Source organism: Heteronotia binoei, chromosome 6, assembly GCF_032191835.1.
Source record: "Heteronotia binoei isolate CCM8104 ecotype False Entrance Well chromosome 6, APGP_CSIRO_Hbin_v1, whole genome shotgun sequence".
Lineage (NCBI taxonomy): Eukaryota > Metazoa > Chordata > Lepidosauria > Squamata > Gekkonidae > Heteronotia > Heteronotia binoei.
In genome coordinates this window covers 60,594,634-60,666,722 of record NC_083228.1, presented here as the reverse complement: position 1 = coordinate 60,666,722, position 72,089 = coordinate 60,594,634, and the positions used below count along the sequence as shown (strand labels likewise).

The window sequence follows — 72,089 nt, the reverse complement described above, 5'->3', positions numbered from 1 at the left end:
CATGATAGACGTTTACAAGCTAATGCATGGGATGGAGAAAGAAGAGAAAGAAGTACTTTTCTCCCTTTCTCACAATACAAGAACTTGTGGGCATTTGATGAAATTGCTGAGCAGACAGGTTAAAACCGATAAAAGAAAGTACTTCTTCACCCAAAGGGTGATTAACATGTGGAATTCACTGCCACAGGAGGTGGTGGCGGCCACAAGCATAGCCACCTTCAAGAGGGGTTTAGATAAAAATATGGAGCAGAGGTCCATCAGTGGCTATTAGCCACAGTGTGTGTGTGTGTGTGTGTATATATAAATAAAAAAATTTGCCACTGTGTGACACAGAGTGTTGGACTGGATGGGCCATTGGCCTGATCTAACATGGCTTCTCTTAAGTTCTTAAGAGTAATCCTAAATACAGCAGGAGAAATGTGCATGCCGCTGACCAATATCTCCTCTTTATTTCAGCCACTGGGTTATCTGAACTATGTGGCAATATTGATTTTCAGCCAAATGGGGAGAAGAGAATGTCAAGCTGTGAACAAACACAGAGAAAATCTCAGTCATGGAGTGTAAATCAAATTATGGCAGGTAAATACAATGTGTACATTCGGTTTCTATGGTTATGGGAACTGTATTAAAATATGCCTTCTACATTTTGACTTGAAATATTACTTTTCTGAAATTAAAAAAGAGATCAATACATACAGGAAATTAAGTGCAAAGCATAAAATATTTTTTTGCTTGAGTTTAGGAAAAACATTAATCTTAAGTTTTCGTTATAACAGCAATGAGAAATTGTTTATTAACCAATGACACAGAAAATAAATGTGGTCTTTGCTAATAACTATTTGGTATTCCTCCCACAGGATAAATTATTCCCTTCCTTCAATATCCAAAGAAAGGCACTTGTATTGACAGTTTGGTAAAACGATTTTTTTTTTTACATTTAAGTCATTACTTGATGAATTAACTAAAACTATTTAATTGACACACAGTAAAATTACTCTTGGGCATTTTTTCAGGTGTTGTTTACTGGATTCTCACATAGCAAAGCATACAGAATTATTCGGTCAACATTTTTATTCCTGATGGATTTCTTGAATATTCCTTTTAATTCATATGCTTCATTTATATCAGTAAGTGCCAAACCCAAACCATGTTTATATACAGAATGCTTAAGTAAGTGAAATTTCTCATTAAAAGGTTATATATTTAAATCTTAGCTTTGTTGGGAATTAAATAAACTTGAGGGCTTCAGCTCCTGGGGTGGCAGAACTAAAGCTGGAAAAGAATGACAAATAACAGATATTTCTTCTATTCAGAGGAACTGTTTTCCATGTCCTTAGGTGCGGTTTGTCTAGTGTTGGATCACCAGGGCTTTTTTTTTTTTTTAGCAGGAACGCAGTTCCGGCTAGCTTGGTGACAGGTGTGGTCTAATATCCAAATGAGTTTCTTTGTAGAAAAAGCCCTGTGTGAAGCAATGGTGACATCAGGGGGAGTAACCTAATATGCAAACGAGTTCCTGCTGGGCTATTTCTACCAAAAAAAGCCCTGTGGAGCACCATGCAGATAGATTTCCACACAGAACTAATGAGATGCAATATATACGGTATATATATAAGCTTCCCCTCTACTTTCTAGTAAGAGATAAATAATTTCAATTTTATTACTTCACTGTTTCTAAATTGTGTTCCTACAAAGATTTCTGTATAAAAAGCATATTTAGATAGCCAAAGACCAAATTGAGCTAGTATCCCAAGGACAGTGAACATAAAATGGCCACCAAAGTCACTTTGGAGTTTTCCCACACAAGGGTTTCTGATCTCTGGAGAGGGTAAAATCAAAATTCCTGAGAGCAACTCTTCAACTATCCCACGGTGTTTCACATACAAATTTGCATTTGGTAACAGGTATGGTAAAAGTTGTGGTTAAGGTGTGCCTTGCCTTTGGCTAAAGTCCTTCAGTCCTCAAGGCTTAGCTCCCTTGATTCTTCAGGACAGTCACCAATCAGGTTAAAGGCAGTTAGGATCAAGCTGGTGAGTTCAGGCTTTTCTCACTCCATCTTGTAAATGGGGTACAAGCAGGTGAAGCAAGTTTTAAAGCAAAGGGTGATGGATACTGAATGGCAGGCAGATTTAGAGAGGTCACTGACTTTCCTGTCTTTGGAAAACCCTTACCTAGCTGCTTATCTCTCCCAATTGGAGATTTTCTGCCCCAGGAAAGCATTTTCCTTCTGTGGTTCTGTATGGGCAACACAAAAAGGTTCCAATGGCAAACAGACTATGTCCCTGTGGCTCAGGTGAGATTGAAACTATGAACATATTCACATTGTTGCCCCTTATATCAAGTCAAGGGTGGCCAAACTATGGCTAGGGAAATGTTTGTTGGCCAGCTTGGAGAAGGCATTTGTCTCTTTAAATCACTTTGCCAAGCCAGCCAATGGCTTGGAGAATGCATTTAAAATTGCTTTCTTTCCACCTCCACCTCCCCCACTATTTTCCTTCCTTCCTTCCTGTTCCTGCCCTGCAGCTCTCAAACATCTGATGTTTATTCTATGTGGCTCTTATATTAAGCAAGTTTGGCCACCTTTGATCAAGAGGTTTGCTCTAAGATTATCCTTCCCTTGCTTAGTAGGTATCCTGGTCAATCAAATTTGATGTATACCCAAATGTTACTCACAGATTAAAAACCACTGGTTTCAGCATATACTACAAAATTTTGTGCAGTAGCTTGTAAAATTCACCAGCTACTCATAGCCTAAGTTTTTACATATATATATTACAGAATTTTAATAATTGTATCTATCATTTTATCTAACTGTACTTCCCTTTGAATTATAAACTAATCAATGTGTGGGATTTAATTTTATTTTTTCCCTTATCACTGTGGTGATCAGGAATTGTGCTGAGACTTGTGCAGGTCTATGACTATATTATAAAGACTTTGACTACCCAGCTGCCAAATTACCTCCCTTAAATTCCAGTCATGGAACTTTAGGGAGGGGCCATGGCTCAGTGGTAGAGCATCTGCTAAGCATGCAGAAGATCCCAGGTTCAATCCGTGGCAACTCCCGTTAAAAGGACCAGGCAGTAGGTGCTGTGAAACACCTCTGCCTGAGACTCTGGAGAGCTGCTGCTAGTCTGAATAGACAATACTAACCTCAATGGACCAAGGGTCTGATTCAATATAAAGCAGCTTCATATCAGGTGTAGTCCAATTCTGAACTTTATTTTATATGATGTTGGTGTCCAGCTCTTTGTCATAACTTTGGCTGTGGATTAATAGTTAATCAGTAATAAGGCACTGTTGATTTCAGAGAATTTTTATATCCAGGCACTGTGGATGAGCATCAAAAAGAGGGCATTTTAACACTTTCAGATTTTTTTCTCCAGTTTTCTATCCAGTTTCTAATTAAGGTTGGAGGGAACAGATATCTGTAAAATTGCTTTGCTTGGAAGTAATGAGCTGAAAAGGCAGTACCCAAAATTTAAAAAAATGGAGGAGGAAGAAGAAAAGGAAGAGAAAGAAGAAGAAGAAGATGATATTGGATTTATATCCAACCCTATACTCTGAATCTCAGAGTGGTCACAATCTCCTTTACCTCCCCCCCCCCACCACAACAGTCACCTTGTGAGATAGGTGGAGCTGAGAGAGCTCTTACAGCAGCTGCCCTTTTGAGGACAACTCCTACGAGAGTTATGGCTGACCCAAGGCCATTCCAGCAGCTGTGAGTGGAAGAGTGGGGAATCAAACCCGGTTCTCCCAGATAAGAGTCTGCACACTTAACCACTACACCAAACTGGCTCTCAAGTATGGAATATTGGAGCTCAAATCTAGTGCTTGAATTACAGAGGGTAATGGGTCATGGTACATAAGATTAGGCCAGTAGTCCATCTAATCCAGCGTGTTGTTTCACACAGTGGCAAACCAGTTACTCTGAAGGCCTAGCAAACAGTACACAGAGTCTAAGGTTGTTCTCTAATGGTGCCTCTTAAATTGATATTCAGAGGGTTATGAGGAATGTGGAGGTTCCTTTTAGTCAGTACAGCTACTAGTCATGAATGGACCTATCCTCATTAGTCTAGTGAGGACAAGACATGGGTCAGCTTGTTTCCTTCCTCTCTTGAATTAGAGCAACATCAGTTTAAATAGCTCTCCACAGTCTAGGGTTGCCAAGTCCAACCCCAGAAATATCTGGGGACTTTGGGGGTGGAGCCAGGAGAATTTGGGGGTGGAGCCAGAAGACACTGGGGTGGAGCTAGGGGGGGGGGGAAACGGCGCCGGGGAGTGTGGCGAGCCGCCCTGCAGCTGCCGCCTCTTCTCTGCTCACCGTGGCTGCTCCTCCTAGATGGGCTCAGCCTGAACCCATCTCGGAGGAGCAACCACGGCGAGCGGAGAAGAGGCGGCAGCGGCACGGCGGCCTCACCCGCTCCGCCTCTGAGGTAGAAGCGGAGGGGGGGTGGAGGCGGGCCGGGGGTGTGGCGAGCCACAAGTCCAGGTCCTAGAAGGGCCCGAATTCGCAGCTCGCCATGCTCCTGGCCTGCCTCGCCCTCCCCTGCGCTGCTGCCGCCTCTTGGCTGCTCCTCCGAGATGGGCTCAGCCTGGGCCCATCTCGGAGGAGCAGCTGCGGTGGGCGGGGAGGGGGCGGCAGCGGCAGCCTCGCCCGCTCCAGGATCAGGCGGCTCCCCGGCGCCGTTTCCCCCTCCCCCGCTTTTGTTTTTTTGGGGAGCGGGGGAAAAGGGTGGAAATCCTGGGGTCCCCCACCAGGGCAGGAGGGTTGGGAAGCCTACCACAGTCCCTGAAGTCCTTCCCCCTTCCTCTGACTTGTGTGGAACCAGCCAATCCTCAGCGTTGCCTCTCATTCCTGGAAATGACTTGGGAATAGTTTGAGCCCCCTTGTGGCCAACTGTGCTCTGGCCTTCTTTCTGGCTTGACCCCCTCAGGTTGCCATTGGGCCATGGAGACATGGCTTCAGTTTCTAGTCTGCCAGAGCTTGCAACCACCTGCTCACCACCCATTTCTGCTGGACCCTGCACCTGCACTGACCACTGATCTTACTTCTGGAGCCAAAGACTGGAGCCAAGGCCAACTTCTTCTGGGCACAAGTGGCTCACCCTCCTGCCCAGACTTTGCAGTGGTCATGGGACTGGTGTCACAGTCCCCATATGATTCTGGTTCTGGACACTATGACACACAAAAATGAGTTTTAGATTCCAAGGAATAGGGTTCCTTGGAATGAGTGGAGAGTCCAAGATGAAGGTATGTCCCAAATGGAGCCTTAACCAGAAACTCAGTATCTCTCTAAGCCCCTCTTAGAAATTCAGTATCTTTCATTTCAGAAAGTAAGCATTTAGCCAACATAGTTGACAGTAGTTAATGGCCATATCCCTTGCTGTCTTAATACAGCAATGTTATCATATACAATGCTCATACATGCTTTCCCCCAAAAAGCTTGCCTCATGCAATTCCAATACCACTTCGTTCAAATGTCACAGAAAAAAAGTATCCTAAAAATAGTGTGAGGGAAAGGGCAGACAGGAAGTGTTGAGGGGAAGGAAACAAATGGAACTATTTGGTGGTGACTGAGGAAGGTTTGGAAAATTCTTTCAATAGTTTTGATTTAGGTGGTAAGTACTAAACATAAGAAGAATCCTGCTGCATCAGCCCAGTGGTCCATCTGGTCCAGTATCATGTCTCACACAGTGCTCAAGCTAGTAATAGAGCAAAGAGGCTGTAGCCTTCTTCTGGTAATGTGTTTAAAATTGAACATCCCTAATGGAATGTGTCTCCAGCCTTAATTGAAATGTGTACCTCCAGAACAACCTGTTTTAATAACCAGCTGTAAAAATTATGCCTTGGATTTCCTGCAGGCTGCCTTTTTCTTCAGTCTTCAGAAGCTCCCATTAGCATTTCCATGTATAAGGGGGAACATATATGAAGCTGCCTTATACTGAATCAGACCCTTGGTCCATCAAAGTCAGTATTGTCTAATCAGACTGGCAGCAGCTCTCCAGGGTCTCAAGCTGAGGTTTTTCACACCTATTTGCCTGGACCCTTTTTTGGAGATGCCGGGGATTGAACCTGGGATCTTCTGCTTACCAAGCAGATGCTCTACCACTGAGCCACCGTCCCTCCCCAAAAGAATCCAGGTCTATCAAAGCTTATCACTACTAATTTCTATATTTTTAAAAATCAGCTAGCAAGGCCCATCAATGAAATATATATGCCAATTTCAGCAGTTTCACTAAAATTATATTTAACTGCTTTTTAAGGAAAATTATATTTAAATCCATTAACGATTATTTAAATTCATTTTATATCGGTTTAATCATCATTATAGATTGCATTTTGTTTTGGATGACACTATTCAGACACTATTCCCTTTTCAGTGGAATTTTTTTTTTTACCCACAGAATCTTTATACAAGTTGTCTTCTTGTAAATATTTATTGAATGTCACAGTGGGAGAAAGTTCCAGCCTGGATAAGTAGCAGCTGCAAAGAAGCACAAGAAGTCACCATAGTTCATGGAGGAAATGGCCATACATAAATGTGTAACTTTACCTTCTGTAATTGCAAAACACTGAACCGACTTTACATTGCAGAGAAGAAAGAATTGTAAGATTAGAATGGGAGTCATATAAAGCAGCACACTACATTCATTTTTAAAGCCATTTGGTGTAGTGCAGACTCTTATCTGGGAGAACCAGGTTTGATTCCCCACATGCAACTGCTGGAGTGACCTTGGGTCAGTCATAAAGCTGTCAGAGGCTGTTCTGGAATGAGCAGTTTCTGTTGGAGCTCTCAGGCCCACCTACCTCACAGGGTGCCTGTTGTGAGGAAGGGAAGAGAAAGGAGATTGTAAACTGCTCTGAGATTCCTTCGGGTAGTGAAGGGTGGGATATAAATCCAATCTCTTCTTCTTCTTGATCACTATTTCCCCACATATGGTTTTACACTCAGGCCGTGAATATGGCACGTGAAAAAGCTTCTACAGGGCGTCTCCTGCATTCCACTGTATGGTCACACCTGCTTATAATAAAATCAGCATTTATACAGGAACTCCAGTTGGCAAAGTACTCCAGCACACTGTCTTGTATTCTTTTCCTTCCAACAGTCTGTACAGTAGTTCAGTACTACCCTGATTTTGCAAAAAAAAAAAAAAGGAATGGGACTGCAAGAAAGCGTTGTCTAAGGCCATCAAGTGAATTTGCTGCTGAAGTAAGTGTTGAATGGGAACCTCCTAGATCACACCGCTCAAGACCCTCCATTCCCTTAAAATCCATTGATCAGAATTGGACAAATCTACATCTTTTGCTATTAATTTTGAATAATTTTGCTATTCTTCAAAATTGGTTCAAACCATACCACTGCTGTCAATGCATTTATATAAAGATTTTTTTTTCAAGTACCCCATTATCATGTGGCTGAAGACATAGTCATAGCATGGTCATCAGTGGTACTTCAGGTGAGTAGCCTAGTTTGTCTGAAGCGACAGAACAACGTTTGAGCCCGCTAGCACCTTTAAGATCAACAAAGTTTTATTCTGGGTATAAGCTTTTGTGTGCATGCACACTTTCTCAGATACACTTTTCCAATGGTAGCTTCAGTTCTTCTACCAGTAGCTGATTCCTGTTCATGGATGCAGACCAACTAATCTGATTTGTTTGCTAGAAGCAGAATATATAATTTTGCATACTTTCTCACAATACACATTTAAAGAGTTTTCAGCTATCATGAGGAGTTAAACCATGTGCACAAACCCCCAAACTGTATATGAGTTTGGGTTTGGATTCTTGGGAATTTGCTGTCTCAGCAATAATACAATGATCTTGGCTTGATCCTAAATCATCTTAAGTGAGGCATAGTATTTTGACACTGCAGATAAATTTAGTCCTCACCCAATACTACTGCAATGCAGGAGGAAAGCTGAAACAAAAATTTTGGGGGAAACAGACAAGTTTTTAAGCAGTGTGAAAAGGACACATGCTTAAGTTGGGAGGGGGGTTTACACAAATTTTCAGTTTAAATACAATATACTCTGTAGTATCTTTTTCTCTTTTGTTCCAGATCTGTATTTTGTGGCACTACATTTGGCCAGTCTAAAGCCTGGCAAAAACTTACACCTTATTTAATCATCTTTTCAGTATTAGCATTTGTGCCAACTCTGAGAATAAAGAATAAATGTAATTTGAGATTTAAAATAATTTTCCTTTGTTGATATCAGTATAAGTGTACACTACCAATTTAATAAATTGGTTTCTTAAAACCATTGCTTCTGAAGCTATCTCACTGGGATCAGAAGGTTAAGGAGAAAAGGCCTTTCATCTGACCATGCTACAGTAAACTGGTTCAGCCTTAAAAATCCCTGTACCCATTCAGTGGTAAAATGGGTGCCTTTTCTTTTAGACCCAGATGCATTACTGCAAAAGTCCCTTGCACAAAACTACCAAAGATGAGCCAGGGCTGTCAAAAGTCCCTGATACATTTGATCATAGATTTTCTGTCTAAGGAAGGATGATACAATGCTTCACAAGATAACTTGGAGATGAGGATTGTGCTTGTAGGATCAGAATTGTCAAGCCCTGCTCCACTTGCCAATTACTAGATGTTGCTTTTGGCTGAAGAAGTACAAGCCACTCCTTGGTTGCATCCAGATGACAACATTTATTTATTTAGATGCTTTGGTCTACTCAAGGCAGAGTCAAACAGTGTCTTACATTGTAAAAACGCATACAGGTGCACACAGAGAGACACACACAACAACAACAGAAAACCATGAAATTCTATAAATACATAAGCAAAAGTTACCCAACAAGTCTACCCACCGACTACAGACTGAAGGCAGCACAGCAAAGATTACCTTTGGTATCAACAGTCTCTCCCTAGGCACTTCCTGCTTTATAGGAGGCAGCTTCCTTTTATGCTTCCAGGGCTTGGAGGGGAGGAACACAGTAGGCAGTACTAGCTCTGGACTTGACAACAACCATCTCTCCCTGGACAGGAGTCATGTCATGACTCATGACAAACTACAACAAAGTCCCAGCAGGCACAAACATATTTTGGTGCTAGAACAAAGTTTGAGTCCAACCAAGGGTTTATTCAAGGTAATGAGCTTCCATGTGCAGGCACACTTCCTTGCATACACTGAAATGCAAGTTAACAATTCATATATATAGGCAGATGCCTCTACATAGGTGAACAGCAGATTAGCACACAACGTAAAGAAGGTATTTTAACATACTAGATAACAATAACAAGCTAACTTTCTAGGTCACAATATGTTTTATGTTTGGGGGAAAACAGTGGAGCAATAAATATGTCAAAGTAGGAAACTAAGGTGTAAAAGTATTTTTCTTGATTGTTAAGAGTGACTCTGCAGGTATGCTCCATTCGCCTCCTCTCAAGCATGGAGTTAGCTGATGGCATCATTTCCTTTGAGATGGGATGCTGTGTCATGTCAGAGGAAGAACACACTCTGAAGTCTGCAGGCACATTGCTGAATTGGAGCTTGTTTATTCTGTGTGGAATGACCACCGACAATTTGCTGAGATACTTGTAGTCAATGCCCCAGTGAGTTGAATCTTCTTCAAGTCAGGAAGTGTTCAGAATGATTATAGAGGGAGCAGGAGGAGCCAGGGGCAGGCAACTGCTCAACAACAAACTGTATCCATTCCTGACTGGGATTTTAAGTACAGTTTATTACAAAGTCTGCATGTGCCCTTTGCATAATTGCAGTAAAAATGAGTGTTTAGGAGGAGGAAATAAATATGATGTATTATGTCCCTCTAAGTGCTTCATACACAAACACTACTTTCTTTAATTTCCAAGCAGGCAGCAAAAAAACTAGGCTGAAGATCCTAGTGGACTGTCTGGTTTAGTGGGTCACAAATCTCGCTCGCTTGGCTTTACTTCGCGAACGAAGATTTAAGAAGGGTGCAGTAGTCCACGTCTGCTGCAGGCTCGCTGGTGGCTGACAAGACTAATGCGGGACAGGCAGATCCGGCCACAGTGGCTGCAGGGAAAAGTCTGATTTGGGGTTGATGCTGTAGCAGTGCGATTCTTCCTCAATCTCACTGCAAGTCATTTCACTCAGGCCCCCAGCCAGGCCCAGTAGGGGCATAAACCCTGAATCCAGGATGGAGACCTCCCCTCCTACAAATTATGTCTTTAAATCATTATTTTTCTCTCTCTCCTTAAATAGCTTACTTGTCTTTGACAAAGTCCTGCTGATAGAAATGTATACCACATTAAATTTGAAAGCTTTGTAAAAAGGGAGGGGGTTGTCATCTTTTATGAACGATAGATTTTACCACAAACGGGCTCCTACACCAAATCTTTAGTATGTGGAATGGATGAAAAAGGCAGACTTGGAATTCTCAATGTAACATGTATCGGGAGATGCCCCCTCATCATGGGTATCATATGTGGCCTTGTTCCTGTGCCTGATGATCCACCAAGTGTCATTATTCTCACAAAACCTGAGCTGCCAAAAACAACTGAGAGAGATTCCAAGTTTCCAGCTGCCACATCAGTTATACTTAAGGGCTGATCCAGACTTTTCACACTAGGTTTCCAGTTTATCCCATCTGCCCTCTGTAACTCTAGATGGAGTGTAATGAGCAAAACAAAAACAAAAAAATCTGACTGAGTTTTTAGGTCTTTTTACAAAGTTCTTTGATAAAGCTATTCATATTACAAAATCAATCTAACTGTGATTTTCATGGGTTTCAGTGAGAAACATTTACAGGTCAAACTTCTACTCATCAACAGCAATTTCTTCTAACCCTGAGCAATTCATTGACAATTTTCCCTAGAATGGGGACACTTTCTCCCATTTGCCTTAAATTCAAGAATGAGGATCTCTTAGATAAATAGGAGGGGTGTGGCCTATTGATCTAAGGGATCCTCGCACAAAAATTTAATACAAATGGGAGAAAGTGTCCTCACTCCAGGGAAATTATTTTTTTTATGTATTATGTCCCTCTAAGTGCTTCATACACAAACACTACTTTCTTTAATTTCCAAGCAGGCAGCAAAAAAAACTAGGCTGAAGAAGGCAAGGGGTAGTATGAACCAGTACATGAATAAGCTTTTTTTGGTTGGTTGGGTTTTTTTTTTTTTTTTTACAAAAATGGGGTGTGCAAGGATAAGAACATGAAAGAAGACATGTTGGATCAGGCCAATGGCCCATCCAGTTCAGCACTCTGTCACACAGTGGCCAAAAAACCCAAGGTGTCATCAGGAGGTGAGAGCCCCTTCCTGTGACCTTACTATACTAAATTCCTCTCTCCTCCTGAAATCTGTCCAGAAGAAAATACACTTCAATAACAAAGCAGAAAGCAGGTGAAGTAAGGCTTATTGTGAATTAAAGCTCAAGGATTAATTTTATGATTTATTGTAAATTAATTATAATGAACTAGGATAAGTTTGATAACCCTAAGTTTATGAAGATACTTTTGAGAGAAGAAAGAAGATGAGGAAGAGATGAAGATAAACCTTTTAGTCAAAATATGCTTATTATAAAAAAATAGATTGTTTGTATTGTTACATTATAAAATTCTTTCTTCAATAAAAGATGCTTGGTGGGAGTAAGGCTTATTCCCCTCATTCATCTACTGCAGTTTTGTTTGAAAATAAACTCCATTATTTTACATTTCCCTGTATTGGATGCTAAGGTTGTCTATCTCCAGTTGAGGGCAGGGGATCCCCTGGTTTGGAAGCCATCCCCCCACTTCAGGGTCATCAGAAAGTGGAGGTGAGAAGAGAAATGTCTGCTGGGCACTCAATTATACCCTATGGAGAACTGACCCATTAGTATCTGGGGCTCTGTGGGGGTTGTTTTTTTGAGGTAGAGACACCAAATTTGCAGCATAGCATCTGGTGCCTCTCCTCAACACAACCAACAACTCACAAGTTTCAAAAAGATTGGACCAGGGGATCCGGTTCTATGAGCCCCAAAAGAAGATGCCCCTATCCTTCATTATTTCCAAATGGAGCAAAGGCAGTTAAAAGGCATGTGGTCCCTTTAAATGTGATTGCCAGAATTCCCTTCAGAGTTCAATCATGCTTGTCACACCCTTGCTTCTGGCTCCACCCCCAAGGTCCCCAGATATTTCTTGAGTTTACCTGGCAGCCCTATTGGGTGCCTCCACAGCTACAATAGTTTAAATAAAACAAAGACATCTGAGTGATTGTATATCCTAAACCAGCAGATTTCTCTTTCCTGGAAAGGTGATCTGATGCTTCTTCATTACTGATCTTTCTGAAATCACCTAAGAACAAGAGTGTGTACTTGCTCTTCACTATGGCGGAGAAGATAATTAAGGCTCTAGATCAGGCATGCTCAGAAAAAAAAGTTGGCGCCTCTGTCTCTATCCCGCTTACCCCTCCCTACTATCTAGAACCCTATCTACTTGCCAGCATGTGCATGCACAACCTCTGCCTCTTTTCCAGGTAGGGAACTCAGGACAGCTGTCTACTACAGGAGTAGGGCCATATGCCCTTCTATACACAACTCTGAAATATGCACTGCTAAAAGTACAAAGATTTGTCCCTGCTTACCAGGCACAACATCAGATAAAGAAAGAGCTGACCTAAGCTTATATGAAATCAGAAAACCCTCTGAAGTCAGCATGATGTTCAATGACCAACAGAAGGAAGGGAAGAGCCAGAGCTTCCTTTGCCCAGTTCCCTGGATTCCATGGGAGAAATACAAAGAAAGCGCCTTTAAGACCAATGAGTGCTAACATTTTAAGGTTTTTATATATATATATATATATATTTTTATATTTGCGTTTGTCTGTGTTCTTTACAAAATTTATCTCTCTGCTACCTAATCTTAAATAGATACACATATGGCCCAGCTCAACATGTCTCGGTCCAACCCAACATGGCCCAGCCCAACAAGGTCTCATTAATGTCACATCCAGCCCTCATAATAAATGAGTTCAACACCCCTGATATAAACTTTATATAGGACACAGACAAACACAATTAAAGATATTATTTTTAAACTTAAAATACAAACATGCTTAAAATTCTTGCAATATTTTGTTTAAAATGTGGGGGAACAGTGGGATTTGGCAATGCAATTTTAAAAATAAAACATCAAGAAAAAGCACAAGGATCACAGCAGAAACTAAAAATATAAAATGCTCTGAGTCTAGAAAAACATTAAACGGCTGGGCATTGCAAGCTTCCCCCCCCCCACAGATGTACTCAGATTAGCAATAGATCTCCAGTGTAATACCCCCTTTTGGCTGTAGGTTCCCAGGTTAGAATACTCAGTAGGTCAGGTCCATCAAGCAGAAACAAGCTGGCTTAAAGCATCAGTCCTTTATTGGCAAGGACACAACTCCAGGAAGCCTGAGCTTCAGTTGTCTATATAGGAACTTGAAACACATTGCAGCACAAACAAAGCTGCAAGAAAAATGTGGAATGGATCTTCTATCAAGGTCCCTGGGCCCTATCTACCTGGGCACAGAGGCCTTAATGTAAAATCCACTCCACATTCTCTCTGCAGCCTGATGGAGAGTCCATTCCATGTTTTCCTTGCAGGTTTGTCTGTGCTGCAGCCTGCAAAGACAAGGCAGGGAACCGAAAGAGCAGGGAACTTTGTCAGCCTGGAAGCTTCAAACAGTGAGTACAGGAGGAAGGAGGGGGAAAAAGAGCCCTGGGGCCTGATTAAAGCCCTAGGTGGGCTGGTTCTGGCCCATGGGCCAGACATTTGACACTCCTGGATTACATTATCAGAAACATATCTAGTGTTACTGTTTCTCCTTGCCCCTATCTCCTGCTGTCCAGAAAACAGAAAGCAATTAGCAAGACACCAGAATAACTCTCCTACTGTAAAATTTCCAGTGACTCTTAAATGTCAAAAACAGTTCAGTGCATTTATGATATTTGTGAAATAAGTGGATTGGGTCATAAGATCTTGATCTCTGATTCTGACTACACATTTGAAATCTGCAGGAAAAAGCTATTATGTTTGAAAAAGAAAAGACATATCTGTAAACTTAATGGGAGGTCTACATGTGACTGAGTCAGGATTTCCCACAATGTGGGTATCATTCATTTACCACTATGGTCAACAATTTTTAAACATCATGGAAGAGGCGATGAACAAACACCTGATATATAAACTTATATCAGTCCTCCTAACTGATAATGGTAGAAATTGACAGCTCTTCAAGCAGACCCTAAGGGTAGGTCTCTCAATGGTTGCTTTCATTCATCATCAGCTGCCAAAGAAACAACTCACTTTCAAGTCTCAGCCTTTATCTTCTTTTATTGAGGCTATCACCATCAACTCATCAGCCTTACTGTTACACGTTGCTCAGAATCATTAATCATAAATAAATGAAGCACATTCATGCTTACTCATAAAACAGAAACAAAAGAAAAGAAGGGTAATCCCTTCACCAGCAAAAACTAAACCAAACAAAAAAAAAAGCAACTGAAGAACAAGGTCACAGGCAGTCAGAAAAATGATTATTCAAGCAATAACACATTACAAGCCCACTGGAGACAAAATCAGTAGAAGCATGTAATACACTGAAAAAAATGCTAACATTAGGTGCTACTGCCTAGAATGACCACTAAATGAAAAAGTAACTGAAAAGGCTCCAAAAGAGTTAGGAAATAATTCTGCCTTGATTTGATACCCAAAGCATTAGAATTGTATGGTGTATATTCAACATGTGGACTAAAACGTAAAGCAGGCTTAATAATTATTTACATGCCCTGTGATCTATCACTGTTTTTTATGAGGGCTGACTGTGCAATCATGTCAGAGTAGCTACCAGAGTACTCGTTCATGATTACAAGTTATAATTTATTCTACAGTTCATTTGAGGTATCAGTCTGGATTTCTATTTGTACTGATGATGAACTGGTCACTTGTGCTCTTCAATCTCATACTAGTAAAAGAGAAAATGAAAGCAGCAACCCACACTTTTAAGAACATATGATACTGTTTTTCCATCTATGGCCCTTTCAGAGATTATTAGTAGCAAAAGGCTGTTCTTAAAATATGAAATACATCTAAAGATGGGTGGAACTTCATCTTTTGGGAACAAGTGAGTAGGTGTATGTTTGTTGGTGTCTATGTAATACAAGTCACCGTGCTTGCTGGGCCAGAAGTACATCTCTTACAAGTTCTACTAGGATACATCCCTGTCTAATTCAGGAAGGTTATGGAAAAGATGATCAAGGTACTGAATTTATAGTGCTATTCCATGTAGAGTTACTCTAAACTCACCGATTTCAATGAGCTCAGACTGGCATAATACTGCATAGAATTGAGCTGTTAGTTCATGAAGGAGAAGGGAGTTCTATATGTACCTTCAATAATGAGGAGAAGACAAAGAACACATTCTGTGTCATTCTGTCTGGGTATTTTTCTTTTAATTGGGACATATTTTCCTTAATCAGACACTAGGTGCCCCGCCCCTTTCAGAACCAGCACATGTGTGTCACTTGCTCTGATGGCAGGCACCCCCTTCCCTCAGTTCCCGCTAAGCTGCCTTTCATGGCATAGTAGACCCTCTGAGCACTCATGGTGGGGTAGGAAGGTAACAGAGTTGTAGATTGCTCCCATGGCAACGCATATAGGCCTACCTTAAGAGGACAGGCAGACAGGAACAATTCAGTCCAACAAAATTAATGTTAATAATTGTTTTTCTATTTGAAGTCATTTGGGGAGAGCCTAATTTGGCACACACCCCAACCCGCCGCCCTAGGCAAATGCCTAGGTTCAGGGCTTTTTTTGTAGAAAAAGCTCAGCAGGAACTCATTAGCATATTAGGCCACATCCCCTAATACTAGCATATTAGGTCACACACTCATTAGCATATTAGGCCACACCATCTGAGATAATCAAGTGCAAATTGAACTGGTGGTAGCTGGCTCCCACCCCCTACCTCGCCACCCCAGTTCAAGCAGGAGATTAGGGCACCAGGCATTGGTCTGTCAGCTGTTGCTAACCCTGCCATGCAACATGGTATTTCTGTAATGGCATGTAATGGAATTGTTCAGGAAGGCACTTTAATAAAGGGGACAAGACATGCTTCTGTGCTTCTTTGTGTGGTGTTAACATGGATGGGTGCACATCAGGATGTCCTACCTACTGTTCTATGTGCAACTTCTCTCCAGGAGGCAACAGGCCCTCCCCTCATATATGTGTGCCTCATACTCACCCAGAAACCCATCACTTTCCCCTGAGTAACATGTGGTCATGGAAGGGTTAGCAACAGCTGACAGACCAATGCCTGGTGCCCTGATCTCTTACTCGAACTGTGTATCCAATGACGTACTTGTTACCAAGTGTCAACAGCAGTGATTTCAGGCATCTCGGTGGAGTTTCCAGGCATCTCAGTGGAGTTTCCAGGCATCCCAATGCTGCTGGTGTTTCACTGTTTTGATATTTTGTTATAGTGCTATAGCACTCTTAACCCAATGTCCCTCCACCCCCAAAAAATGTTGGGATTGCACACTGGCCAGCAAAAAAGGGTGCAAAAATGGCTGCCATTCCCAGAAGCTAGATGAAAGTGGAACTGTGTAAAATGGCTCACATCAGACATGGAACCCTACCAGAACGAAAATCACATGTCTGAAACTCCTATCCCTGTCCCAGATTATTCCAAGATGGCACAATACCAATTCTCTTCCAGTTTCAATTGGTAAGTGTGAAAAACTTCTAAATGTCAATTTTAGCTTGAGCCACAATTGGGTACAGTGTATGGTATCAAGTCGCCTTCAAATCCATTAATGTAGCAGCAAGGATCTCCCAACTCTCGATTGTATATTTATTGCTTAAGTACTCTAATGGCAGAAGATGATCATCTGTATCAGCCCCTTGCTTATAACCAGCCTGTTCCCTTCCCTGGATTTTATTAGTCTCCAACCAGTCCATGAGTTGTAACAGAGTATAAAGCTTCCTGGCCACTGATAAAAGGCTAACTGGCCTATAGTTGGATGGATCTGCTCTGTCTCCATTTATATTAACTGGTAGTATTATAGCTTATCTCCAAGCAGATGGCATAACACCTGTCACCTTTCTCTTTTCTCTAAGTGAATACAGTTGCCAATACATCTTTCCACAAAGAAATATTGGCTCTGTGAACAGTTCTGGGGGAATCTCTCCTCAGTTTAATGACATATGTGAGGGTTCTGAGTAGAAGATACATGGCCTTCCTGTCTGCCTGTCCTCTTAAGGTAGGCCTATACGCGTTGCCATGGGAGCAATCTACAACTCTGTTACCTTTCTGGGTAGTGGTGTCTTTGTCAGCCCCCCTACAAGTCTAAGGATCTCCAAATATCTTTCTGGAGAGGATGGTGCTTGCTGTCCATGCCCATTCATATAGGGTGAGAGAAGGAGGAGAAAACTGTGGAAAGAGTTTTCCTCTGGCCAAGTGATGGCCCGCTGATGTTAGTAGGCACTGGGCCACTGTCCTTTTTGTCCACTGGAAAAAGTAACCCTGAATATATTCGACCATTATTTCAAACACTAGAGTTTTCAGACCCTTCACTTATATTGATTACTGAATCTAAGAAAAATAGGTCTAAGCTAATAAAAAAGCTTAGTCCTTCCACTGTAAAAATCCTCCTCCTTTGCTGCTTATAAAACAGAAAATCAATTTCGTCATGTGTGTTGCAGTTTCAGACAATCCTATACTAGCCAGAGAGACATCTGTTGAACTACAGGTATTCCTGACAGAACCTGTGCAGCTGTGTCTTTGCCTTCTTCCTGCCTGCAGGTTACAAGGGCTGGATGAGATCCAAGGTGTAACTGGAAGAGCAAGCACCAAAAATTTCTTGGTCCTTGTTTCCAGCCCTTGACTCTGAGCCTGCAGTTTGCAGCCTGGGGGCCTACAATACCCAGCCTATAGAAAAGAGGACCTGCCCAGGATGTATTTATTTTTGATTTTTTTGTTTGTTTTCTTTAATTTCTGTAAGCCACTTTGAGATCCTTATGAGAAAAGTGACCTAGAAATGCCTCAATAAATAAAAGCTTCCCCATTATTCTCCTCAAAGCCCTCTATTTTTCATCACATTTTAATATTATAAAAGTCCTCTCTTTCCCAGTTCTGCAACAGGAACATAGCAGGAAAATTGATGGATAGAAATGTTTTTTTAATCATTGGGTTTGGTTTCCTATTTGTGGAATTTACAGCTTCTTAGTAGAGGCACGGGGACCTATTAGAAAACAGTCTATCAAGCGCAGAAGTTCATTGATACTCTAATAGTCCAGTGTGGGGCAATCTGCTGATATCTAAATAGCAGATCAGGCCCACACTTGACAGAAAGAATTTTTCTCCAAACTTGTGGGATGACCCAGGTTTGCAGAAAAATCTGAAAACTTAAAAAAAAAATAATCCTTGGGGGCAGGTTTTTTTAAATCCTCCCCCAAAACAATAGCTTCTGAGCAAGCACAGATGGCTTGCCAAAGCAGCCACCTGGATCTTCACCACTGTCGCAACTCTTCACCAGTCAGGCTGGCAGCTCCCATGGAGCTCTGCTGCTGATGCCACAGCTGCCAGGGGCCCTGCTGTTGCAGTGGGAAGGAAAAAGGGTGGAGAGAAGAAGGGAGGAGCTTTACAGAGAAGGAGTGGGGAAAAGGGGGGTGAGGGATGACTGAAAGAGAAGAGGTGAGGAAGAAAGAGGGAGGGAGGGTGAGGGAAGATCGACAAAGAACGAGTAGGGGATAAAGACTGGGGAATATTGACACACAAGAGGGAGAGGGAAGGAAGCAAAGACAGGGGGGAATGGGATGTCTCATCCACACAAGTTCCTTGCAGGCCCCCGCTTGTGAACTCCTACTTGTCAGTCCTCCCTTTCCAAAACCTTTCAGAAAACTTCAGTTAGAAGATCTGTCATTACCTCTATATGGTAAAGGATTTGCTTATGTATGCTTCTAGCCAGAAAACTACCCAGACTGCAGACATATGCAAAATCACAAACATTACTCACTCCAAAACATCACAGAGTTGTGCAAGTTGCACAGCTCACACTTCAAGGGCCTTGCTACACTTTCATAGTTAAGGACTGTTTCAGTTAAATGAGCCGGTTGGAAATTTGGCAATGCATGCACCCAAAAAGCCTTAACAAATTGTAAAATAGGGCAGGTCACTTCCAACGGATACACTAAACTATTTCACTGTTAACAGGATTAAACTGAAACATATTTTTGCTGGCAATGCCTTCTGTGATGCGTGCAGATATCCTTTATTTATTGAAGTTGGGAGGTTTCACAAGTAGCATTTGCCAGATGGAGATTCTCCTTAAATATTCCACTTGACCAAAGAGAATGCATGATTTTATGATCTTAGTTTACAACACCTTGGGATGTACTATTTTAACCACTCACACAGCTGATGCAGGCCTCATGACAACCACTCCACAGGGAAACACAGGGGGGTTGCAGGATGGAAGAATCTTGCTGACAGACAGCCTCAGAACTTATGACTCCTGCTTTAATGTAACTTCTAAGGCATAAAGGGGATGCTCTTGTTTCCTGATGAAACTATTTACTGGCAGATACATTCCTATTCTATCTTCTAAACTTTCAGATATTTCAGAAGTTGAGAAATGGAGAATGAGTGACAGAGGTAAGAATGCTGGTACAGACCCAGAATCAAATTGCCTTTCAACCAAGAGATTCACTGGGTGGCCTTTGTCATTCTTCCTCAGCATAAACTATTTTATAGAATTGTTTCTGAAGATAAAATCAGATATTGGAGAACACGAAGGGCTTGAATTCAGCAGGAGCTCACAGGAGCACAGCTCCTGAACCTCCAGCCAGGGTCTGCATGTAGTGGGGAGTTCTCTCCCTGTAGCACACAAATCCTGGGGCATATGCAAATGAGATATGCTACTGAGTTGCTGCACTTTTTCTACAAAATGACCCCTGCCTGTATGTATTGTATCATGTTTGTGTGAACAATGATAAAATAAATCAGTAATGACATCTAAAAAAATGTGGGCATGAAGATTGTTTGAAAATTATTTTTTAAAAAGCTGTTAAAGCATTTACTTATTTCCTCGCATATTTTGCATACTGTTTGCAAGATCTGATCTCCCCACAGCCCCAATTCTATATAATACAGAGGATATATTTCCATTTCTTTCAATGGAACAACAAACATTTTATAGGCATACAGTTCCAGCTTCAGTCCCCATATATCCAGGTAGCAGGGATGGGACGAGCCTTCTGCAGAAGAGTGGCAGCTGTTGGGAAGGTGAAGCAGGACATGCCGCCTCCAGACTGCCATGGCTCCATCGACTACAAGAGGCACATGCCTCTGCAGGGCTGTCAGGCTGAAGCTTGTTGGCCACTGGAACTGGGACTTTGCTTTTTGACTATTATAAAATGGTCAGGTGGACCTGAGAAAGGAAGCATCTGTACTGAGAATTTGGAAACCCAAACTGTGCTGTTCCCCCTTCTGATGGCTGAAGATGACTGAAGGGTACTCCATATCTTATGGCAAAACTTCCAAGAGGAGGTCAAGACCATGAAGGACATTCCAGGATGGACAGTGGCCAAGTCTCGCATCTACACTACACACTAGGTGCCCCCACCCCTGATGAGCTGTACTATTTGCACCCCCAGAGTGAGGTGGAGAATGCCAAATTCAGTTGTCAGTTTTATGCAGGGGAGGGCTCTGTGAGAGCAGCACCACTTGCCTTCCAAAAATAGCATACTTAATACATTTCGGTGGAAACAAAAAAAACAAAAAAACTTCTGCAAAAGACCCTGGAAGGCTGCTATAGAGTAGATAGACAAGATAGATGTAAATAGATGGACAAATTGTTAGACAGAATATGTGACAGCTTCATCTGACCAAACAATTCCCAACTCTAATTATTTTATACATTATTATAAATGCTGTTTTAATGGTTTCATGTTCACCACTTTGGTGATCATATTTATATGGAAAGATGGCATAATATATATTTTTTAAAAATAACATTTCAATATTCTGGAGTATACATTTCTGTCTTACTGAGGTTCCACCAGAACCATAAACGTGGAGGTGTAGAACAGGTTCCCAGCTAGAGAATTCAGTCTTCACAGAAAAGCAAGTATCTCAAAACTGCTTGTTCCCTTAGTCATTTTCTATAATGAATATTTATATTATGTCCTACATTCTCTTTTGCCTGTTTTGTGTGGCTTGTAAATGTTGCAGGCAAAATATGAGATCTGAAATGGTGAAATTTCAGTGGGTGTAAGACAAGTGAGCAAAACTAAAAGCATGAGCCAAAGAAAACAGAGGAATGAGGATACAACCAACAGGAATAAGATGAGTTACTAGCTGCCTGGACATCCCACACATGGAAAAGTACATAATTAGGATACATGCAGACAAAGTCCACACCCACCAAACTATACTTGCCACTCAGATCACTTCCCTAGGGACTGTGTCATCTTATATATGCATTTCTCACTTGTGTGCATAGTAAAGAGAAGAGGAAACAGCAGAGCAGGAGAACAATCTGAATGAGGATTTCACAGCGTCAATGGGAACTAGATTTATAATGGTAAGTGGCTGATAAGATACAGAGTTATTCAGGGCAATTTAGTTACTGTGGGAAAACAAGAGGAGTTAATGAGAACAGAAACACAAATGGGAAACAAGATCTTTTATTCAGCCGTTGTGGGGGGAAGGGAGGGCAGTGTTTAAGTGCTCCAAAAGGATGTATCCTCATAATATGGAAAGCTCGCAGCATGCAAAGGCAATACAGCATGCCCTCTAGTGGTGGATGGATGATGAATTACAGTCATCTCTATAGAACAAAGTTGGAGTCCAGTAGCACCTTTAAGACCAACAAAATTTTATTCAGAATGTAAACTTTCGTGTGCATACACAATGAAATGGAGTACAAGGAGCAGTGCTACATATAGCTGGTGGGCAATGGTTAAGCATGCAAAGCAGTACAAAGTTAAGATTCCAATGGCAAAACATTTTTCCTATCTTTGTACTGCTTTGCATGCTTAACACTGCCCACCAGCTATATATAGAACTGCTCACTGTACCCTATTTCATTGTCTAATGAAGTGTGAATGCACATGAAAGCTTACATTCTGAATAAAACTTTGTTGGTCTCAAAGGCGCTATTGGACTCCAACTTTGTTCTATTGCTTCAGACCAAAATGGCTTCTCACCTGGATCTACAGACATCTCTATGGTTTGTGAGGATTCAGATCCAAAGCAAGGATTTTACAATTAACACATCTACCCCATCCTGTTATCTTAATCTGCTATATCAGAATCTGTTCCAGAGGCAGTTTCATAATTTAGATATGCAAAAGTGGTGGATACTTAAATTGCATGATCACTTATTGGTCTTCTGGGTTATGAGTTCAAAGAAGTCCTTTACAGTACAGAAGAAATATTCAGTCTAGACTGTTTTCTTGCAACATGTAAGGAACCAGTCACTATTATTACAGTATCACATACTGGAAAAAGAGGAAGGAGTAACTGGGATCAAAAGCAGGTTTCTGAATGAAGTCCTCCTTGAATTATGTTAAGTGTTGTTGTCAACTTTTTTTTATTACCTATTGCCAGTAAACTGACCAAAGTTCAGTATGCAAAACTATAGGCAACTGACCACAGCCCCATTCTAGAACTCTTACAGCTTTAGAAGTGAATAAGTAATTGACCAATATACCAGATCATTAGGGCTTTCAGTACTTAAGTATTTTGTTGTCCTTGTAATGGTTCTAATGCAGAGACCTGTAACATTTCTCTTCCATTGCTGAAATAAGAGACTAAAATGCTGGGTTTTGGACAAAGTTAGGACTAGTAGTGCAACTTAAAATGAAATAATTATTTTTAGAAATAAGACACATCACTAATGGCCATCAGTTTTAATTTCAATAAATTAGCATATGCAAAACTATACACGTTTCATGGCTAAAAAGCAGAATTTCTAAGTACTCCAAGTTCCAGCCAACTTATGGCAATCCCAGCAAGGGGCTTTCAAGGCTAGTGAGAAGCAGAGGTGGTTTGCCATTGCCATTTATAAAAATGACGAGAGCAATATATATGGATCAACAAGCAAAATTGTGCATAAATGCAGATCTTACCAAAGAATTGAAAGTAAGTAAAGGAACAAGGCAAGGGTGTCCGTTATCACCATTGTTGTTTATAATGACGCTTGAAATTTTGTTACAACAAATACAAAAGGATAAAGAAATAGAAGGACTAAAAATTAGAAGATTCTCTTAGAAATATAAAGCTTTTGCAGATGACATAGTGTTCATATTAGAGAATCCGACTCTAGTGTCACCATTGCTGTTAGCCAAGATAAAAGAATACGGAGCATTAGCAGGACTATATATAAATAAAGAGAAATCGAAATTCTTATGTAAAAACATGCAACCAAATAAAATAAAATAATTGCAAAAGGTGATGGGCTGTGAGGTCACTACTAAAGTCAAATATCTTGGAATAGAGATAACAATGAAGAATATTGATCTATTCAAAAATAATTATGAAAAACTGTGGTGTAAGATGGACAAGGATTTGATGAAATGGAACAGACTTAACTTGTCCTTACTGGGCAGGATAGCTGCAATTAAGATGAATATTTTGCCAAGAATAATGTATTTGTTCCAAACCATCCCGATTGTAAAAGATGCCAAACAATTTAAGAAATGGCAAAGGAAGATTTCTGACTTTATATGGGCCAGAAAGAAACCAAGGATTAAGATGAAGATTTTAATAGATGCCAAAGAGAGAGGTGGTTTTCAACTCCCGGATTTAAGATTGTATCATGATGCGGTTTGTTTGACATGGATCAAAGATTGGATAATGCTGTTAGATAAAAAAAACCTTTGTGGTTAGAGGCCTATGGGAATAAATTCGGCTGGCACGTGTATATGGGAAGAAAAAAATGGACGTTTTTTTCTCTCACCATTATATCAGAAACAGTTTACTAAATACTTGGATAAAATATAAGAAATATGGAGACGAGAGAAAACCGCTGTGGATAGTGCCAGCAGAAGTAATAAAAATAACAGCTGAATCCGATGAAGAAAGAGAGATGTCATATAAGCAACTGCTCAAGATCCAAGGAGACAAAATTGAATTAAAATCCTCAGAAGAGCTAAATAATAAGTACGATTGGTTTCAAATGCAGCAAATTAAAAATTTGATGGAAAATGATATTAAATTGGAGGGAATTAGACGAGAACAAACAGAACTGGAAAGGGTCCTGCTTGGAGATAATGAAAAATTGATATCGAAAGTATACAAATTATTATTGAAATGGTCTACAGAAGATGAAGTAGTAAAGTCTCAAATGGTCAAATGGACAATAAATGTGAACAGAGAAATACAAATGGATACGTGGGAGCACCTTTGGAAGAACTCGATGAAGATCTCAACTTGTCAGAGTATCAAAGAGTGTTTTAAGATGATGTATAGGTGGTATATGACTCCGAAAAAGCTGGCCAAGATGAGTAAAAAGACATCGGATAGATGTTGGAAATGTAAAAAACATGAAGGTTCTTTCTTTCATATGTGGTGGACTTGTGAAAAAGCAAAAGAGTACTGGAAGATGATACAAGAAATCTCCAAAATGTTGGGTTACGACTTTAAGAGAACTGCAGGTATTCGAGATAGTACACAAAAATATACTAAATGTTTTTCCAAGTCATGAATTCACCATAAAATACTTCTGGCCAGTTTCAAGGACTATACACCTGACATTGATCCAGTGACTCAAAGAGAATCAAACATCAATTCATCATCCCATATTATCTTTTGTTCATCAGTATATCAGATTTTGATCATCCCATTAATATAACAGCTATTGTACTATCTATTTATTTATTATTAGTTCAATTTATACCCTGCCGTCCCCACCAAGGCAAGCTCAGGACGGCTTACAAGAGCTGAACTGGCATAGATTCACCATAAAACAATTCAATAAAAACATCATAAAGTGCTATACGTACGATGGTGAGATGCAGCAGTCCAAGATCTGCTTATGCGGATAGGAGATCCAGTCAATACTAGATGGAATTCTGAAATCTAGGCTCCCAGGTGCACAGTGCACCAAGCACAGGCAGCCATTGTAAGATTAGTGGGTGTGGCATCTTAGACGAAGGCCTGGTGGAAAAGCTCCATCTTGCAGGTTGTCACGGCTGGGGCAGGGTCAGGCAAAGTCCAGAGGCAGTCCGAGGTCTGTAGCCAGCAAGCAGGAGTGTCCAAGGTGCCAAATCCAAATCGCTGTGCAAATATCGCAGGTCCGAGGTCCAGAAGCCGAGGTCAGGGAGTCCAGAAGTCAAAAGCCAAAGTCAGGGAGTCAGGAACCAAAGTCAAGCCGGAGTGGATGCTAGAACGTCAGGGAGATGACTAGTTGCTTCCACAAAGCCTCCTCCCAAAGCCCACAGCTATATAGCCCTCTGCTGGCTGTTGCCCATTTGGGCTAATTGCTGGCTCTGGGAGGCAGCCAGGATCCTGTTACAACTCAAGCATCCTTGCTCTTAGGAGGGCCAGAATCCTCTCAAAACTCAGGACTCAGGGAGCGTCTTGCTTGTGAGCGTGCTGCCCTCCTCCGATCCCTGAGGTCCTGACGGAGGTGGTCACGCACACGAGCCACCCGAGAGGGCGAGGCAGGGGGGCTGGGATCTTCTTCAGCAGGAGGCAGGGGTACTGGTGCAGGTGGCAGGGGTACAGTTTCCTCGGCAGACTTGTCTTCCTCTGCAGGGTCCCCAGCACCCATGACACAGGTTCTATGGAATTGTAAAAGTTCCCACAGGGCTCTGATGTCTTCAGGGAGCTCATTCCACCAGCATGGGGTCGTAACTGAAAAGGCCCTAGCCCTACTTGTAGCCAGTCTGGCATCTTTGGGGCTGGGGGGTACAAGGAGATTTTGAGATCCTGACCATAGTACTCTCTGGGGAACATGTGGGAAAAGGCGGTCCTGTAGGTATACAGGACCCAGGCCATATAAGGCTTTATAGGTAAGAACCAGCACCTTGAAGTGAACCCAGTATGCTACAGGCAGCCAGTGCAGTGCCTTTAGCTCAGACTGAATGTACTCCCTCAAGAAGAGACCCAGTAACAGCCTGGCTGCCACATTCTGCACCAGTTGAAGCTTCCAGATTTGGGTCAAGAGCAGCCCCATTCAAAGCATATTTGACTGTATGCTTGGGGAAATGATGGAACTGGCCAAGTTGATTAATGGGAATCTTGAGAATTATTATTGTTCCAACATTTTTACTAGTTCAGATAATCAAACTGTGTATCAGATAAGCCAAAATCTTCTGCACAAATTGCTCTAAGTACAACAAAATCAATATTTTAAAGGATAGGGTGTGACGTAGAAACTTGATATAATATGAAAGCTGAATCAAACCTACAATAGTACTGTTTTAGATTTTATAGTTCAGCCATTACAAAGTTCCAAAGATCACGAGTACTGATTGTGTTGGCCTAGTTTGGGACAGCTGGTGTACTAACCACCTAGCGCCTCAGCGGATAGCCTACCAAGACTGCTGGAGGTAGTAGTGGGCTGGGCCTTAGGGTTTCCAAGACTGACAGTTCTTGGGGATTTCAATGTCCATGCCAATGCTGCTGCCTCCTTGCAGGTATCAGACCTAGTGTTTTCCATGGCAGCACTAGGACTCTCTCCGATTTTATCAGGTCCCACAGACCAAGCAGGCCACAAATTGGACCTGATCACTGGCATGGGGATGGATATGGATGACCTGCCATGGTCAGACCACTATGCCCTGAAGGCCCAATTGGGTGCCCCAGCCCCTTCCTGTCTAGCCAGCAAGCCGGTTTAAGCCTGCCCATGGAGACTAATGGACCCAGTAGGGTTCCAGAATGATCTGCAGGATCCAATGCCGCTGCCCCCACCACCGCCAATGATTCATTAGATGAGCTGACAGAGGACTGGAACTCCTGTTTCTCTGAAGCCATAGACAAATTTACTCCCCAATGTCCACTTTGTTCACAATGTTAATTATTCCCCTGGTATACTACAGAGCTCAGGGGAACAGAACAGGAATTTAGATGACTAGAGCGAGTTTGGCAGCATACTTGGGATGGCTGCAAGACCATCTTAGAGGACATTTATGAAATCCTTTAAGGTGGTGATAAAGGCAGCTAGCTCTCACCCAGCACAATTGTTAAGGATAATCAGATCTTTAACTTCTCTCACTGAGAGAACTCAAAATGTTAGGAATTTGGTCATTAGCTGTGAGCATTTTGTGAGCTTCTTTGTGGATAAAATCTTGCCACTCTGCCATGACCTCCAAGCCAATATTGATACAGTATGTGAACTGGAGACCCCTTGGCCTTCTTTGGATTCAGTATTTGACAGCTTCAGCCAACTCTGGATTCTATTAATCCTTGTAATTACTGCCCAGTATTAAACCTTTAGTTTCTGTGTAAGGTAATTGAGAGAGCAGTAGCAGAACTAGTTCCAGAATGTTATTTAACATATACACTCATACCCAGGGCTTTTTTTGAGCAGGAACACACAGGAACATAACTATGGCTGGTTTAGCATCAGGGGTGTGTCCTAATATGCAAATGAGTTTGTGCTGGGCTTTTCGTACAAAAAAGCCCTGCTCATACCCTCACTCAAATGGTGCAGAATTTCAGGCTGGGATGTCACCAGTACACTGATAACACCCAGTTATATCTGTTGATGTGGTAGCTAGCAGGACACTGTCCCAGCAAACTTGGCTGAGGGGCTGGAAGCTGTGGAGTGATGGTTGAAACAGCTGGCTGAGATGGAATCCTGCCAAAATGGAGGCTCTGTGGCTGGAAAGGTTGGACTCAGGATTCGGGTGGCAACTCCCAGCTCTTTTTTTTTTAAACGATTTATTATAGTGTAATATATTATAATAGCATATTATCATTTGTTGTTAAAATACACATACATTACATTTTCTCCCCCCCTCCCCCCTTTTGGTGACTCCCAGCAGTGCCAACCCCTTTAGCAAACCATTCCCTATTACTATTTTATTTAATTTGTTAAAAGGTAAAAAACTCAGTGTATTAAAGAATCTTTCTTCATAATAAAAAAAAATTCCAAAAACCATAGGTTATAATTGTAATCCATCTTCATAGTAGTCCTTTTTAGTCATTCACAAAGAAACGAAAAAGATATAATCCAATAATCTCATTTTTTAACTGTAATCCATATAAAGTTTCTTCAGAGATTAACCATTGTCAAAGATCGCCAACTGTCCTTTAACGTTCCATTGTTTTTCTATATACTTTTGAAACTTTCCCCACTCATTTTTAAACTTTTCTAAATCTTGTTCTTTTAAGTTTCTTGTAAGCTTGTCCATTTCACTCCAATGCATAACTTTCAAAGTCCACTCCCACATTTCTGGTATTTTGTCTTGTTTCCACATTTGTGCATATAAAGTCCGTGCAGCTGAAAGCATATAGCAAATTATCGTTCTATCTTGTTTTTGAAATATTTCCATTTGTAATCCCAACCAAAAAATGTCTGGCGCCTTCTTAATATTATATTCCAAAACTTTCAAAATCTCTTGCAGAATCATTTGCCAAAATTGTTTCGCCTTTTCACAATGGTAGAAAGATCCTTCTTGTCTTTTACATTTCCAACGTCTATCCGACACCTGATTGTTCATTTTTGCCAATTTTTTAGGTGTCATGTACCACCTATATAGCATTCTAAAGCAATTTTCTTTATTGTTATAACGTAGATATTTTCATAGAGTTCTTCCATAAGTGTTCCCATGACTCCATCTGTATTTCTTACAACTCCCAGCTCTTGATGGTGTGCCCTAGTACCAGCACCAACTGTCAGGAGCCTGGGTGTGGTTCTGGATGCCTCCCTATCAATGGAGACCCAGGTCACAAATGTTGCCAGGCTGGCATTTTCCAGCTACACTAGGTAAGGCAACTGGCCTCCTACCTGTCTCACCCTGACCTAGTCACAGCAGTCCACACAATGGTCACCTCCAAACTGGACTACTGTAACTCACTCTACACAGGGCTGCCTTGGGACTGACCCAGAAATTCCAACTGGTTCAACGCACGGATCCCAAAAGGGATCCCACAAACAATACACATTCAACCTGTGCTGTGTGAACTTAGGTTCAAGGGTTTGGTGTTAACCTTCAAGGCCCTTAAATTCACTGAGACCCATGTATCTTTGGGCCCACCTCTCCTGGTATGTATCCCAAAGAGAATTGCACTCAGCAGATTAGAGCTTACTGATAAATAAATAAATAAGCCAAATAAATAAATGAGCCACCATAGCCAGGGCATTTTTCATAAACGTCATAAACGTCAGATGTTTGAGAGCCACAAGACAAGAGAGGGAGGGAGGGAAATAGATGGGAGTAGAGGAGAGGTGGAAAGAAAGCAACTTTAAATTTTAAATGCATTCTCTAAGCTGTTGGCTGACTTGGCTCGGAGAAGTGATTTAAAGAGACAAATGTCTTCTCCAAACTGGCTGACAGGGCAGTGAGGGCTTCAAGATCTACATAATACAGTATGTCACAGAAGTGAGTACACCCCCTCATATTTTGTAAATATTTAAGTATATCTTTTCATGTGACAACACTGAAGAAATGCTCCAGTATGTCACAGTACATGTTGGCATTCATGGTTCCCTCAATGAACTGTAGCTTCCCAGTGCCGGCAGCACTAATGGCTGTGTGTTGCGTAATTTTGAGGGGACAGTACATTTACACTGTTATACAAGCTGTAGACTCACTACTTTACATTGTAGCCAAGTGTCATTTCTTCAGTGTTGTCACATGAAAAAATATACTTAAATATTTACAAAATGTGAGGGGGTGTACTCACTTCTGTGACATACTGTATGTGTGAAAGAGTCACATGTGGCTCCCAAGCCACAGTTTGGCCACCCCTACTCGAGGCATTTGGCTGAGAACAGCAATGACTTCCATCTGTCTGGCACTCCTGTACCCTGCCTTCCCTTCCTCCCATGAGGCAGTGATACCATTGGAAGTTTTTAGCGCCATCAGATTAGGTTAAGTATTGAGCTTCTACTGTTTTGACCACAAATTCAAATATATGAATGTGTTTTTATCAATATAAACCACCTTGAGCCTGGTTTTAGACATTTGTTTTAATTTAATTAATAAATAAATTTAATTTGCCTCTTCAATTTGATTCCTGTCTTGCATGCCATGGTTCTCTCACCATGTATTGTGATGCAGTTCTTCTGACTTCACTGATTATAAAAATGCAATCCTAAACAGGATTAGAATGAACGCATTTAGAAGGACATAACTCTGTTTAGGATGGCATTTTCAGTGTCCTTGGTGAACAACAGAAGAAGGCAATAAACACACTAATTTCAGATTGCCGCATTTCCTTCCTAGATGTGTTTGTGTGAATCAGCTCTATTCAGAAGTCTGTCCACAGGTTATTAACATTACCAACATACCACAGTGCCTGTTATACACAAACAGTTTTTGGAAAAGATATATGGAGATTAACAACAGTGACTCCTTCATATTGTGGTATAGACAGAAATTTGTGATTGCCTAGTTGGGAGCTGACCCAAAACATCTGTGCAGATGGCAACATCTGCTGCCCGTCCTCCTCCTGTCCTCCAGGCACCTGAGACTGGCTCCAAAAGCTACCACTTCCAAAGTGGTACCAAATCTTTGAGCTATCTGTTAGTCACCTCCTCGCCGTCTGGACGAGGAAGGGCACAAGCGAGGCGACTTGGTGATGTGGAAGCGCCAAGCCGCCTGAAGCTGTTTCCGGTTTTTTTCCCCTAGCAGCCCAATAGGAGCGCTTGTGCACAGGAGTGCTCTGCCCCTTTAAGAAATACTTCTGAGGCGCCTCTCTGAGTGGATGGGGCCACCTTCCCAGTACCACATGGAGGCTCTGGGACAGCTTTTTTTGAGCCGACCTGCTTTCGGCCCCCTCCCACTCGCCCCAGAATGCCCGTCTTTTCTCAGCCAAGATGTCAGAATATCTATCTAGCTATCACAGTTTTATCCTACCCTTCTTCCATTTAGCTAAGTTTGGCCCACATGATCCTCTTCTCCTCTATATCATCACAACACCCCTACAAAGTAGGTTAGGTTGAGAATGCCCGATCCCAGGCCACCCATACAGCTGAAGGAGGATTGCACTTGCTATCAGACATTCTGTCCATCACACCACACTGGCTCACCTCACAGCATGACTCACTTAAGGTCTATCAAGTGATCTTATTAATAGCAACTAACATTCCTTAGATTTGACCCTCAATGTTAAAGAAAAAGGGTTATTTTAATTATTCTTGTTGCATTTATCATTTTACATAGTTATTGCCTCAGAAAGATTCTGGAGAAATCTGGGGACATAAATGCTTTTAGATAATCAAAATTCTCTGGAAGAGAGACATATTTATGTTGCTTAGGTAGGTTTTAACATGTGTGCTTAAATTTATTTTAGATTAATGGATTTTGGATTGCTGTCATTTTTCTCCTTGGCTCAGAAGGTGAGACAATATTTCATACTTTTAGTCTTTCTAGAGGTGTTGAACAATTTAATGTTTAACAAATTAGTTAAGCATATAGATACTGACCAACTGATTTGAAGGATATTTTTGGATGTAAGAAAAGTTCCATACAAACCAGTGCTATTTACTTCCAGGGAAATGTTTTAATCCAAGTTTAAGTATCTTACATCTTACAGACAAATTCTACAACAGTTGTTTTGGCAAACAAGTACCACTCGTGGAATGAACAGGGCTTTTAAGATAGTGATGTTTACCAATGTATATTATTTCACAAATATTTCTGCAATAATCTTATAGCTACGACAAAAGTTCTGTTGTACTAAAAGTAGAAAGGAATAGTATTTCCTTTGAAGAAAACCCAAATCTCGACTTCGTCTAGACTTGTATTAATTGCTGTTGGACTCCCACTGTTTAAAATGTTACATTTGGCGAAACATTTTAGAACACTACCACTGTTCAAGGGCAGGAGGCTCATTTGCTGTTATTATGATTTACAATTCTGCTGTTTTAGATCTTTCACACTTACTACCTGTACACAAAATATGGTAAGATTTGCCTTTCAAGCTTGCAGTAAGACACATTTACAAACAGGAGTTGTGTTACTTACACTCTCTACACATGCACAGTGGCAGCACACTAGCAGCAAGTTCTCCCAAAAGGCAACAAAAATGGTTGCTCTTTATGCAACCTAACAGAGAGTCCTGGCCCATAGGTTGAAGACCAATGGCACTGTGCAGGCAAATTTTCTCTCCCTGTTGTGTATTCTTGAAGAAAGGTCACACCACCTGGTGGTAGGAAACAAGGGCAAGTTTTGTCCCAAATGGAACATTTTATTTTTCTACACAAAAGTGACAAATACTTATGTGGAAGAAAGTAAAAGGATGCAGCCAGTGACATAGCAGATGTTGAGGACTGGAACCTGCTGCCTAATCCTGATGGCCTGACCAGTTACTTTAATCAAACTGAAAAAAATATTAACACTCTTTGGGGTCTTTTGTAGTTAGAATCTGGAAACTGACAGACCTAATTTAGTAGTCCATGTGAATCTATAAGCCAAAGACACAAATCCTGATGTTTATGTGACAGTCCTTCTGTTCCAGTTGGCAGAGACAGAGCAACTTATAGTATAGACAAGTGGGGAGCCTGTAAAGAATTCAAAACATTTTAGAAATACCATTTTACTGTTAAAAATCTCTCCCACCAGTGTTCTGTAAACTCTTAGGAAGTTAAGCAAGCTAACTTTCCCATTCTCCCTTTACTACTCCTTTAACTTATTCTAAACTTCTCTCAACATTAGGAGATTCTTAAACTTATTCAGTTCTCATTAGGCTTATTCCCCCCCCTCTTTTAATTAATTTACAAAATTATATGCTTTTGCATATCTGGGAATTCCTCTAAATATGTAGAAACCTCAACTTGATCTGCAGATGGCTAGTTTTGCAGTATTTGTTGTCATAATCAACAGCTGCCAGTTTACTTTACCTACAGAGATCAATTGGGGAAGCATGATGAACCAGAAGGGGGGAATAAGCAATTAGAAAATTCTATCCTATAAAAATCTCCCCCCTCTAATCCCCACAGTCTTCAGCAGACTGACACCCTCCCCCCTCAATTCACAGTAATTCTGTTTAGGACTGCACTATTAGCTGCTCTCAGTGTTACATCATTTTGGATAACATCTACTCTTAATCAGACTAGAGCTTTTTTCCCTTTGTAAATTAAGTCATTTTAAATGATATCTAGAGAGTCTCTGTGCAGACAGAGGTCCTTGTTATTGGAGTATCCACCCAGGGGCAACCCAGCTGATGAATAGGGTGCAGTTAGTCCAGGGTGATGAAATTGGGGAAATTAAGCCTCACATTCTAATCCATTTTACCACTGTCTCTTGGGTAATGGGGCAAGAATGGTAATTTTCCAAGGAGTTCCAGAGAACATTACACTCAGTTCTAAAAGATTTATTGTAAAAGCCCCTAAGTATCACTTCTGAATACATAATGTCAAGCATAGAATACTAACAATTTCCAGTATTTGTGATCAGGAGACACTTCCCCCAAACACGAAGAAACTCCGCATAATTTTCATTGTGCCAACCAGGGTGTTGGAGATCAACCAATCAGCACAGTGTTCAGAAGAGAACTGGCAGGATGGCCATGCCTGTTCCAGTTGAGCATGCAGTGGGGCTCCTGCGCATGTCACTGTGGAAAGGGTGTGAAAATCCTTTCCAGCTTGGTAGGTTACAGATCAGGATCAGTGCAGATGCCATAATCCCACAGGTGTAATGCACAGAGACCACGAAGAAGATTATATATGTTCTCTGTTATGTGCAATAATGCTAGATCCAATTGTACCGTTCCGCATGCTGAGGACATCTCCCACTCACAGGAGTCCCATTTTGGACATCATGCCAAAGCACTGAAGTAAATCCAAAATCGTACCTGTGCTTGTGCAAAAAGTTGCATAACTTGTTGAGCAAGTGGAAGCAGAGGAAATGCTATATGTCCTTGTATAGCACTGCAAAGACTCTTGGGCAAGCTGTTGCCCAAGTGTTTGCAGAGGAGTACTAGCAGCTATTTTCTGTTCACTCATGATCCAAGCCCATAATTACAAACACTACATTTTAATGTACTCATTGTCCATTTCATTTTAGATTATGCTTCGATTGTTTTTCTGGCTCTAGAAACATGACACTTATTTTTGAATCAGACAATATAATTTTAGTTCTTCCGCTGTTCATATTTACTCAGCTGGTTAAAAGTCAAAGTCCCCAAATCCCAAACAATTAATATATTTTTCTATGTGCTTTGGTGGGTATTCTGACTCAACAGCTATTTCCCCCCCTAAATTAATAATAAAACAAACATGGATAATTTAGATGCCTTCTTTTCAAAGTCTTGCTTATGGTGGCTTGTTCATGTTCTCACATGCATATCAATATATTTTAAATCTGATGCCCCATTGTTATGCAGGACTGAAAGAACATGGCATCATTCTGATGAAATTGTCATAGAAAGTATCCCTGTAATGAACTGTGGGAAAGAATGCCAGAAATTCATTAGGATTTTTTCTACATTTTGCGAACTTCCTAGGCTCTGCAGCCTGCCTTCATAGAATGACCTGCTCTGACACTCAGAAAAGCCTCTCCGGCATTTGGACTCCTGGATGAGGGTGATGTACTTTATGGAGAATTTCTTTCTCTGAGGACAAGTTAATCCTTTTTTTTTTCCCGTCCTCCATCTCCCAGGGGAAATTCCAGCCTTGTAGCCCCTTGCCCTTGCAAGTGGGAAAGAGCGTCCAATCTCACACAAGAGGACAGAGAATTATAAAATTCTCCTCCCAGTAAGCTTATGTGCACATTTCCTAGAATCGTTTAGCAGGGTGGCTGCTGTGGATGGTGATATGTGCTGTCATTTCAGGAATGCCAGCCTCCAGGTGGGACCTGAAAATCCCCCAGAATTACAGCTCACCTCCAGATTACAGAGTGCAGTTCCTCTGAAGAAAATGGATGTTTTGGAGGGTGGACTTTGTGGCATTGTACCTCACTGAGATCCCTGTGTTCCCTAGGCTTCATCCCCAAATCTCCAGGAGTTTCCCAAGCTGGATCTGGCCACCCTACCTCACATTCCACTCCGGTGGCCAGGGTGGACCTCGGCAACCCTATGTCATTTGGGGAGGTGACTGGATCAGGAAAGCTATAGGATCAGTTCTGTTTTAACTGTGTTAAGGAATGTTGTTGCTTCTTGCCTAGCTTTCCTTTAAAGCCCAGGGTGGTTGCTTCTCTTTGAGCTGCTGCCCCTTCATGCTTTCTACTTTTGCTGAGCAACTGTACAACTAAAATTCCAGCTCCACATTTGCATTTTTGCTCCTGCAGGGGGCAGCAAAGTACTTGCCTCAAAGCTTAGAGTAAGCTGTTTTTCTTTCATTCAAGTTCTCAACAACTGACTGCTCCTTTTGCTCTTTAGTTTGTGCTCAATCTTTTAGTAAAAGCTTTTAGAACTTTGCCAGGATTTTCTGTGTCTCAGGCTTAGCTGCTCATCCAAGCAACACACACTTGAGAAAAGAGGTGCTACTGGTGGAATTACAGGGAAAGGTAAGGAATGACCAAGGTCCTACTCAAGTAACAGGAAAACTCTAAAATCAAGTTTGTGACAACACAGTACAATACCTGGCCTGTGCTGATGGTTAATGGGAATAAGAGAGAGAAGTGAGAAGGTGGAAATCACCCACACACATCTATTCAACAGTGTCCCATGCAGACAAATACCTCAGACTACATTATATCCTCAAAATGATCTGTAGACTAGATATTCAAAAAAGAAATGTCAAAAGAATTTCACACAAGCAAAATCAGATATGACTCATATGATATTATGTAAAGTCCTGGATCTGCCAGATATTAACCATTTGCATTATGTTCTCTAGCAAATGAAGTCTGCTATGAGCGCCTTGGATGTTTCTCTGATGAGCCTCCTTGGTGTGGGATACCTGGGAGACAACTGTTAGGTTTACCTCAGTCTCCTGAAAGTATGAATATTACCTTCAACCTCTTCACTAAAGAGTCTGGAAATACATCACAAGTGAGTTGTCGTTTTATTATCTGGTTTAAGTCCACAGGCAACATAGCAGCTGTGTGCCTGTTTCCATTAACATGCATTGTTTCCTATATAATTAGGAGAATAATAACTATTTTATTGGACAGAACAAGTAACTACTCATTTCCTATGGAAATGATGATGCTGATGATGCCACCAGTTTGGTGCAGTGAGAGCCAGTTTAGTGTAGTGGTTAAGTGCATGGACTCTTATCTGGGAGAACCGGGTTTGATTCCCCACTCCTCCACTTGCACCTGCTGGAATGGCCTTGGATCAGCCATAGCTTTCATAGGAGTTATCCTTGAAAGGGCAGCTTCTGCGAGACCTCTCTCAGCCCCACCCACCTCACAGGGTGTCTGTTGTGGGGGAAGGAGATAAAGGAGATTGTAAGCCCCTCTGAGACTCTGATTCAGAGAAAAGGGTGGGGTATAAATCTGTCTTTTTTATTATTTTATTATTTACAATTGTAAATAATTATAATCTCTGAACTTGCATTAATAGCATTCAGATTTTTTTAAATAAAAAAGCATCTTGTTCAGTTATATGAAGTATCAGCAACAGTTAAGTTTAATTAATTGCAGAATCCTAACATAAGAGAATGGCTAGATATGACCACTGGTGGAATGGATTCATTATTGTATACTCTGACTGGCAGTCGCTTGAGACAATGGTTCTCACCTTCTTCTACCAATACATGTGGAGCAGTATCCAGCAAAAGTAGGATATTAAACACCTGAGGACTTGGAGAATTCCAGATTCCATAAATTTAGCCTTATTTAATAATTCACATTCTGTTTAGTTGTTGGTATTTGTAAGTGCAAGGACTATGACATTACAGTCACCTATTATTCTTAAAATGAATCTCAGGTAGGGGAGATGTAGGAGGATAGTAGCACAAGAAATGAAAACATTCTGTTTACTAAAGATCTTTAAAGGTAAAATATATATATAATTTTCTTATTTTTTAATATGTCAAACAGAAAATCACAGCCACTAATAAATCAACTATAGAAACGTCTTACTTCTCTCTATCAAGGAAAACTGCCTTTATTATCCATGGATATACCAGCACAGGAAGACATGGCTGGGTCGTGGAGATGTGTTTGGTATGAAGATTAAATTGTGCAGATTACTTCTTAGGTTGTGGACAGGTTTGAGTAGAAAAAGGTGAAACTCACAGAGTTTAGGATTTCCCACTCAAAAGGACCACATGTTTGGTTTACATTAATACCCATAGGTCAGTGAGCTGACTATACAAGAGTTCTTGTCTTGCTCTGCTACATGGAGTATTTTCATTTCCATGAATCACTGAGCTGTTGCTGAATAAGCATCCCCTTGTAATGTACACACTCCTTGTTTCTAGAACACTGTAATCTGGATAGCATACATTAATATGTGGAAAGCTGGTGGGAGGACGGCCTTTATTTGGACAATGAATTGGACTAAGTAGTCTTATGGATCCTCAGAATTCAATAGTAAACTATCTTTGAAAGAACTTTGGATATCTCTAATTGTGTTCAGCCCCTAAAATATTTTTTTTAATTATATGCGTACTGCAGCTGCTCGTGCGTGTGGGAAATATAAACTGTATTGCTGTAGATTGGGAAGATGGAGCAAAATGCACATACTTCATGGCAGCAAGCAACATCCGTGTTTTGGGAGCAGAGATAGCTTATCTTATAAATACTTTGACGGTAAGAATAATTGTTTTACTTTTCTTACTATACTGCAGTCTTCCAAGCGTCATACGAGTTTATAAAAAGTTTATATATTGCCTTTCTTTGAGAAAAGTTAATAAAGCATGCAATGGCATACATACCATAACCACTTTGTCTAAAACTGGTGTACATGTGTGGTTCAGCTGATATACCAGGTAATATGCAAAAAAATGTACAGATTTTTGTTTTCATGGAAGGAATCTTCCATGATTTTTTGGGTGTATCTGCCCCATGAAGTTCAATGGATGAACTTGGGCTAGTTTTCTCTTTGAGCTGAACTCTCCTCAAAGTGTAAGAATAAAGTGCTTCCTTAAATCTTTGGAGGAAAAGCAGGATAAAAACATGGCAGATATAATATTGCTGAAGAATATGTCAGGTTACTGTTCTGTACCATGCTAAGTGCTTGGTTTTAGTTTCGAAGAATCAAAACAAACAAAAATATGGTAGATTACAAGATCTTCACAAACAGTCAACCCAATCGCCTTCAGTCTCCATAATTTGAATGACAGGTATACATGCTAATAAATGTTATGATGGTTCATATTGTCTCTTCTCTCTGTGCCTCTAGTGGGCTGGCCATCTTTTAAATATTTTTTTAAAAAATGTGCCAGGCGTATAGTCAGATTTGAGAGCTTGAACTCATTTCCCTTTTGCTTAGGCAGGACTATGTCTCCTTAAAACTAAGTTTTCTTGCTTACTAAGAGACAAAGGTAAACAAGTGACTGCATGTGGCTAAATTGGTAACTGTAAAATCATGTTGTAATTCTGGCAGCAAATTTTAAAACTTCCTTGTTTATTACTTTTGTTGTGGAAACAGTAATTAGGAAGAAGTAGTGGGGGCCATGAATAGCTTTTTAAAATATTCTTTCTACACACAGCCATTTTGGGTGTTCAGTCAACATGTGGGGAGAGTAGGCTTGCCAATCCCAAGGTCCCAGAGGGGATTCTTCCGCTTCCCCAGGTTCTTTCCTGCCCTCAGTCAGTGGCCGGCAGGGGGGAAGCCCCGCCCCCAGAGGACCATGTGCCTTTCCACCTCTGGAGGCTTCAGTCTCCGATTGAAAGGCTTCCTCTTGGGATGGTGTGTCTGTGTTACTTTGAAGAAGTTGGCAGCAACTCCTGAGTAGAGAGGCGTCCCTTTAAATGTGATGGCCAGAACTCCCTTGGAGTTCAATTATGCTTGTCACACCCTTGTTCCTGACTCCACCCCCAAAGTCTCCTGGCTCCACCCCCCAAAGCCCCCAGATATTTCTTGAATTGGACTTGGCAACCCTAGGGGAGAGAGCACAAACACACTGGCCATTCCCTCCAGTCTGCATTCACCAAAAGTGAGCACGGTGCCCATGCATAGAAGAAGTATATGCATGTATGCTCTTTCTCTATGCCTGGGACACTGCTTTCTGAACTTTCACAAGGAAGAGGTGTATGTGCTTATGCTTCCTCTGCACATAGGTGGTGTGCTCAAGCAGCTGGCCATGTAAATGTGAGGAAGAGAGGTGTGCCCACTTCCACTCTCCACACATTGACTGAACACATGGAGGGGTCATGGAGGCTGGTAACAGGGCCCTCCTGCTGAAAAGCCATAAAATTACTGCACAGGCCATGTGTTTGACTTTTAATCCATTGCTTCCCCTTATCCAACAAACTTGGTATGGTTCTCATAAAGAACCAGAATACAAATCCTATTAATCAGATGTTTTGCACCACTGCAGCTATGCCTGATAGCAATCTATGATTTACTAAAGAAAGCATTCAGAATTCAGAAATTATTAGATAATTCATATAAACTCAGCAAACTACACACATCTCTGGAAAGCAGTGGCCTTTGAGTCACTGGTTGTGACCCTCAGGCATTCCTGCAGAGCTGCATTTTTTTTTTTGTTGGTGCTTTTTAAAAGGTCTGCTGCTAGTGTTCATGCATAGAGTAAGGAAACCATGCCTCCTGCCCCTCCTGCACATACACTGAGACAAATAAGCAAGATGGCACAGTGATGTCACTCAACAATGGAAAGGATTCCTACATGGCACTGCCCATGGGTCATTCCTCATTACAGTACACCTTCCTCTCTCCAGTCCTCTTGGTCTGCAGCCACAGACCAGTTAAGTAATAACTCCTTATCTTCCTGTTACCATAATAGGACTATGATGTTGGTGTCATGTGGTTATATCATATGACTTTCTGTCACATCCTCATTGCTCAGGAGCTTCTGTGCTTCTCCCTGGGAGCTAAGGTAACTCTAGAAAGACTGAAAAAGACACCTTTATTGGTGCAATGGAAAAGGCATTTCTAATGGAATTTCTAATGGAATAATTAGCAATAAACATATATATATATATATATATATATATATATATATATATATATATATATATATATATATATATATATATATATATATATATATATATATAATGTTTATTGCCAATTATTGCTATTTATATTGATATATATATATATATATATATATATATATATATATATATATATATATATATATATATATATATATATATCATAATATATAATGTTATTGTTTAGCCCCTGTGAAGTTATTCTAGGACATGTAAGCCAATTTGAGGAGGCCAACAAATAATCTAACATTAATGTTACTAAGGACATGAGAACAAAAGGGAAAAACTGTCTGTATACGTTGCAAAAAAAATTAAAATTAAGAATAATGCACTTTTTTTGCTAGCCATTTTACAGATTCTGTTTAATTATTAGGAAATATACAAATACTGTCCTTCCAAAATCCATCTGATCGGTCATAGTCTTGGTGCTCATACTGCTGGAGAAGCTGGACGACGACTTCGTGGAGTTGACAAAAAATTTCCAGCCGTTGGTAGAATAACTGGTAGGCCACCCAATGAAACAACATTACAATCTTTGAAAGAGAGCTCAGAGGGCTTGGTCAAGTGTGAGGTAAATGGTATGGGAAAAAGTAGAACAATTAACCTGGACTGATAGATGGTTTGCCTTTGAAAAGTTAACCAGCATTATCTAGAACAGGGGTGTCAAACATGCAGTTCGGAGGTTGAATCAGGCCCCCGGAGGGCTCCTATCAGGCCCTTGAGCAACTGGCTGTCATCTGCTTCCTTCTTCCTATATCATGCTTCCTTCTACAAAACAGTCTACCTTGCAAGGCTTGCTCAATTGCACAGGAGCTGCAGAGCAAAACCTCTGTTTTCTCACTTGGCTAAGACTCCTCCCTTGGGGAGGAAGGGGGAAGGAATAGCTTGCTTTGCCAGGCTTTCTCAATCGCACAACAGAGCTACTGAGCCAAGCCTCTTTTCCTTCTGTTGGCTGAGACTCCTCCCCCCCAGTCCCCTGGGGAAGGAAGGAAAGAGCCAGAGCTTCCTCTGCTCAGTTCCCAGGATCCCCTTAGAGAAATACAAAGAAGGCATCTTTAAGACCAATGAGTGCTAACATTTTAAGTTTTAAAATATACATATATTTGTGTTTATATGTGTTCTTTATAAAATTTATATCTCTGCCACCTAATCTTAAATAGGTACACACATGGCCTGGCCCAACATGGCTTGGCCCAATCTGACATTGCCCGGTCCAACAAGGTCTCATTTATGCCAGATCTGGACCTCATGACAATCATGTTCCAAGGCTAATATTGATTGACATCAGTCCATACTGCTGTTAAAAGAGAGTCACTACGCCAGTTTGGTGTAGTGGTTAAGTGTGCAGACTCTTATCTGGGAGAACCGGGTTTGATTCCCCACTTCTCCACTTGCACCTGCTGGAATGGCCTTGGGTCAGCTGTAGCTCTGGCAGAGGTTGTCCTTGAAAGGGCAGCTGCTGTAAGAGCCCTCTCCAGCCCCACCCACCTCACAGGGTGTCTGTTGTGGGGGAGGAAGGTAAAGGAGATTGTAAGCCGCTCTGAGACTCTTTGGAGTGGAGGGCGGGATATAAATCCAATATCTTCTTCTTCTTCTTCATAAAAGACAGACACTAGTGTATGCACAGAATCACATGTAATGCTTAACCAGAAAGAATTATCACTGGGATTTTTTTTTAAAGTAACAGCATATGTGGGTGATTTTGTATATTCTGAAAATTTGATTATTGCAGTTTGTCGAAATTGTAATGTAGTATGTTCACTATGATACAGTAATGTGTATATTAATAAATAATATTTTGGAGCCATCTATGTCATGATTGTGTAGAAGCAGGCCTTGACTGAGTTCTCTGGATTCTTGTTCTCTTTAAAAATGTCAGCTTTCTCCCATTCATTATGGGATAATTTTATGTTTACTTTAAGGCTTGGACCCAGCTGCACTCTGTTTTGAAGCTATGCCCGCTATGGTCAGGCTGGATCAAACTGATGCAATATTTGTTGATGTCATACATAGCAATGCTGGCCCATCACTCACTACAGGTAATTGCCAAACATATATGAATTTTGCATCAAAAATGGAGAGAGATGACCCAGTCATTTACCATACTATAAATATATTTTCAGGATTGGGGATGTTTAATGCTACTGGTCATGTTGATTTTTACCCCAATGGTGGAACTACTATGCCTGGATGTAATGAGCTAATTACAGCAAGGGCAGAAGATGAACCTGAAACCTTTCCGCAAGGTAAACCCATTCGTGTCATACCATAACATTTACTTACTATGTGAGAGCCAGAGTGGTGTAATGGTTACAGTGGTGGACTAGAATCTGGAAGACCCAGGTTCAAATCCTCACTCTTCCATGGGAAATTGCTAGGTGACCTTGGGCCAGTCATAATCAGACTCAGCCTAACCTACATTGGATGACTGTTTTAAGGATAAAACGAAGAACAAGTCAAGCTATTTTGTGTGCCCATTAGGAAGAACGGAGGAAGTAAATAAACCGTGTCTGCACTGCAGTTCTAAAAAGAAGAAAGAAACTTGCTGTTCACAACTTGGATCAAACCCAGTCAAATACTAGGAGGATTGGCAATTAAACTTCCCAGCAGTTCACTTGTGATACCAGGAGTTCTTCAGGCTCCACCTAGAGGGTGGTTACCATAGGCCTGGCTGCTTGCTACTGTTCAGCAGTGCCCTCCCCCCCATGACAACCAGGAGGAATGGGTTGGGGAGATGTTGCATTGTACATCAAAGAGGGACTAGAATCAAATAAGTTAGAAAACATCAGGAAAATTAATTCCCCAAACAGAAGTGACACAGGTAGAACTGCTGAGCCCTAAGGGTTACTTAAAAGTGGGGATATACTATCACCCTCCTGAACCCTTGAAGCTGGTCTTCAGATGGGAGAAGGAAATGGGAGAGATGACTAAAGCAGATGTTATTCTGTTGGGACACTTCAACTACCCTCACATTGACTGGGTAAATGTGTCATGCTGTATAAATGAGGTTCCTAGCCATCATAAATGACTGTGCACTTGAACAGTTGGTCACAGAGCCAACCAGGGAGTAGTGATCTTGGACTTGGTTCTGAGTGGGTCTGAAGACCTGGTGAGAGATGTAGAGGTTGTTGCACCAACTGGGAACAGTGCTATTAAATTCAGCATTCAGGTCAATAGAAAGTTACCCCCAAAGTCCAAAACCATAACATTTGCTTTCAAAAGGGGGACCTGGACAAAAATGACGAATAGTTAAAAGGAACCTGAAATGCAAACACAAGAGAATAAAATCCCTAGATGATGCTTGAAAGCTATCTAAAACCACACAAATTGAAGTCCAGATAGAATGAAAGTCTAGACCTTATTGGAGAAATTAAAAAACCAATAAGTGTCCCAGTCCTGATGGCATACACCCAAGAGCTCCTAGGGAACTCAAACAGGGGGTTGTTGATCTACTAACCTGTATGTGTATCCTCTCACTAAATTCATCTGCTGTAGGAGAAGACTGGGGAGTAACAAATGTTACACCAATTTTTAAAAAGGAACCACAGCAGAATTAGGAAATTACAGGCCAGTCAGCCCTAATGTCTGTGCCAGGAAAATTAGTAGAATCTGTAATCTAGGACAGAATTCTTAAACACACAGAAGAACAAAGTCTGCTGAGCAGAAACCAGCATGGGAAGTCCTGCTTCAACAGCCTTTTGGAGTTTTTTGAGAAAGTGAACAAGCATGTATTATCTATTATTTGCTAGCACTATACCTTTTTTTTTTTTAGATTGTCTCACCATAGGGTTTTCAAGGTAAGAGATGGTCAGAAGTGGTTTACCATTGCTGTCTTCTGCTCAGTACTAACCAGCATTAGCTGAAGTAGCACAGCAATTGTCTACAAAAGAGCCTCTACCAGTGTCACCTTCCACTAATGCTGCTGCCCAGTAACTACCCTCCAAGGATTCCTCTATCCCCATTACCATTGGAATTGTCTGTTCTCTTCTGCTGATGTGGCCACTGATCCCTGAACAGGGTTGATGCATCTTAGTCCGGTATCTTAGCTGTGGCCTTGAGTGACTGCTAGAAATTTAGACTCCTGAAAGAGTATAGACCCCTTGCTCTTAGCTTCACTGACTCACACATACCCCCTCACCACATTAAGGTGTGCATCCAAGAACTTGGCTGCTATCCTGAAATAATTTATGTAACACTGCAAGCACAACTAAGGTTCAACACTGCTAAAGAATCAGTATATTTAATTATTACTCTGAGATACAGAGTGGGCTGTTTGTTTTTCAAGCAGGAGGTTTCTAGCCCTCATTGTTGCATTGTAGAGGAAGGTTTCTACTAAAGGTTTAGCAGCTATAGAATGCTAGGATTCTTATAGACTGTCCTTTTGTTGTATTATGGATAAAGTTAAATGGAGTTCAAGGGCCAACTTTGCAGGAAAGCATTTGTTTTCACTGAGGCTTCTAGTTTTCTTTTGGCAGTTACTCGTGGTATTGGAATTTGCCACCACGCACGAAGTCATGTGTACTTCAGATACAGTATTCTCTGTCCTGATGGATTTATCGGCTATCCATGTGAATCATATGACTCTTTCAAGGAGGTAAGCTTGTCATTCTGCCCTGGTTAAAGTTTACAGAATCAGTTTAATTTGTGTGCTTATGGTGCAGGACTGATATTAAACTATTACATCCACTTTCACAGTTATAAAAAGAAAGTGTATATTAGCATACCTGTCCCCAGTCACTGAGTACAACCAGTTCTCAAACAATTTTGGAGTATATGCAAGGGCTTCCAGTGCAGAAAGTTATTGCCAGGCAGGCTTGAACTCTTATTGTTTTAATCAGGGCTTTTTAGTAGAAAAAGCCAAGCAGGAACTCATTTGCATATTAGGCCACACCCCCTGACAACAAGCAAGCCGGAACTGCGTTCCTGCTCAAAAAAGTCCCTGATTAAGGTTGCCAGCTGGACAGCCAACAGAACATGAATAATTATATCTGAACTTTGACGTTCAAGCCTTTGAGAAGGACAGCATTAAAAGTTTCATGAAACTATATGTTAAGAAATGTTAGAATAGAAAAATAAAATATTCCTTATTGACCAACATACTTTTCCCCTAGGGAAAATGCTTTCCATGCCCCAAAGAAGGCTGCCCCATGATGGGTTATTATGCTGACCGGTTCTATGATAAACTGAAGGATGACAATCCAAAGTTCTTTTTAAACACAGGACCCATGGAGCCATTTTACAGTGAGTCAAAAATTCGATTAATTTTTATGTACACGTGTGTGGATTGAACTGTAGTACAATTTTCTGATGGAAGACTGTTCTTTCAGAGATTCAATGCTACAGCTGCAGTTATGATAAGAAAAGTTATAGATGACTACTAACTTTCTGTGTGGAGAAATGGACTCATTTTCACCTGAAAGGGATTTGGAATTACACTTGAGTAAGGGGAGGGATATCCATACTGGGATACCTTTCTCACACTATGAACTACTGCCAAGGGATTTTGGAATAATGTGAGAGTGTGACTCAGATTCATGGCCAATATGATGTATGTTTTAAGTCTGAAACCTTGAATCTATGAGATTGTTAAAGATCACAGCAAACAAACATTTGTATGCCACTTCCCCATAATCTGCAGGAGGTAGTTGAGGGAAAAAAGGAATACAAATTAAAACAAAATGGTAATAATAATAAAATAACCCTACAGCATGAGAATATATAAAACCAGAAGCCAATAAAACAATCTGAGAAGCAGAGATGAAAGTCATAAAACAAAGAAGTAGATAGTGCATTGGTAAGAAGTACCTAAGCCTCCCCCCTGTATGGTTTTCCTAACCCAAAATGACTGCAGTGATGCTATTTGCTCCATTTAAGATTTCCATGTAAATGGGGTAAAGCTTGATTTCTTCAGTGAGCTAATAGCAATAATGTAAGAACTCTGCTGGATCAGGCTATTGTCCATCTAGTCCATTATCCTGTCTCAGAGTGGCCAATCAGTTCATCAGCCTCTTTGCCAATGAGGGCATAGAGGCTTAGGCCTTCTCCTGATACTGCCTCCTGGCTCTGGGATTCACAGTATTTGGGCGTCTGAATGAGGAGTAGGCTTCCCAGTCCCCAGGTCCCAGAGGGGGGTCCCTTGGTTTTACAGGCTTCCCCCCTCCCCCAGCCAGCTGGCTGGCGGGGGAAACCCCACCCCCATAGCCATCATGCACCTCCATGAACTATTCCCATAGGGAATGATGGGGAATTGATCTGCAGGTATCGGGGGCCCTGGGGGGGCTGTTTTTTTGAGTTAGGGGCACCAAATTTTCAGTATAGCATCTAGTGCCTCTCCCCAAAATACCTCCCAAGTTTCAAAAAGATTGGACCAGGGGGTCAAATTCTATGAGCCCCAAAAGAAGGTGCCCCTATCCTTCATTATTTCCTATAGAAGGAAGGCATTTAAAAAGATGTGCAGTCCCTTTAAATGTGATGGCCAGAACTCCCTTGAAGTTCAATTATGCTTGTCACACCCTTGCTCTTGGCTCCACCCCAATGTCTCCTGGCTCCACCCCCAAAGTCCCCAGATATTTCTTGAATTGGACTTGGCAACCCTAATGAGGAGGTTCCACTCAATCACCATGGCTAGTAGCAGGGGTGGTTTTGTAGGTGCAGGAGCTCCATAGATGCAGGAGCTCCATAGCGTATCTAATTTGAATATGCACCAGGATCTATGTGCGGTGGGGAGAGAACTCTCCACTGCATGCAGACCCTGGCTGGATGTTCAGGAACTGTGCTCCTGTGAGCTCCTGCTGAATTCAAGCCCTGGCTAGTAGCCATTGATAGACTTATCATCCATGAACCTATCTAATCCTCTTTTAACACTGTTTATTCCTGTGGCCATCACTACATCCTCTGGCAGCAAATTATACTTTTTAATCACTCTCTATGTAAAGTAGTTAGAATTCTCTGTCCCAGCAGCTAGCACTTTCCCTCAGGGTCAAGACGTTATTTTAGCTCTGACCTGGATAGCCCAGGCAAGCCTGATCTCATCAGATCTTGGGTTGACTCTGGCAAGTACTTGGATGGGAGATCTTCTTGGAACATCAGAGCCCAGAGGCAGGCTTTATTCAGCCACTTCTCTGAATATCCTCCATGCCTCCAGTAGGGGTGAGTCACCAGAGTTCGCCATGACTTCCAGGTGCACATAAAGAGATACTGTTATTCTAACCTGTTTTTGATCTGCAAGATTATTTTTACAGACCTACTGCATTATTATTTACACTGATGAGAACATGGCACATGGGGAAAAGGTGTTTTGGCTTCCACCATACCATTTTTCCAACTGGAAATGGCCCCATGGGGTCTGTGTGCCTATTAGAGACTCCACATAAACTGAGTCGGTATGCAAATATTCCCCCAAACAATGCAAAGGGATATTTCAGGATGGGAAAATGATATGGGAGGAAAGATTTAAGCACCTTTCCCCTGCATGCTATGGTTCCAATCCAAAAAAGGCTCACATGTGAGGCAAAGAACATATCTATTGATTTGACCTGGGAACATAACCGGGAAAATATATTGTATAGTAAAGCTCTTGGATGGTTATAGTTCACAAAACATACATGTAGGAGTATAGCTGCTTGAAAAAAAGATAGTATCTCCAATGTGGCAAGAGGAATATATAATGTTAATACATAAAGAGGACAGTGATGCATCATTACCACAGTCTTACAGACCTATTTCTCTGCTAAACACAGACTACAAAATTTTTGCCACAATGACGGCAGAAAGATTACAAAAATTTATACAAAATTTAATGCACTCCGATCAAACAGGTTTTGTACCAGAGGCCCATGAAAGATAAAATACAATTCATAATAGATGCAATCGAATTTGTGAATGAGAAAGAAAGCAGCATTTCTATTCAAGATGCAGAAAAATCATTCGACAATTTAACATGGCCTTTCTTACAGAATGTTCTACAAAATATGGGCTATGGCCTTGCATTCTTGAACTGGATGCATGGAATATACTCAAACCAACAAGCAAAGATTTTAATTAATGGGAAACAAACAGAAGCAATTTCAATTGAAAAAAAGAACACATTAGGAATGTCCCTTATCCACTTTATTATTCATAGCAATAGAGATTTTAGCTATAAAGACCAGACAATATGACAGAATTAAAGGAATAAAAGTGGATGAAAAGTTATGCAGATGATGTGATTCTAACAATCTTGATTCCCTAAAAACGATTACAATATGTAACTGAATATGTCAAAGAATTCCGATCCCTTTCAAGCTATAAAATTAACAGAAAAAAACAAAAATGATAATTAAATTATTCATTAATTTAATTATTCATTAATTTAAATTATTCATTAATTATCAAAAATGATAATTAATGAATACGCAGAAGTGGTGAAAATATGTATTCTGAACATAGTGAAATGAAGAAACTAATGATATATCAAAAGAGATTAGTTATGAAGTTTGAAATTTTATCTTAAATATTGAATACAATCAGACCGCAACAGAAGCAAGAACTATTGTATTTTATAGATAATACCTAAATAAATATAGATATATAGATAATACCTAAAAATTAAAATTAAGTGGAAATAAGAGGAAATATTTTCTGTTGTATAAATTTTGTACTACATGACTGTCTTCAACAAACACAATTATGTTGCATAACCACTTTCTTTCCCTCTTCTGTATCCCTGCTGTCTTTCTAAATTAAAAAAATAATAAAAAGTACATCCACTTCTTCCCAACCTATCAGTTTTAACATAACATAGTAGCTAATAAACTTGACTTATTTTCCCACCCATTTCTAACTGTTGCATTTGTTATTCTATCTAACCACTAAATTTATTTCCTCGTGCATTTTTTTTTTTGGGGGGGGGGAATTAAATTTTTTAAGCAACATATATAAAAATGAAAAACAGAAGACATAAGAAATAAAGCAAGAAACATGATTTCCTCATGTATTTTTGATGTAGGTTGGAGATATAAAATCTCTCTCAAGCTATCTGGAGCTGCAAGGGGAGATATTAACATAATTTTTCATGGTAAAGAGGGAAACACAAAGGAATACCCAATTGCAAGGTATGTATGCTTATACTACAGTGAAAAAAATGGTTTTGTAGTTTTACTATTTAAGTATAACTACAGCCAATTAATGGTTAATAAGCAAATTGATCAGTAAACATTCTACAGGTGTTCCACGAGACAACATTTTCATTTCTATGTTGCAATATGTTCATTTTATTTTAAATGCACTTACAAGTGTGATAGCTTAGAGAGAAGAGTGCAATGATTCCTCTTTTGTGGAGCTATGTATGCTTCCAACCCACTTTCAATGGTGGGAGCTCATCTGTGCATAGAAGCAGGGCTGGCCTGTCCACTAGACAGGCCCTGTTACTCCTGTGTCTACCCACTGTGTAGCCATAGGGAGCCCGTCTTTCCCTGTCTTCCTCTGGGGCAGCAGGACAGAGGTGGGCTTGGCCCTCTTCTCTCTGCCTTGCCAGGGGGCAAGGAGGATGGGCAGAAGCTTCCTACCTCCCCTCATGACCTCGCCTCGGTGTGTGTGGCGGAAGGGTTGAGGAGGGCAGGCAGCAGCTTCTCACCACACAGCAGTCATTTCCCAATGCACAGGTGAGGGGGCAGGTACCTGGGCTGGCCCAGCAAAGAAGGCATGAAGATCTGCTTCCTCTATTGGAAACAAGCTGGCAGCCTTTGCAGTTAGGATCTCTCTCTCTCAGCTTGACTTCGCGAATGAAGATTTAAGAAGGGTGCAGTAGTCCACATCTGCTGCAGGCCCGCTGGTGGCTGACAAGACCAATGCGGGACAGGCAGATCCGGCCACAGTGGCTGCAGGGAAAAGTCTGATTTGGGGTTGGTGCTGTAGCAGTGCGATTCTTCCTCAGTCTCCTTTTGTCCTCAAGACCAGCTATGCGTGTGTTCTCAAAGGAAGAGACAGCCTGGTGGATGGTGTGCCTCCATGCTTTGCGATCTGAGGCTAGGTCAGACTACTGGTGATGGTTGATGCGACAGGTGCCAAGGGATTTCTTCAAGGAGTCCTTGTACCTCTTCTTTGGTGCCCCTCTATTTCGATGGCCAGTGGAAAGTTCGCCATACAGAGCAATCTTGGGAAGGTGGTGGTTTTCCATCCTAGAAATATGCCCTGCCCAGTGCAGCTGCGTCTTCAACAGCAGTGCCTCGATGCTTGTAACCTCCGCCCTCTTGAGGACTTCAGTGTTGGTCACAAAGTCACTCCAGTGGATGTTGAGGATGGTGCGAAGGCAGCGCTGATGAAAGCGCTCAAGGAGTCGCAGGTGATGATGGTATAAAACCCACGATTCGGAGCCATAGATGAGGGTTGTCATCACAACCGCTTTGTAAACATTGATCTTTGTGCCTTTTTTCAGATGCTTGTTGCTCCACACTCTTTTGTGCAGTCGGCCAAATGCACGGTTTGCCTTTGCAGGCCTGTTGTCGATCTCCTTGTCGATCTTGGCATCTGAGGAGATGATGCACCCCAGGTAGCTGAACTGCTGGACTGTCTTCAGAACTGATTCACCCACAGTGATGAAGGGAGGGTGATAATCTTCCTGGGGTGCAGGCTGGTGGAGAACTTCTGTCTTCTTCAGACTAACTTCTAGGCCAAATAGCTTGGCAGCCTCTGCAAAGCAGGACGTCATATGCTGCAGAGCTGATACCGAGTGGGAGACGAGTGCAGCATCATCAGCAAACAGTAGCTCGCGGATAAGTTTTTCCATTGTCTTGGAGTGAGCCTTTAGTCGCCTCAGATTGAACAGGCTGCCATCGGTGCAATAGCGAATGTAGACACCATCGTCATCATCTAGATCTACTGCGGCTCTTTGAAGCATCATGCTAAAGAAGATCGTAAAGAGAGTTGGCGCGAGAACGCAGCCTTGCTTTACACCTGTGCCTATTGGGAAGGGCTCCGAGAGGTCGTTGCAGTGTCTGACTTGGCCTCGCTGGTCTTCATGTAGCTGGATGATCATGCTGAGGAACCTTGGGGGACATCCTAAACATTCCAAGATTTGCCACAGGCCTTTCCTGCTAACAGTATCGAAAGCTTTGGTAAGGTCGACAAAAGTCACATATAGACCCTTGTTCTGTTCCCTGCATTTCTCTTGGAGCTGCCTGAGAACAAATACCATGTCGGTGGTGCTCCTGTTAGCTCTGAAGCTGCACTGGCTCTCTGGGAGGAGTTCTTCTGCAATGGTGGGCACCAGTCTGTTCAGGAGTATTCTGGCAAGGATTTTGCCTGCGATGGAGAGCAGGGTTATCCCCCGGTAGTTGGAGCAGTCTGACTTTTCCCCTTTATTCTTGTGTAGAGTGATGATGATTGCATCGCAAAAGTCCCGTGGTAGTTTGCCTTGTTCCCAGCAGGTGACAAGTACTTTGTGAAGTGTGCTGTGTAGTACTGTGCCCCCATGCTTCCAGATCTCTGGTGGGATTCCATCAACTCCCACTGCCTTGCCACTTTTCAGTTGCTTGATGGCTTTAACAGTCTCTTCTAGGGTGGGGATCTCATCCAACTCTGTTTTCACTGGTTGAAGTGGGGTGAGGTGGATTGCTGAATCTACAACTACGCCGTTGGCACTGAAGAGAACCTGAAAATACTCCGACCACCGGTTCAGTATGGATGCCTTGTCTGTGAGGAGCACTTGGCCGTCTGCACTACACAAGGGACTCTGAGCCTGATATGATGGGCCATATACTGCCTTCAGGGCTTCGTAGAACCCTCTTAAATCACCAGTGTCTGCACACAGCTGGGTTCTCTCTGCAAGCTTGGTCCACCACTCGTTCTGAATGTCTCGAAGCTTGTGCTGGAGGTTGCTACATGCAGCGCGAAAGATTGCTTTTTTCCCGGGACAGGAGGGCTGAGCAAGATGTGCTTGGTAGGCAGATCTCTTTTTCGCTAGTAATTCTTGGATCTCTTGATTGTTCTCATCAAACCAGTCCTTGTTCTTCCTTGTGGAGAACCCGAGGACTTCTTCAGAGATCGACAGGATGGTAGTTTTTAGGTGTTCCCAGAGTGCTTCTGGAGAAAGGTCTGTGGGGCAACTCAATTCTTGACTGGAGTTTTGCCTGGAAGGCAGCTTTAACTTCGGCTGACTGAAGGCTGCCAACCTGAAGCTTCCTCCGAGGGATACCTCCTCTCCTGGGTGTGGGTTTAAAGTAAAGACGGAGATTGCAGCGTACAAGACGATGATCCGTATGACATTCCGCACTGGGCATTACTCGGGTGTGTAAGACATCTCGAAGGTCTCTCTGGCGCACCAGAATGTAGTCGATAAGGTGCCAGTGCTTGGACCGTAGGTGCATCCAGGTTGTCTTCAGGCTGTTCTTCTGCTGAAAGATAGTGTTGGTGATGGTGAGCTGGTGCTCCATGCAGAATTCTAGCAGGAGGCGCCCATTATCATTGCAGTTGCCAATGCCGTGTTTGCCAAGTACTCCTTTCCAGGCTTCCGAGTCTTTACCTACTCTGGCATTGAAGTCGCCAAGGATGATCACCTTGTCCTCTGTAGGGGTCTTCCGTACGAGGTTGCGTAGATCAGCATAGAACTTGTTCAGCATAGAACTGCTTGAAGCGTTGGGGCACACACACTGAAGAGTGTTGCATGTTGGTTGTTTTGAAGTGGGAGGCGCATGGACATGATGCGGTCTGAGTGACCTGTTGGCAGGTTTTCGAGTTTGGAGGCAATGGAGTTCCTGACCATGAAGCCAACGCCAGAAAGGCGGCTCTCAGCCTTTGACTTACCCGACCAGTAGAGGGTATAGCCAGCACCATGTTCTTGAAGACTACCTTCCTCAGGGAAATGGACCTCACTGAGAGCTGCTATGTCAATATTCAACCTGAGAAGTTCGTGGGCAACTAGAGCAGAGCGTCGTTCAGGGCGACCACCGTCTACTGTTTCAAGCATGGTTCTGATATTCCAACACGCAAGCTTTAGTCTTTGCACACTTTGTGAGGCAGGTGCATGCCTTTTCTTTGTTGTTATTTTTTGACTGCAAGTAAGGATGCCCGTTGACCGCGGCTAGCCAACTGGGGTGGGGAAGACGAGCTTTGTTTAGGCCACCTTTTCTAGCCCCCTCTCTGTGCGGAGCAAGCAGTGCTGTCCCTAGATAAGGCTGCTTGGTCGTTCAGGGTGCTGCCAAAAAATGCTTTCGTCTCCGGGTCAGCATCAGGTGACCAATACCCTGAACCGCCTACATGCAGGATCGGGACTGCGGCTTCCAGTGGCATCTTCCACCTGCCGTTTCGCCCCTTGCCCATCGCTGCAGGACTTGGTGTGTTGTGGTTTGTGGATGTGGATATGCCCTTCAGGCCTGCGCAGAGGAATTTTTAGGTGAAGCACAGTGTGCGCGGTACTGGCTCCACCCTTTCACCTTGGGGTCATCTGCCATGGCCCAGTAAGCCGGGACGCCGGCAGCGAGTCCTCCAGGTGGTAGGTGTTACATTAACGAGCTCTATCTGCCCGGGTTTGATGTTAAGAGTTTTCCTTCTCTTGGCTGGCGAGGTTGGTGAGCCAAGCCTGCCCATCCGGTTATACCGCCGGACATTCGGTCGCACCATGACGTGGCAAACTCTGTGAGAAATGGGGGGAACCAGCGGGAAGGTGTTGCCACAGATGCAGTAATGCAGTAGAGGCCATTGCAGTGACCATCTGCCAGGCATAGCCTACACCGGGAGAGGAGAGACTATGTATTGCGCATACACTTTCCCTGGGGGGGCAGGATACCCAAGAGGGAGCCCACCCCTCCCCCCCAGTTAGGATCAGAATGCATGAAAAAGAAGGAAATCAGTTGTTGTTGTTGTTTTTTTAAAAAAAATCAGGATCAAATCTGATTTATAATGTATTAAAATACTTAAAAATTAGCTGCCAAACAAAAAGGAGACTCCCCTCCCCAAGTTGGATTTTTACCACATGCTTCTCCAATTCCCGTCTTAAACTGTAAAATCTAGGGCTATAAAACTGGGCCCTGTCTCCATAGTGGTGTCCCAGAAAGGCCTGATTCTGTAATACACAAAAATATGGAAGGTATTACCATACTTTGTAGAAGAAACCAGTTTGTGTTGGTAGAGAGAATGATAATGAAGACACTTTTAATTAGACTCAGAAAGTAATTATTTAAAATCGGGATGACTTTAATTATCTGTTCTTCGAAAGTGCTGGCTTCTTTCCTTAGATAAAGCCTCATTATATAATCCCTCTGAAGAGAAAAAGAGTTGCACTGTATCCATATTAGCAGCTACTGGAATTGCTATGGTACAGAAGCAGCTTCTAATTTTCCTTGCAGATGAACACAGGCGCAAATAGGATCTATTAAAGGACAAAGGCGATTGAGTCTTGTGATATTTTAACAGCTAATAAATGTATTGTGTCATGAACTTGCACAACTTGTACCCTATTTCATCAGATGCACAAAATGGCCAAAATGCTTGGTCAATTATGTACAGAAGAAACAACAATATTCTGCAGTGGCCTAAATTACAGCCAGCCACAGGAGAAACCATATTAGAACTAACTGGAGTTCAAGTTGAAGAATCTCTAGATTATATACTTGCTTAAATTAATAAAATGCAATCACAGTACATTGTGGCCTACCATTTTCAGCCTCAATATTCCCTTTTAGTCCCTTATCTGCAACATGGTATGTACATACCCCTTTCTCTCTCTTATCCTTTTCCATTCTCCTCCCCCTTCCAATCTTCTCATTCTCCTAAAAACTGCCCTAAACAGAAACAGAAATAAGAGTGTGCTCTGCAAAGAGGAAACTGATGGTACAATGTTCAATATAATTGCTCAATAATATACAAGAACAAAAGAGAAGAACGATGCTCTGCAAACTATTGCAATGGAATTCTAATGGAATAATCAATAAATCTGTAGATGTTTACAGTAGACTTTACAGTAGTTGGAAGCCTTGTGCATAATGCAACAGATTTAGCAGATGTCCTTGAAGAAGTCACACAGCCTCCAAAGTCCATCCAACTTGAAATGCAAATAACACAAAAGAACAACAACTTTATACATTAATTGAAATAATGACTCAGATGCACAAAAAGAGCTGTATTGATAATCTGTAATTACTTTCCTTATTTATCCATTTACAGTGGCCGCCTTCAGCATGGACGGATATATTCAAAGTTCATTGATACAGAAATTAATCTTGCAAATGTGACAAGAGTTGAGTTTCTTTGGTATAAGTGGTTCTTTACTCTATTTTGGACTAAGCTGGGAGCAGAAAGAGTCACCCTAATTCGTGGTCAGGATGGGCATGAGTAAGTACAATTATTGTATGACACATATGCATTAATTCAGTTGATGGGTGGTGGGAGGATGGAACATCCATGCCTTAACAGTCAGTATGTACACCCAAAGAATGGGATTTCAAAGGCAACAATGAGAGTTCTGCACATTCATTGTGGTGCTTTGCCTAGTGCCACCACATATAGCCTGTGTTATACCTGTGACAGACTCTGGCATTGGGCTGGAGTCCAAGGCTGTCTCCTTTCCAGGGTACCTTTAATAGGGCTTGCCCTAGGAGAAAAACTTCACAAAAGAATAACTGTCCCCTGGTTGCTTTAACTGAGGTCTGGCCTTCCTCCCTGACTATCCCAGGGTACACATTATAAAGGACTGCCTGGGGGTGGGACAACTCTGGCCTAACTCACTCCCTGAGTCCTGGGGGATGGGCCTATGGGAGTGGTGGATTTTAGGCCTAATGGGCAACCACCTGCCTGGGATCCCATTCCCCCTGCTCCTCTCCCATAGGAAGCCTTATCAGGCTTCTTCTCTGGTCCCTGCCAGCTTAAGGTCAGTGTAGCCTTTTTCCCACCCCAGTCTTCCAAATAAACCTTTCTGACTCCCACAACAGATGAGGAACAGGCCATTACTTGTGATGGGTTCTGCTGTTCCTCTGCCATCCTTGTTGCCTCATGCCTCCCCTGCTGACCCTTGGAGATCACAGCTGCTGGCTGGCCCCTGATCTGCCTAGTATCTCTGAGCATTGTGGGGAGCTGGTGCAGCATCACGTTGGGCTTCTGTGGTCCTCCCTGGATGGTTCCCTTGGTACGGTCTGGAGGCCTCCATCTCCTCTGAGGTAAGTGTGAGGGTGGAAGATCTGACCCCAGACAACCCAAGCAAGCATTCCTGTAACTAGAGGAACAGCTTCTGTTGCAGCTGTCTGGGGAAGTTCCAGATGAGGAAGATTAGGAAATCCCAAAATACAGAAGTGTTTGCACATGCCAGAATCTCTTCAATATATATTTACTATCCTTTTAATACTTGGCTGTTCAACTGGAACTCTTTTTTAGACCACAGCTTTGAATCAGGAACTACACTAACATAGCTAATTTCTCTGGATCTATTTAATCCTATGGTCATGTCTTGCAGCCTCTGATCCTTCTGAAGACTCAGCAAACAATGAGAGAGGGGCATACAGCACAGCAATGAGTGTGACATTTTTCCCCTTACAGGTCTCACTTTTGTGGATATGAGAAAGTACAATATAAAGTTCCTCAAACTCTTACACCTTGTTGACTGCCCACCTCCACCTGGCAAAAGAGAAGGATGATCATATATAAACTGAATAGTAAAGAACAGCTTTCTTCACTTGGCTACTGAAACAGCTACAAGTTTTGAAACATGGCTGTTCAAAGCAAATATTTGTATGTTTTCCTCATTATTTCAACTCTGTGCAAAATCAGTGCAGCTGTTTTAAAGTGAGAAATCAGTATTAAATAGACTAATGTCTTTTTGCTTTGTAAATACAAGGGAGTAGATATCAGAATATGGATTCTTGATATTTGCACTGGGGCTCTCTGTATGTTAAGCAACAAATTATTTGAACTTAAGAACATAAAAAGAGCTCTGCTGGATCAGACCGATGGTCCATCTACACCAGCATCCTGTCTCAGACAGTGGTCAACCAATTCGAGGGGAAAGAGGCCAAGGCCATCCCTGGCTGTTGCCTCCTGGCTCTGAAATTCAGAGATTTCGATAATTTTATAAAGCTTTCTCATGTCCTCCCATAGTTGTCTCTCTTCCAAATGTAAAAGTCTCAGACTCTTCAGCCTTTCCTCATAGGGAAGGTGCTCTAACCCCTTAATCATCTTGGTTGGCCTCCTCTATACTTTCTCGAGCTCTGCAATGTTTTTTTCTGAAATACAATGACCAGAACTGTACACAGTATTCCAAATGAGGCTTTATCATAGATCCATACAGGGGCATTACAATGTCAGCTATTTTATTCTCAATGCTTTTTATAAGAATTCCTAACAAAGTTTGCCTTTTTCACCACTGCACACTGGGATGACAATTTCATTGAGCTATCCACAATGATCTCAAGATCCTTTCCCCTCTCAGTTTCAGCAAGTTCAGACCTCATTTGCCTATAAAACTTCCACAGCTATGAAGGACGTAGGCTACCAGAACTCATTCTTATTCCAGGAATGGGTCCAGACAGATTAATAGGAAATGGAGAACACAGCCAAAAGACTCATGAACTGTCTCAAAGAGAGGACTCCAAAAAAGTGAAAAGAGCTGCAAAAAGGTTGAGAATGGAATTGTCTTGAAACATCAAATATTTCTGTTCCCACTGACATCATTTTCAATTCCACCGAGAAGGACCTGATAGGATTAGAACAATACTCAATAATGGGCACAAAATGGCTATGAGAACTATAATAAAGAAATGTCAGCATGGATTAAAATGTGACTCCGCACTTTCTTTTATCTGTTCAGAATTTGTTTCAGATCTCAGAACCTTTTAGTAATAATTCTCTTGTCATGGTGGCAAATCTGGCCATCCTGCTGGTTGGGGCTCGGTGGAACTGGGTATCAGTTGGCCCATCAAACTATCAATCAAGAATACTCGTGTGCCATTAGTTGATTCCGCTCCTCTCTCCCACCCGAGTGGCTGTTGCATGCCAAGAAAGCTGCTTCTGTCAGTAAAACGCAACCAACCTAAGTTCTGGCAGTTACTGTGGGAACACACTATTGGCGGTCACATGTTGGTCACCATCTCGGGCCTCCCATTGGCTGACTCCCCTGCCCCCACCTACTACAGGCCCAGGAATGTTGGACACACTGCCAAAGATGGTCTTACCTCAGAGACAGCCAAATCTCCAACACTTCTCTGTGTCTTCTCTGTCAACCAGCCTCAGAAAGGGCTGCAGAGCTACTGCAGCCTCACAAAAGACCTCCCAGCACACACAGAATCCATGGGCCACAGAAATAGCCAGGGAGGCCAGGGATCACTGGGAGTGTTTTTTTTAGAGCCCATGGCTGTCCAGTGGGAAGTGCTAGCCAAAGGCTGTTGCTAGGCAACCCAGGCTGCTTTTATCAGGAAAGGGAGAAGCTTCAGAGGAATATAATGCCATACAGTCCACCCTCCAAATCAGTTATCTTCTCTGGGCTTGGAGGAGAGATCTGTTGTCTGGAGTCCAGATGGCAGAGATCACCTGCCTTAAGGTGGTGATGGGGAATGATGCCTTCACTTGGGTGGGTGGGAAGACAGCATGGGTAGGGGGCACTCTCCCACAGGCCTTTAGTGATACCTTTCCAGGTTGGTGGGAAATCCCTGGAGATTCTGTGGTGGAGTTTGAGGAGGGCATAGGAGTGGGATCTGCCAGACCCAGCTTCTTGCTGTGGAAGCTAACTGGGTGATTTCAGAGCAGTCAGACTTTCAGTCTAACCTACCTCACAGGGGGGAGAGGAGAATGATGTAAACTGTTCCCCCCAATACTGTGGAGAAAGATTGTGTTTTTCCTTTGCAGAGGCTGCAGGGAGGGAGAAGGCAATGGAAAGTGGAAAGCTGAAAACAGAGGGGCAGATAAAGGGAAAGAGATAGAGTTGCTGACTCCAGGTTGGGAAATTCCTGGATATTTAAGGGGTGGGACCTGGAGAGGGTGGGGTTTGAGGAGGAATGAGACCTCAGACAAGTACAATGCCATTTCCTCCTAGAGAACCACTGTTGCCAACCTTCAGGTGAGGGCTGGAGATCAAAATTACAACTGCTCTCCAGATGGCAGAGAGCAGCTCGCCTTGAGGTGTGTGTGGGGGAGTGAATGCTTTCACTTGGGTGGGTGGGAAGACAGCAGAGCCTCCTTCTAGAGCCTGTTGTATTTTTCTTCAGAACGGGCCTTACTCCTAATATATGTATAAAGGTCTAGAAATTGTTTCAGACGTCAAAAAAAGTTCATTACAGAATACGATACAAATTCATTTCCATTTTAGGATTTTATCAACTTGAAAACATAAGTTTGAAAGGTTCTTCATATTGTAGCTGTGCAAAGGAAAGCGTGAATTGTCGATCTGTTAGAGTTCAAGGACAGAGAAAGAAAAGATCAATTGCTTCTCTACACAGCAAAAGTTCAGAACATGATAATATTTTGCTTGCTTGCATCATCTGATCAATAAACAGAGACAGTATAGATATTAAACACTGGCCTAGGAAGAGAGAGAACGAAAGAGAGAGAGAGAGCTAAATTGAGACCATAAGAATGGCTGGAAGAGGGGTAGCAAGAGAAGGCTGTGTGAAGCAGCTGTGGGAAAGGGAGAAGCCATGGGGCAGGGAGCCGGCAGCCTGCAAGGATTCTTTCTCCTCAATCAGCAGCAAGTGGGAAGGCCATGGGGATGGGGCACTAAATGCCCCCCCCCCAAAAAAAATGAAAGAGTATGGTCCATAAAGACCATAAGGAATAACTAAACACTGTTATTCCTTATGGTCTCAATTGAATATCCACCTAGATCCTTATTTTCAAAGTAGCCAACCAACTCCAGGTCTTCTTGGATAACTAATCTACTCTGCATGCTATTCAGTCTGGCTTCAGGCCCAACTAGGAGACAGAGCCAGCTCTGCGAGCTTTAGCTGACTCCTTTCACCTGAGTGTAGACCTGGCCTGTAGCTGTGGGCCCTGCCTCTAACTTCTGACAGTCCCAGGGCCCCAGCTCAGGGCCCCCAACCTTCCACCACATCACCACTCTCACTGCCACCTCCTCCCTCCCTTTCCCTCCCTTTCCCTCCCTTTCCCGCCATTAAAACTGTGTGCAGGAGAGGCGGTAGGTACAACCACTGGCCTCCCACATGATTTAAAGGGCTCACCAATCAGCTGATCAGTGGGGCTTTTAAATGGCATAGGAGACCTCCACCCCTCCTGCATGCAATTTTAATGGCAGGGGAGGGAAGAAGGTGGCAGGGACAGTGCCTGCTTGAGGACTGTGGCCACCACCTCCTTCCCTTCCCCCCTTGCCCCTGTCTTCCTTCCCTGCCATTAAAATCACACACAGCTGCCAGCCTCTTGCACTATTTAAAGGGTCTGATAATCAGCAGGCCCAATTATGTGGGAGGCCAGCACCCGCCCCCCCTCCCACGCACCATTTTAATGGCAGGGAGGAAGTTGGTGGCACTGGGAAGGGAAGGCAAGGTTAGGTCAGGGAGGCTGTGGTATGGCTGGCAGCAGGTTGCAATTTGGGGGGGCAGGGGTGGGAAAGAGCAGCTGGAAGAGGGATGGCAAGAGAAGGCTGTGTGAAGCAGCTGTGGGGAGGGGAGAGGCCATGGGGCAGGGAGCTGGCAGCCTGCAAGGATCCTTCCTCAATCGGCAGCAGGTGGGAAGGCCATGGGGTTGGGGCACGAAGTGCCCCCCCCCCCCAAATGAAAGCCCCCCCCCCCCAATTTTTAAAATCCTGGCTATAGGGCTGATGTAGACAAAGCCATGCGTCTTTGTTGCTCTTGGTGGACTTCCCTGCAGCCTTGGATACAATAGATCATACCATCTTGTTGAGCTGCTGGCAGGCAGAATTAGGTATCTGGGGATGTGCACTGAAGTGGTTCAATCATTCCTCACAGATCAGATTCAAAAGGTTTATTTATTTATTTATTTATTTTATCATTTCTATCCCGCCCTTCCCAACAAGTGGCTCAGGGCAGCTCACAGCAAAGTTCCACATAAATACAGTTTAAGCATAAAACAGTTAAAATAATTAATACATTAAAAATTTTAAAACATTTAAACCATTTAAACCATTTAAATATTTAAGACATTAGGGACAGCAACCTCTATTATAACTACACCTGATTTCTTGTTTCTTGTACCAGCTAGTCATAGGCCAGCCGGAAGAGAGTTGTCTTACAGGCCCTGCGGAATTGGGCAAGGTCCCACAGGGCCCTCACCTCTTTCGGCAGCTGGTTCCACCAGGAGGGGGCCATGACAGAAAAGGCCCGGTCCCTGGTGGATTTTAAGCAGGCTTCTTTTGGCCCGGGGATAACTAGGAGATTTCGAGTTCCCGATCTCAGTACTCTCTGGGGAACGTGTGGGGAGAGACGGTCCTTCAGGTAGGCAGGTCCTAGGCCATATAGGGCTTTAAAGGTAATAACCAGCACCTTGTACCGGACTTGGTAAGCTATTGGCAGCCAGTGCAGATCCCGGAGCCCTGGCTGGATATGCTCCCGTCTTGGGAGTCCTAACAGCAGCCGGGCCACGGCATTCTGCACTAGCTGTAGCTTTCGGGTTCAGCACAAAGGCAGCCCCATGTAGAGAGCATTGCAGTAGTCCAACCTCGAGGTGACCATAGCATGGATCACTGTTGCTAGATCGTCACGCTCCAGGAAGGGAGCCAACTGCCTTGCCCGCCTAAGGTGAAAAAAGGCGGACTTGGCGGTGGCTGCTATCTGAGCCTCCATCGTTAAGGAGGGCTCCAATAGTACCCCCAGGCTTTTGACCCTGTCCGCCGCTATCAGCGGCACACCCTCAAAAGCTGGTAGGGGGATTTCCCTCCCCGGACCCCGACGACTCAAGCAAAGGACCTCTGTCTTCACCGGATTTAGCCTCAGCCCGCTCAATCTGAGTCATCCAGCCACTTCCTGTAGTGCCCGGTCTAGATTTTCTGGGGCTGAGACCGGTCGGCCGTCCATGAGTAGATAGAGCTGGGTGTCATCAGCGTACTGGTGACAACCCAGCCCATACCTTCGGGCAATCTGGGCAAGGGGACGCATACAGATGTTAAATAACATCGGGGAGAGAACCGCCCCCTGAGGCACTCCGCAATCAAGCGTGCGCCTCTGGGATAGCTCACCCCCAATCGCGACCCTTTGTCCCCCGACCGTCGAGGAAGGAGGAAAGCCACTGTAAAGCTAACCCCTGAATCCCCGCGTCAGCGAGGCGGTAGGTCAGTAACTGATGGTCAACCGTGTCGAACGCAGCCGACAGGTCTAACAACATCAGCACCGCCGAGCCACCCCAATCCAGATGCCGTTGAAGGTCATCCACCAGGGCGACCAACACCGTCTCAGTCCCATGACCCGGGCGGAAGCCGGACTGAAGTGGGTCGAGGACGGAAGCGTCCTCCAGGAAAGTCTGTAACTGCATCACCACTGCCCTCTCGATAAGCTTGCCCAAAAAGGGCAAGTTTGAGACCAGCCGGTAATGCGCCAATTGGGCCGGGTCTAAGGTTGGGTTTTTCAAGGGGGGGGGCAGACCACTGCCTCTTTGAGCGGCATTGGAAAATGCCCTTCCATCAGGGATCTATTTATGATATCCCGTATAGGATATCTAAGCTCCCTCTGGCAAGATTTAATAAGCCAAGAGGGGCAAGGGTCCAAATTGCAAGTTGTTGGGCGTGCAGGTAAGAGGATCCTGTCAACTTCCTCCAGGCTGAGAGGACCAAAGCCATCCACAGCACACAATCCGAAGACAGGCCCGGAGCCCCGGTTTCACTAACTGCCTCAAGTATGGCGGGGGGGGGGGTCGTGGCGGAGTGACGCGATCTTATCCGCAAAAAATTTTGCCTCACAGCCGATCTCCAATTCAGTAGAATTTGGTCTGCCTTGTGGCAGTGTTGTAAGATTCCGAATTATGTCAAATAATTGTGCCAGGCACGAAGTTGCGGTCGCAATCTTAGTCGCAAAGTATGTTTTCTTTGCGGCTTTGACTGCCATCTCATAGGATTTCAAACTTTCTCTATAGGATGTTCGAGTCACTTCGTCTCGAGTACGCCGCCATTGTCTCTCTAGTCGTCTGAGTCCTCGTTTTTGCTGCAACTCCTGGTTAAACCAAGGTGACGGCTTCAAACGGGGACGCAGAGGGTGTCTAGGTGCGACCTCCTCAATGGCCCTAGAGAGTCCATCGTTCCATGACTCTACCAGGTCATCCAGGGAGTTGCCAGAGGGCCAGGAATCCCGTAGAGCCGTTAGGAACCGTACCGGGTCCATCAGGCTCCACGGGCGAGCTAAAATTACGCTCTCTGCCTAAACAGGCTTGGGGTGACACCTCCACACGAGCCTTGAGGGCATAGTGATCCGACCATGGCACTGCTATAGTAGCAATATCGTCCACTAAAACTCCCGCCGCGAAAACCAGGTCTAACATGTGTCCCGCCTGATGAGTGGGCGTTGTAACTACCTGGAAGAGTCCCAGTGTCGCCATGGATGACACTAGGTCCAACGCCTGACTGGAAGCCGCATCGTTGGCATGGACATTGAAGTCACCCAAGACCAATAGCTTAGGGTACTCCAACGCCCAGCCCGCTGCCGCCTCCATCAGGGATGGTAAGGCGCTAGCCGGTGCGTTAGGCGGTCGGTACACCAGCCAGATCGCCAACCCCTCCCCAACGTCCCACATCAGGCTGGCACATTCCACGCCTGGAATCTCCAGGGCCAGGAGAGCCCTGACGGAGTAAGCCTCTCGTATGAGCAGTGCCACTCCTCCCCCCCGCCCTCTAGTCCGGGACTGGTGGAAGACCGAGTATCCCGGGGGGGTCATTTGGGAGAGAGCCACAGTCTCCCCCTCCCGCTCCCAGGTCTCGGTCACGCAAGCCAGGTCCGCATTCTGCTCCAGCAGGAAATCCCGAAGGATCATGGTCTTATTATTAATGGACCTGGCATTACATAACACCAGTGACGGAGGTTAGTACATTTGTCTGGCCACACTACCTGTCACCATCGGGATGGGACACATGCTGGAAGGTGGCCGAGCACTACTACGTCTCGGCCCCCTTCGCCTATAAATCTGCCTGTTCCCACTGTCATATCTTCCCCTCCCCAGGAGTACCGGAATCCCCAGGCCAATCATCAACTCCTGGTGAACACCAGCTCAATAGCTGGTAGTAAAAATACCTCTAACCTCTTTTAGTTCTTATGTTCTAATCGATCACTAATGCCAACTACCAATCCATTAATTCTCAAATTTAAATCCAAATTAAGTCCTTCAACTAACCCCCACTAACTCCTTAGCTAAGATTAATAAGTTAATAGATCCCTTGGCTCCTTAATTAAAACCCCTACCCCTAATCCTCATCTCTTATTAATTTGCCAATAATATAACAACGTAGCTAATTAAAACTAGTTAAAAGACCAATAAATAGTTAATTATCTACTTTTACAGAATTGGTAGTTAAGAACAATAGAGTTAAAGGGCAAAGTGCAGCTATTTATAAAGTGACGGTACAATAAAATACAAAGTTCTTCTTTTGTATTATTAAAGTGCGGTCGTGTCCGGAAGGTGCAAGGCAAGCAAAAAACAGAGAGTTTAGTTCTTATTCTCAAGCAGTGTGAGAGCATAGTTCTTATTGTTGGAGGGTGGCGGCGAGGTAACAAGGGAAGGGGGTCATGCAGTCTGAGAACCCGAGGCAGCCTCCGCTCAGCACCAGGGGCCCAGGGAAGTACTAGCTCCCCCCGTGTCCCTGCCGTCTCGCAGCCACCGCCCCAGAGACCCAAGACTACTAGTTGGATTTATAATCCCCCTCTCCTTTTCCACCAAACAACCTCCACTCACACCTCGCCTCGTCGGCGGTCTCGGCCTGCTCCCAACTCTTGTTCTTCTACCTCTGGTCTCCAGTCGTCGGGGGAGGGGAGGAGGGGCCATCGTCCCACTGGTAGCCTAGCTACCCTGGTACTTCGCCCCACCTTTCCCACAGTTACTCTGGGGGCCGCCGTGAAGCTCTTCAGGCCTATACACCTTCGGCCTCGCTCACCAGGAGGCCGCCGCTCGTCCCGTTACTTTCCTCACTTCCAGTACTTCCCCAATGCCGCCGTGTAGCTCTCCCGAGCACCCTCGTGTAAGAAAACGCCGTCAATCACTCCTCCAAGCACTGCCCGCACTTTCCCGAGCGCCGCCCGCGCCTTACACCGATCAACACGGTCCCAACTAGCCTTCACTCCCGGGCCGCAGCTGCTCGCATTCCGGGCCGCGCTGCCTCTCACCAGCTCAACATCGGCGTCGTTAGGCAGCCCTCGCTGATAAGTGCATTCGTGTTCCTTCTCCGGGAGGAGCGGGCTTTTCGCGTTCTTTCTCCGGGAGGGGGAGGGCGAAACAAAGTCCTGAGACGTTCGCAGTCAGTTCCCAGTGGCAGGAGGCTTGTTAGAATCTGGCTTGGAGGTGGGTATGAAGCTCTCACTGGAAGACAGAATGTAGGACCACCTTGCCCACTGACACCTCCCTTCTGCCTCTTTCCTTTAATGATTCAGGTCTGGACTAAGCATTTCCCAGAATTGAGATGGTAATGAAGTCATTAGTTTCTGGGGTTGCTGGGGGAGACTATTTGTCATCAGTATAGGATCTATTCTGTGGAGTTCCACAGGGCACAGTCCTATCCCCCATGCTTTTCAATCTCTAGGTAAAGACCATAGGACAAATCATAGCTTTGGTGCTGGATATCATCAATATGCAGATGATACCCAGCTGTATGTATCTTTATCCAAATTCTCTGGTTATGCAGTAGAGGTCCTGAATAACTATCCGGCTGTTGAAGTAAAATGGTTAGGAATGAACAAATTGAAACTAAACCCTGGAAAGGCAGAGGTAATGCTTGTTGGGAAGGCAAAAATCCTGAAGCACACTGTGATCCCTACCTTTGATGGAATTCAGCTGACCCCTGCTGATTCAGTTAACAGCCTGGGTGTTATACTGGACCCAACTTTATTACTGGAAAAGTTAATGCAGTTGCAAAAAAGGCCTTCCTCCAACTCAGTCTAGCCTGAAAGATGGCAACTTAACTTGATGCAGCTGATTCTGCCACCTGGATCCATGCCACAGTAACATCAAGAGACTACTGCAATACACTGTACATTGGTCTACCTTCAACATCAATTTAGACACTCCAGTTGGCACAGAATGTCATGGCTTTGCTATTACCGGGAGCTAGATGTGGCAATCATAATACTCCCATTCTGCAGGCACTTCACTGGCTACCCACCAGTTACCATACTCAATTTAAGGTACTAGCTATCACATACAAAGCCCTCCATAGTCTTGGACCCTAATATCTGTAAAACCACCTCTCCCCCTATGCCCCGCCACAACAGCTTCACTCATCAGAGCAGGGCCTTCCACAAGTGCCAACTTGCAAATGGGCAAATTCGACAACTGCCTATACATGTGCCTTCTCCATTCTTACCCCACCTGGCTGAGGAGCTCAGGAAGGCTCCTACTCTCATGGCTTTTTTTCAAACTATGCAAAACTGAATTATTCAATAGGGCTTTTCTATGCAAGCAATAGAGCTGCATTATACTAAATGATTCACAAAGCTACTTGGAAAAATTGTTAGAGACTGTGGTTTATACTATTGCATATAGCTTGTTGAAACTAGGATCCCACTATGGAATTTTGCATCATTTAATGTGTTATGTTAATACTTACACTTTGCCTCAGTTCTGTTTTTAGACTTCTGGTTGGCTCTTCAACCCTAATCCTATTGCATTGTTCACTGAATGTCCCATATGTTGACTATATTGATTCACTCTATGTAAACCATCTTGAGTACAAGTGAGAAAGGTGGACTATAAATAACATAAATAAATAAAATACATAAATTCAACTTTATACTCCCTCTTCCCTATTATAATGCTACCTGGCTTCTGAGTCTGTTTTACCTGGTGACATATGAAGCTAGGAGACTACAGCTGCCATCCTAAGAACGCTTTTCTGGAAGTAAGCCCATTGCACAGACAAGAGGGGGATTTTGAGTTGCCTTGCTTAGAGTTGCTCTGTATAAGTAAAAAATTATTCAAGTACAACCTTATTTAGTTTCTAGAATACTACTATATATTTTTAGCTTTGGTTGTAGCAGATGAACATGACTCCATCAAGAAATTATTACACTACTGCTGGTTTTAGATTCTTTTCCTCACAAATAGATCAACAATATTCCCTGTAACTTTTGTCAGGGTAACCTAGGTTTGCTGCTGTATGATATAAGAAAAGTCCTTGTGTGGGGATGGATCTGCAACAGCTACTTCTTGTGCAAATGAAGCTAATTTGTTTTGCTAATTAGATAATTGAGGCTCTACTATGGTTGCACAGGAAATGATGTCATTCTTGGCAAAACTCTATGGTAAAAGCAGCTTCTTCCATATAGTTTTTGCCAAAATACCAGAGCATCACCTCCTGGGCAACATCTGTAACATGGCCTAGGCCTTCCTCTTTCTCCAGGTAAGTCCCCTGCTGGCCAGCGGATTGGCAGCTGGGGGCAGGTCCTGGTGGCAGGGGACCTTTGTCTCTACTGGGGAGTCTGGCAACCCTAGTTTCTTCTATACTACATAAATAAGAATATAATACTGATTAGTGGAATTAAGTCTTGGATGAAAACCAAGTACACCTGGCTGATTTTACTGCAAACATTCTTATATAAATTTGGCAGCTTCACATTTGTGTGCACAGATGGTGTCACTTTATTCCTTCACACAACTAGATGTTAAGAGAATCCACAGTCTGCAATCACATACAGTACTAGAAATGTATGACTTGCTAAACCTCAAGAGGTAGAAGAAAAACCCCTCAGGAAGAACATCACAAGGGTACAAACCACCTTGTTTCAAGCATACACTTAACATTTAAACAAATTGTGATTATACCTGCTCCATTGTGTAATGCCTTGGAATAGGGAATTATTTCCCATTGGATCAAAAGACAACACTATAATAGAGTTCCGATTCAGAAGTATATCATTGCTAGCTACTTCATAAAGCATTCTTGTACATTAATTCTAAAAGTGCAGCCATAATTATTCCCAGAATTTTGAACATAATGTATACTCAAACTGATGTAAAACAATAAATACACAATAAAACCAGCAATCCAGAGTCAAGCACCATCAGCAGGCATAATAATCAACAGCACAGACCATCAAAACAGTAACTGTAATACAATTCACAGAGGGACACATAACATCAGTATTTCCTACTTCAAAATACACACTTACTTGTTAGGGACACACAGGCTGCCAACATGCTATGAAAGTTTCTGTGGCACAAGTAGGCAGGAACAGTCAACTTACATGATTCTGACAAAAGATGTAATCATTAAGCTTTTTTTTTTTTTTTAAAGGTTATTCTCCCATCTTCCTTACACACGTACTTCAAAGGCTATTTTCCACAGGTGATCCCACTAACTGACAGCTACTTTACTGTGTTATTGTTCTTAAAATAAACAGACACAGATCACAAAGAGACGTATTAACTGACCATATTCCCTATCAAACATATTGTTTGGTCTCACAGTTCTGTATAATTCAATGTTATCTGTTCACTCAGTCTCTATTTTATATATAAATAGGATAGACCAAGTTTGTGTAATTATGATAACCTTAATCTAAAATACACACGTCAACTACTATCTTTATATGACCTTTTAACTATGTATAGAGACTTCAAGGATAAGTCAGTTTATAAAAAGGCCAGGCATGGCTTGTTGAGCCTTGGGCAGAGAGACAAGAAAGGGCCACACAGTAAGTCATGCCTTATTTCATCAGGTATATTGTATGGTTGATGCATTTTCATTATATGATACAGGTCCTATAACAGCATGAGGTAAGAACAACATTAATGCAAATGGACAAGATTTAGGAAGCTAATGAATCTTTTTTTGTTTGTTTAATCCATTTTAGATGTTTGTGTTTTGGAGCTTTGCACTTTTACTCATTGATACAGCTAAAGGTGAGAGATTAAACAGACAATTATTTTTACTACAGCAACACAATGACACCAAATTATTTCTGGTTTGCAGAATTGTTACTCTGTGAGGTATCAGTATGATGTTAGAGGATGGGACTTGAGCAATATCATACAATACAGTAAGTGTGTTCCTAAGATACAAGAATGAAGGAATATTGTGGCAGACAGGAGCAATGGTGGAACACCTCACAGGAGAGATTTTATTAATAATAATGGCATTTATACAGTGTTTTCAACGAGCTTCACACACATTCTCTTATTGTGATCCAAAAGACAGTCCTGTAATGTGTTGTTACTCCTATATTTTAGAGGGGGAGGGCTAGCCTTGGCCACATTGGCAGGATACCAGCCTCTGGGTGGGAGCTCAACTTGATAATACAGAGATCAGTTCCTCCGGAGAAAATGGATGCTTTGCCGGGGAGGGTGGACTCTGTAGCACTACAACCCACTGAGGTCCCTGTCCTTCTCAGGCTCCATCAACAAATCTCTAGGAGTTTTGCACCCTGGTTCTGGCAACCCTACTGCTCCCATCCCTTGTGGGTGGCCATGGGGTACCTGGCAACCTTCAGCAGAAGTGAAATTGAATAATAGATCTCCCAGATCATTCTGTTAGCTATTACCTCCCACAAGTTCTTGGAATATCTAATGCCAAACGGTTTAGGATTCAGGGAATGTAACTATACATTATAAACACATGTGTGTAACAGAATCCTAGAAGACATTTCTCTCCCCCTCTCCTTTTTTAAGAGAAAAGCAGCATCTAGAAGGGGGCAATGTGAAATGGAGGAATAAGTGCTTAACCTTTCCCCATTTCTCTACTCCAAGCCCTTCCAGCGGCTGTTTTTCCCCCCACTGGAGGTCCTTCTGATGCCGAAAAAGAAAACAATATGAGTGTTCACCCCATGAATTCCAGAGTCCATCCCTTGACGCCAAGTAAACTGAACAAGTAAATCAGAGAAACTGAACATTTTCCTTAATTTTAATTATCAAAACTTACAAGCATTTTTAAAATTTACCATATAATTAGGCTTTCTCGGAGGAAACAGTGAGGAAAGTCAACCTGAAGGAGACATGAGGGAGTACTGGAGATTTAAGGCATAAACTACTAGGGTGTGCTGGTGATTTTAAGGAAGAAGGGTGGATTCAAAAGGCTCTTCTGGTCACAGATACTATCAATGAAATTCCTTTAAGACATTCTGATACACCTGGGCAATAATGCTGCTATGTGAAATCAGAGCATAGATGCTATACTGGGAAATTTCTTATTTTTTCACACTCCAATATTCGGTCCACATAAATAGGAAAAGAAGTCTGCTATGAACGAGTAGGCTGCTTTACAGATGACATACCATGGTCTGGAACTGCTGAACGACCAATTAAAAAATTACCCTGGTCTCCAGAGAGGATAAACAGCCGCTTCCTTCTCTATACCAAAAACAACCCCAATAACTTCCAGGTAAGACCTTCTGTACTGGTTAAATATTGAAAGATTCTTCCACATGCTGAATAAAAGGGGAAAATATGAGGGCAATTCAGATAATCCCAAGAAAACTATTTGTGTACATATGTTCAAAACTCACCCTTTAGTAGTAAGCACAACCACCCGTTTCCATACCACAATTTTTAATCTCCCAGTTTTAGGAATAGACTTGAAGAGGCATTTATGATTTAAGCTCAGTATTTCATACTCATAAGATTGTTCTGATTCATTTTTAGAAGGATGAAGAGGAAATGCCTATTGCTTATATTCTTTTATACCTTTTCACAGGAAATCACAGCAATTAAACCAGAAACTATTGATTATTCAAACTTTAATGCCAGCAAGATAACACGCTTTATTACTCATGGATTTATAGACCAGGGTGAGGAAAACTGGTTGTCAGATATGTGCAAGGTACAGTACAATTGTTCTTAACTTGGTCCATATCTAGACAGGCAATGCTCAGCATTATCATTTTCCTTAATTTTATTACAGAGAAGATGTGGTAATAAATAATCCCCATTAATTGCCCTTTAGTTATGAAGTCTGCCAAGAATATTAGAACTCTGTTTAGATCACGTTGCCCTATGCTAAACAATGAAGCCAGATCAGCCACACCCAAATGTTAACTATGATTTTAAAAATGTGATCTGATCACCTCTGAAAAAAATCCAGGTACTTTTATTTGCCATACTTGTGTATATTGATTGGGCCATGAAGTATTCATTGCTTTCTCCTTCCCAATCAACGTAACACAGATGGTTTTTCAGAAACAAACTTGTTTTAGTGGAGAGTACCAAGGAAAGGCCAATGAGGCAACATCTTATTTTTCAGGGATTCCTCTTTATCCCAAGGATATTCCCACAGGGAAAGGAAGTACATCATTAGCCAATATCATCTCCCATTTCGATATGCTTGCCCTGGTCTCCACCTGAGGAATTGAGACAACCTAGAGACTGTTACTCCTGGGAAGATTCAAACAGATTTTTTTTTTTACCAGAGGTATTCAGAAGAATTTGGGCACATATACATAGCAGCATCCCTTATTCCTGGTTCAGCACTCACATCTAGAAGGCTCAAAGAGAACCGTAGAAGCTAGTATTTACAAAGAAGATGTACCAAGATCTATAAGATTTTGCACTCTGTTATACCACTTTGCACCACTTCTGTAGTCCCTATTCAGCATTTCAATGTACAAAAACATATAAACAGAGAGACTAATCTTCTTCTGTAAGATAGAGCATTCTCAAGATAGCATAACCATGTAAGCCATGAAATTTGACTAGGAGAACATACCACCAGACAGCCATTAGCCAATATGCCTGCCATCTAAGCATAGCTGTGGAAAACAGACTGAACTAAGAAAAGGTTCAGGATGTGTGGTGGCAGGAACCTTACCCTGATGTGTTTTGTGCTGTTTACATCAGAGGATGTTTGAAGTAGAAGACGTCAACTGCATCTGCATAGACTGGAGTAAAGGTTCCAGGTGTCCATAC

General features: G+C 42.6%; 2 protein-coding genes across 3 annotated transcripts in view; both read left to right on the top strand.

The window, feature by feature from the left end:
- Nucleotides 1-21,430: 21,430 nt before the first annotated feature.
- LOC132573792 (pancreatic lipase-related protein 2-like) lies at nucleotides 21,431-56,754 on the top strand. Its single transcript, XM_060241561.1, has 13 exons — nucleotides 21,431-21,529; nucleotides 31,417-31,462; nucleotides 35,903-36,057; nucleotides 37,053-37,178; nucleotides 37,632-37,766; nucleotides 40,513-40,642; nucleotides 42,062-42,178; nucleotides 42,263-42,385; nucleotides 44,615-44,733; nucleotides 45,251-45,380; nucleotides 49,126-49,231; nucleotides 55,278-55,445; nucleotides 56,643-56,754. Exons 1-13 carry the CDS (start codon nucleotides 21,509-21,511, stop codon nucleotides 56,704-56,706), a joined length of 1,440 nt encoding a protein of 479 aa, XP_060097544.1. The 5' UTR covers nucleotides 21,431-21,508; the 3' UTR covers nucleotides 56,707-56,754.
- A 12,083-nt stretch (nucleotides 56,755-68,837) lies between these two features.
- The window catches only part of LOC132573791 (inactive pancreatic lipase-related protein 1-like), a 25,002-nt gene continuing 21,750 nt past the window's right edge, over nucleotides 68,838-72,089 (top strand). The window contains exons 1-5 of one of the 2 annotated variants that reach the window (XM_060241559.1): nucleotides 68,838-68,887; nucleotides 69,047-69,095; nucleotides 70,415-70,569; nucleotides 70,882-71,007; nucleotides 72,021-72,089. The exon at nucleotides 72,021-72,089 is cut by the window's right edge and continues 66 nt beyond it. In XM_060241559.1, the coding sequence (XP_060097542.1) occupies nucleotides 69,047-69,095; nucleotides 70,415-70,569; nucleotides 70,882-71,007; nucleotides 72,021-72,089 (399 nt within the window). In that variant the 5' untranslated portion in view covers nucleotides 68,838-68,887. The remainder of the gene's footprint in view (nucleotides 68,888-69,046; nucleotides 69,096-70,414; nucleotides 70,570-70,881; nucleotides 71,008-72,020) is intronic. The other variant, XM_060241560.1, reaches the window with a different exon arrangement.

Excerpts from the sequence above, each read along its gene's own strand:
- LOC132573792 (XM_060241561.1), top strand. The coding sequence starts at position 21,509 with ATGGGAACTAGATTTATAATG. Across the intron at positions 31,463-35,902 it reads TTTTCTCCTTGGCTCAGAAG|CAAATGAAGTCTGCTATGAG; the intron begins GTGAGACAATAT and ends TATGTTCTCTAG. Across the intron at positions 49,232-55,277 it reads AAGGAATACCCAATTGCAAG|TGGCCGCCTTCAGCATGGAC; the intron begins GTATGTATGCTT and ends ATCCATTTACAG.